General features: G+C 37.3%; 1 protein-coding gene and 1 non-coding gene across 3 annotated transcripts; one reads left to right on the top strand and one right to left on the bottom strand.

The window, feature by feature from the left end:
* Positions 1–23,751: 23,751 nt before the first annotated feature.
* Positions 23,752–64,848, bottom strand: LOC127444181 (E3 ubiquitin-protein ligase DTX4-like). Of its 2 annotated transcripts, XM_051703420.1 has the most exons (10): positions 64,533–64,848; positions 64,164–64,378; positions 48,421–49,483; positions 37,327–37,388; positions 37,063–37,224; positions 36,904–36,962; positions 33,939–34,259; positions 29,866–29,936; positions 28,966–29,055; positions 27,978–28,124 (listed from the first exon to the last, which is right to left on the bottom strand). In XM_051703420.1, coding segments are annotated over exons 1-10 (2,052 nt in total). In that variant the 5' UTR covers positions 64,535–64,848; the 3' UTR covers positions 27,978–28,117. The 2 variants fall into 2 exon arrangements, with proteins under 2 accessions (XP_051559379.1, XP_051559380.1); XM_051703419.1 differs by lacking the exon at positions 29,866–29,936 and having other exon boundaries at positions 23,752–28,124.
* A 4,512-nt stretch (positions 64,849–69,360) lies between these two features.
* Positions 69,361–69,433, top strand: trnak-uuu (transfer RNA lysine (anticodon UUU)). Its single transcript has one exon. It is a non-coding gene; the product is annotated as a tRNA-Lys (tRNA).
* Positions 69,434–72,089: the final 2,656 nt, after the last annotated feature.

Genomic DNA, 72,089 nt, shown 5'->3' with positions numbered 1-72,089 from the left:
TGGTAAAAATGTCACTACAAAAAAATCCTATTGTTATCAAGTGTATTTGTCTTTTTTTCCATTTAAAATTGTCTAAAAATCCTTAAAACAAGATACATTTACTTGAGAAGTAACATATAAGATATTTAGACTTGCTTTAAGAGAATGTATCTTAAATATAAGTGTATTTTGTATATTAGTGTATTTTTTCACTTGGTTATACTTCTGCGAGTGCAGTGAAGACAAAATACACTTATATTCAAGATCTATTCTCTAAAATCAAGTCTAAACATCTTATATGCTGCTTCTCGGGTGAATGCATCTTTTTTTAAAGGATTTTTAGATATTTTAAAATATTTGTATTTTTAATATTATATTCAACATTCTCAGATAAAAAAAACAAAAAAACAATTCTTCTGCAGTATAGCTGCTAAAGTAAATGTACGTTGTTTTAAAGGAGTTTTAGATATTTACATTGGAAAACAAGCCAAAACAAAAACAAATAAAAATATATAAAAGTATAATGGGGCGAAGACTACCCTCTCTCACCTTTTTGTTCACTTCACAAAATAACAAACTCTCTCTCTTATTAATAAAGCTGCGTTTTGCCAATTTTCTTCACGATAAGAAATGTACAGTGACATATATTATGATTCAATAAGTGGCCATTGCGTTATAATCTAGCTGCATTAAGCGCACGCACTCGAGGGATAAGAGTCCCTGCAACAAAGTGTACCTCAGCTGGGTGCAGTTTCAATCTCTCCCCCTTAGATTTGGACACTTCGCGCAACTCATAGAAGAGGCGCTGACCGCACAGAGAAATGCCAGTTTCCTTATTATTTTAACGTTAATAAAGCTATAACGCATTAAATAGAACTGCATTAAAGATGTAACGCTGGGGTGTTTCCTTTAAAGATGCTCAACACGCAAGTTTTGCTTAAGCTGAGCGTCAGCTCCGGCTCTGCTTATTCCATAACAAGAGTGCTTCTGTATTTACTTATTTTGTATTTTTGCATTATAATTCCCTCATAATTTGCGATCTACATCACCTGAAACTGTTTGGAAAATTTAGAATGCGTCTGGACTGTGAGATGTGTTTTCTTCCTCTCCTCAGTCAGGCACGAGCTGCAGTGCTGCTCTTGTGTGCAATCATCAGAGTTTCATATGATCTTAATCTTAATATGATGTTAAGATCAAACGACTATTCGACAAAGAACATTTTTGTCGACAATTTTTTATTGTCGACGTTGTCGATAACGTCGACTAATCATTTCAGCCCTACTCCAGATCCTTCACCTTTTTCTGCTGTAACCACTGGAGGGTCAACTTGGCCTTGTGCTTAGGGTCATTGTCATGCTGGAAAGTCCAAGAGCGTCCCATGCGCAGCTTTCGTGCAGAAGAATGCAAATTGTCTGCCAGTATTTTCTGATAACATGCTGCATTCATCTTGCCATCAATTTTCACAAGATTCCCCGAACCTTTAGAGCTCACACACCCCCAAAACGTCAGTGAGCCACCACCATGCTTCACAGTGGGGCCTTGTTGACCCCTCTCCAAACATAGCGCTTATGGTTGTGACCATAAAGCTCTATTTTGGTCTCCTCACTCCAAATAACAGTGTGCCAGAAGCTTTGAGGCGTGTCAAGGTGTTGTCAGACATACTGCAACTGGGCTTTTTTGTGGCATTGGCAACTCGACCATGCAGCTCATTTTTGTTCAAGTATCGTCGTATTGTGCTCCTTGGAACAACCACACCGTCTTTTTCCAGAGCAGCCTGTATTTCTCTTGAGGTTACCTGTGGGGTTTTCTTTGTATCCCGAACAATTCTTCTGGCAGTTGTGGCTGAAATCTTTCTTGGGCTACCTGACCTTGGCTTGGTATCAAGAGATCCCTGAATTTTCCACTTCTTAATGAGTGATTGAACAGTAATGACTGGTATTTTCAAGGCTTTTGATATCTTTTTATATCCTTTTCCATCTTTATAAAGTTCCATTACCTTGTTACGCAGGTCTTTTGACAGTTCTTTTCTGCTCCCCATGGCTCAGTATCTAGCCTGCTCGGTGCATCCACGTGAGAGCTAACAAACTCTTTGACTATTTATACACAGACACTAATTGCAATTTTAAAAGTCACAGGTGTGGAAATTAACCTTTAATTGCCATTTAAGCCTGTGTGTGTCACCTTGTGTGTCTGTAACAAGGCCAAACATTTAAGGGTATGTAAACTGTTGATCAGGGCCATTTTGGTGATTTCTGTTATCATTATGATTTAAAAAGGAGCCAAACAACTATGTGATGATAAATGGCTTCATATGATCACTACCCTTAAATAAAAGAGAGTTTTTTTGCATGATCAGTCATATTTTCAAAATCAATGCCAAAATTTCACAATTTCTGCCAGGGTATGCAAACTTTTGAGCACAACTGTATATTGCAGCATCTTTGCCTTTGTATCACTTTTTATTTAAACTACTTTACGGATCTTCACCAAATATTAATAATATTAATACTATTGTTGTGGCTTGCAGTGCATTCTGTGTGCCTTAGTAAACCATACACGTGGTGGTTTCTCCACAAATTTAATCATTGCTGTGTTATTATCATTAACAGTTGTTAACAGCTGTACTGTCGTTAACAGTAAATGTCTAATAATGTGCCAGACTAAAATGGGTTTTGTTGGTTGGTATTTGTGTTTTATTGTGTGTATAATATTGACTCTTGGAGTGTTTAGATGCCGTTACGTTTAAAGGCCCAGTCACATTAACCTGACGAAATTCGGCGGGCGAAATACAGTCATCTCAATAGTGAATTTCACACGATGGGCTTCTGGTGGTGAAGAATTTCCCATGGAATCTCGGAAGATCTCGTGGATTTAGCATGGAGTTCAAGTTTAGGGAACACTGACAGGCGAATTTGCTGTGTTAACCAATACGAAGTTGCTTGGTTTGGCAGTGACCTCTGTGTGGGCAGTGCTTCGTACAGAGCTACACTGAATATTTACAGTGGGCAAGGATATAATTTTAGTGGCAAGTTTTTTAACATCACTCTCTCAGAGTATAAAGTGCAGCATTGAAAAGAGGCTGCTTGGCAATTATTTTTTTGATGGTTTCACACGCACTCAACATCCACACCTTCTTCGCCCACAGAATGACTTTGTCTAAATATTGTAAGTCAACTTGTCCAGCAAGTGAACTGCAATAGAGCGCAACAGTCTGGTTCCGGAAGTAAAAATCGCATAAATGTTTTCCATAGACTAATTGATTTTCAACAATAACTTATAAACCTTAAAAGACAGACCTACCATGAACTCAGATGTTGTTTATCAATGGTATATACATTTGTTTAAGCCATCAGTCTGCATCATTTCAACTTCATTGTTTAAAAATCGTGCTTAAATATGGAATTCCTGGTGAACAACTCTACTATCCTTGGTCCAGCAGAAAAAGAACCACCAATCAGAGAAACACATACAAAAAATACTGCCCATGATGCACTGTGAATGACACAATTGAGTCGGTCTCCCTACACCCTCAAAATACATACATAATTGTTTATATCAGAATATTTTGCAGTAAACGTAAAATATATTGTTTCTATACTAATAAACAAAAATCTAAATTAATAGTTTGATATATTTCCGAAGCTTTTTATTTGATTACGTCATATGCAAAGCTTCATGGGATTGTAGTTCGTACCCTCAAAAAAGACAGTAAGAACACAGTCTTTTACCTTTATTCTTTTGTGCCTTTAATCAAAGTTTGTAATGTTATGATTTTGAGCTGGTTAATTTGATTCATGGCTTAGAACTCTTTTATGAAGGATTTAAATTTTGTATGAGAAAATACATCTGAAACGCAGAAAGCTATGTTACCTACCATACCGGAATAAAATTGCTAGTCGATTAGAGACACCTTTTTTAAAGGTGTGAGCGTGCTAACGGCTATCATTCGCCTCGCTTTTAATGTGAAAGGGCCATTCACCTGCAATCCGTTTCGCATTATCACATCGCCTCTGGAGTTCGATAAGGAGCAAGACAGACATGGGAATCTTTAAATGGAACACTAAGTATAACAGCAACAACAATGGTTGTAGTATTAGCTTTAAGCCTAATTATTAACAATATGACTTTGAAAAGTTTGTAAATCATTCTCTGTAACTGTATTTTGGGGGTGGGGGAAGGAAAAAGGGGGAGGGGTGCCCTTTCTTCAGTTTGAGACACTGCCCCTCAAAATGTCGGCCCTATTAACAATAGTTTCCGGCAAAATACTATGGTTACTACAGTTACTGTTACAACAATAAAATTCTGGTATCTCGCTATTAACACACTCTGCATATTACAATATTACAGTTTTACAGTAGGAACAAAAGCTGTAGAACAATTTTCTCATGATTTCATAGCCATAGTTTCTCTGAAATTCAATAAGTATCCTCTGGCACAAAGAAGAGATAGCTCATAACCAGAATGTTTCGTGGTTTTAAGTTGACTCACATTGTGCAATTCAAGGAGGGTACATAATTAATGAGACACGACTTCACCTCTTGACAAGGTACACCCATTGTGGTGTAGCAGGTCTTTATTTAGCTTAGTTGTTCCAGAATTGTCAGTTCCTTTGAATTACAGCACCTTTTGTGGAAGCGAATAATGTAGCAATGGCATCAATGCTTTTCCAAGCCTCACAGACATTACCATTCTTAAGACATTTTTTTTTTTTTAACAAAAGGTTTTGGCTTTTATAAAAGATGGCAGGCTTAAATAATTGTATTGCTATTCAGAAGCAGACTGATACCCTGCATGCCTCTCATATTTTGTGACGAATCAGCATGACTCATTAGACATTATGCCAAGATGGTTGGAAAAAAGATGCAGATGCTTTTAAATAATATGCAAATACTGTAAATAAATAGACAGGCAAATGATTTAGAGGTTTTTGAATTCTTACAGATTAAATAAGTTTTTTATTTAAAAGCAGTAAACTTGAAAATCAGAATAAATTAGATTTTGATTAGATTAAATCTCAAATCATAACAAAAATATCATGTAATAAATTATGCTTATGTAAATTCGTATAGTAGCATTCAGGGATGCTCCGATCAATCGGCCACCGATCGGTATTGGCCGATATTCACGTCTTATGACTCGATCGGTGATCATAATTTGGTCGTTCGCATAAACCCACGGTTTTCAAACTGGGAGGAGAGCCTTTCAGGGGAGACGCAGGGATTGATGATAAATTCAAGTAAAATCAAAAGATACAAAAATACAAGAAAAAACGTATTATCACGATAATTGAAAATTAATAGCTTAATGTACCGTAGTCCAGCTTAACAGACCGTAGCTTTATGGCATTATAATACAATTAAATGTCGTGAACGAATGCATATCATGTGAGAGCGCATACAGATTTCCTTCGTTCTCGCACAAAACTGAAAGAGCGCTCTCAAATTTATGCTAATCTCTTTATGAAATCTACCAGCTCTCGCTCATAAAGTGCGTGTGCATGCTCAAAACATGTCCTGTGCACTCACAAATCTAATATTAAGCCATATAGCTCTGCCTCTGTTCATCCGTCACGACGTGTCCATTGTTACGATTTCAACCTGATATCGAGACGATGTGTCTTTATGTGTGTTGCAGCGAAGGCATGGTCAAGTGTCTGTTCAGAGAGAGAGAAAGCGGTAAGGGCGCTTGCACCTGAGCTAGATTATGTTTAACACCTGTTTCTAATTCCAGTGAGCATGGGGAGAGCGGCATATAAACAGCCACGCCACACGAGCTTTACGAATTATTGTGCATTAAATCAATCCGCACCAGCGTTTACCATCCACAAACAGATGGCCTGGTGGAGCGATTTAATAAAACCCTTAAAAATATGATTCGTAAGTTCGTGCATGAGGATGCTAGAAACTGGGACAAATGGCTCGATCCCGTTATCCGCAGTACGTGAGGTCCTGCTAGCCTCCACTGGGTTTTCCCCATTCGAGCTGCTGTATGGGAGGCGCCCGAGCGGCGTGCTTGATGTTATACGTGAAGCTTGGGAGGAGGGACCTTCAAACAGTAAGAATGTAAGATTATGTTTAACACCTGTTTCTAATTCCAGTGAGCATGGGGAGAGTGGCATATAAGCAGCCATGCCACCAGCAGAAAGAGAGAGAGAGAGAGAGTCTGGCAAAAGGAAGGCCACGGTGCTCCTGAAGACGCTACGTTTAATCTGTTATGTGTGTGAAGCTGATGTGTTTAAGTTACTACGTGCATGTGAAGCTAATGAGTTTAAGTCTACGTGCCTGTGAAGCTGACATGTTTGTGAAGTTGTAAAGCATTGAAGTGGCCAATTAAAAGTCCTACCTGAGCCTGGAAAAACCTGCTTCCCTGTGTTCTCCTTCCCTTCTGTTTGTGAGCTGTGTTGAAAAGGTGATACCTGAAAGGCTGTTTAATTACCTGAGCCAAAATGTAATTTTTATTTCAATAAAGTTTTATTTTTTAAGTGACACTGCTTCATTTTGCCAAAGTCAAGCAGCGGTGAAGGGGGAGAGCACGAATAAAAACACTTTTGGGTCTTTGCTCATTTATTCAGACATTTCAGTTATCTATACACGTCTACTATATTTAGAACATCATCGAGTCGGATACAATTAAACTGGAAATGCACAGAGGATGATGTTATTCATAACACCCAGACTGTATAAAGGTATGTGGCAACTGTAACACGTAATGAATAAAAAAGCATTATAATGTGAATATATAATATATTTTAATGTGTATATACTAATGTTAGTCAATAAACACCACACCATAAGATCATGAAGCACAGATTTTTTCACACCACAATGTAAACATAAACTCTTTTATTTTCAGCAAAAATAATGTGTAAATATTTGTATGAACATAAAAAGATTCAACAACTAAGACATAAACTGAACAAGTTTTTTTAAATGTAAAAATCAAAAGTAACAGTCGGTATCTGGTGTGGCCACCAGCTGCATTAAGTACTGCAGTGCATCTCCTCCTCATGGACTGCACCAGATTTGCCAGTTCTTGCTGTGAGATGTTACCCCACTTTTCCACCAAGGCACTTGCAAGTTCCCAGACATTTCTGGGGGGAATGGCCCTAGCCCTCACCCTCTGATCCAACAGGTCCCAGACATGCTCAATGGGATTGAGATCTGGGCTCTTCACTGGCCATGGCAGAACACTGACATTCCTGTCTTGCAGGAAATCACACACAGAATGAGCAGTATGGCTGGTGGCATTGTCATGCTGGAGGGTCATGTCAGGATAAGCATGCAGGAGGGTACCACATGAGGGAGGATGATGTCTTCCCTGTAACGCACAGCGTTGAGATTGCAGGCAATGACAACAAGCTCAGGCCGATGATGCTGTGACACACCGCCCCAGACCATGACGGACCCTCCACCTCCAAATCGATCCCGCTCCAGAGTACAGGCCTCAGTGTAACACTCATTCCTTCGACGATAAACGTGAGTCTGAACATCACCCCTGGTGAGACAAAACCGCAACTCATCAGTGAAGAGCACTTTTTGCCAGTCCTGTCTGGTCCAGCGAAGGTGGGTTTGTGCCCATAGGCGACGTTGTTGCCGGTGATGTCTGGTAAGGACCTGCCTTACAACAGGCCTACAAGCCCTCAGTCCAGCCTCTCTCAGCCTATTGCGGACAGTCTGAGCACTGATGGAGGGACTGTGTGTTCCTGGTGTAACTCGGGCAGTTGTTGTTGCCATCCTGTACCCGTCCCGCAGGTGTGATATTCGGATGTACTGATCCTGTGCAGGTGTTGTTACATGTGGTCTGCCACTGCGAGGACAAACAGCTGTCCTTCCTGCCTCCCTGTAGCGTTGTCTTAGGCGTCTCACAGTATGGACATCGCAATTTATTGCCCTGGCCACATCTGCATTCCTCATGCCTCCATGCAGCATGCCTAAGGCACGTTCACGTAGATGAGCAGGGACCCTGGGCATCTTTCTTTTGGTGTTTTTCAGAGTCAGTACAAAGGTCTCTTTAAGTTTTTATAACTGTGACCTTAACTGTCAACCATCTGTAAGCTGTTAGTGTCTTAATGACTGTTCCACAGGTGCATGTTCATCAGTTGTTTCTGGTTTATTGAACAAGCATGGAAAACATTGTTTAAACACTTTACAATAAAGATCTGTAAGTTATTTGGATTTTTTCAAAATTATCTTTAAAATACAGTGTCCTGAAAAAGGGACATTTCTTTTTTTGCTGAGTATATTAGTCTTATTCACTAAAATGCCTCAGTTGCTTTCTGTGTATTCTTTGAGTTAAAAGAAGTCCTGACATTCATACAGACGGGATCATCACAGACGTTTTGTAATATTTTGACCAAATTAGTGCAGAAAACCACAAACATGTAACTTCTGAATGAGAAATTTACACAGTGATGTACACGCGCGTGCAGTAAAGGGACATAATACTAAGAGTTTGATAAGGAGCAAGACAGACATGGGAATCTTTAAATGGAACACTAAGTATAACAGCAACAACAATGGTTGTAGTATTAGCTTTAAGCCTAATTATTAACAATATGACTTTAAAAAGTTTGTAAATCATTCTCTGTAACTGTATTTTGGGGGTGGGGGAGGGAAAAGGGGGGAGGGGTGCCCTTTTTTTCAGTTTGAGATACTGCCCCTCAAAATGTCGGCCCTATTAACAATAGTTTCCGGCAAAATACTATGGTTACTACAGTTACTGTTACAACAATAAAATTCTGGTAACTCGTTATTAACACACTCTGCATATTAAAATATTACAGTTTTACAGTAGGAATAAAAGCTTTAGTAACAATTTTCTCATGATTTTATAGCCATGGTTTCTTTGAAATTCAATAAGTATCCTCAGGCACAAAGAGATAGCTCATAACCAGAATGTTTCGTGGTTTTAAGTTGACTCACATTGTGCAATTCAAGGAGGGTACATAATTAATGAGACACGACTTAACCTCTTGACTAGGCACACCCATTGTGGTGTAGCAGGTCCTATTTAGCTTAGTTGTTCCAGAATTGTCAGTTCCTTTGAATTACAGCACCTTTTGTAGAAACTAATAATTTAGCAATGGCATCAATGCTTTGCCAAGCCTCATAGACATTACCATTCTTAAGACATTTTGTGTTTTTTTGTTTTTTTTAACAAAATGTTTTGGCAATATATATATAAAAGATGGCGGGCTTAAATAATTGTATTGATATTCAGAAGCAGACTGATAGCCTGCATGCCTCTCTATTTTGTGACTAATCAACATGACTCATTAGACATTATGCCAAGATGGTTGGAACAAAGATGCAGATGCTTTTAAATAATATGCAAATACTGTATATAAAAAACAAACAAACAAAAACAGGCAAATGATTTAGAGGTTTTTGAATTCTTACAGATTTTTTTATTTAAAAGCACTAAACTTGAAAATGAGAAGAAAGTAGATTTTGATTAGATAAAATCTCAAATCATAACCAAAATATAATGTAATAAATTATGCTCATGTAATTTCATATAGTAGCATTCAGGGATCCTCGATCGATCGGCCACTGATCGGTATCGGACGATATTCACATCTTATGACTTAATCGGTGATTGTAATTTGGCCGATCACATAAACCCCCAGTTTTCAAACAGGGAGGAGAGCCTTTCAGGGGAGGCGCAGGGATTGATGATAAATTTTTGCCAGTCACACATCAGACTCGCTGTCGTATGGAGATGAATCGTGGATAAAATATATTTAAATGTCCACGAAAGGCAAATTTGGCAATATTTGTGCAGACCTCAGACCTGAATACATCTTTCCTGGGACTTGGCATGGATCAAAAGCGTTTTTCTTGATGTTTTTCCATTCACCGCCATTGTTTGGAGGAAATATGGCGGCTGCGGGGTAAAAGTGACATCACTGAAACAGGTCAGTACATTTTATTAGAGGGGGTGCTTACTGTTTAAGACTTTAAAAACCCCTGGCATAAATCAATTGCTCATGTCGCAAAAGACGCGCGGCTCCTTTAAGACTTGAGCAACACTGTCGTGGCATCACGGAGTGTGGGTAATGTTGGCATAGTGTTGTAAGACAACAAACAAACAAACTTGATTTAACAGTTAAGAACAATGCAGTGGGAGAGGTATTGCGAATATGAAAAACCTGTATACTGTACTGTTAATGTGGCGTTTCACACGCGACAAGGCACAGGGAAAACAGCGCGAACTGTTAAACCATCCTTATTATTGGTCATGGTGACAGCTTCTCAGTCTCCGCCAGGCATAGGGATCTCATTAATAACGTGAGTTACAAGATGTGGTGTTATTCAAACATCTTTATTAAACATCTCCCGATTAAACGGCATTAAGAAAAGTAGCACATGTGGAGTGCAGAAACAAACGCTCTTTCTCCGCTTTCCTTTCACCTCTTGCCCTCATAAGAGAGCGCGTGTTCCCCTCATTAAAGTTCTAAACTATTTATACAATCATCCAACTAAATAAAAAGGCAGGGCTGGAATTTATAAATATAATAATTATTTATATCTATAATATTAAGATACCACAACATAATGTTTTAAATATCATGCAAAAATAGAAATAAAATGAGGAATTATAATAATTATATGAAATAATGAGTGAATCAATAAACAAAAATGTCACATTAAGTTTAATTGCACCTATAGGTTATCAGTTTGTCTTCAGTTTGACACTAAGCTTAATTTTAAAAAGGGCTATCTATCTTAATATAGAGAATATTTTATTAGCCTATACTTTTTTAAAGTCTTATTAATCTTTTTTTCTTTTTTTTAATAAGTCTTTTAAACTTTTTTTGTCAGCAAAAACTAGGCAACGTGATATTACTGGGAAGAGGAAACTTAAATTAATAGTGACAGTGTGCAGAAAGCTTACATATAGCCAGTTATGACAGAGATCTTCATAAAAGGTGAAATGATTGGGATCGGTATCAGCCGATCAGGTGACAAGAAGATCGGTGATCGTATCGGCTGTAAAAATCCTGATCGGAGCAACCCTAATAGCAATTATTAATGTCCTGATACTGATATCGGAAACGGGTTCGGTACCGTGCTCATGAACTTGTTCAAGTGCTCGTAAAAATGCTCTGGTACAAAAAAAATGAATACCATCTGACATATAAATGTAATTCCGTAATCATTCAGTGCACAAATTAAAATCACGTTATGTCCTAGTGTGATTTTTAAGCCGCAAAGGCTGCGACTTCATGAGATACATTTTTAGTTTGCATGTTCTGCACACTTCAAAGTGAATGTGTGGAACGGGTGTTAATTAGCAGCCTTTTGCGGTTTAATTATCACATTGGGTCACATAGTGACCTGCTTTTCCAGAGGTAAGAAGCTACAGTCAAAAACACACAGACACGGAAAGGCTTCACTCCAAAATAAACGCTTCCGCCAAAATAAAAGCTCAGCTTAAATGGAAAAAAGTATGACAGAAATAAATCACTGCTGTATAGTTATGTAATATTCACTGTAATTCTACTACTGTGACTAATAATAATATTTAAAAAAATCCATAGTAATTGTTTTATATTTAAGCAATATCACACATCTATGATGCTCTGTTATGCAGCACTTTTTTTTCTTTCTTTTTTTTTTCTTTTTGACAAAAATAACTCCAATGTTGTAATTTGGATTGTGCTGTGAGGTTCTGTATGAAAGCACTTAATTTTATAAAAATAATACAATATTATGTTGAAAATAAATTGCTCTATTTTCATTTGATTAAAGTTTTAATTAATTTATTTATACCAATTTGATGAATAAATATAAATAAACTGTTGACATGGAATTCAGAAAAATAAAAGGTATCATATCGGCGAGTACCGAAAAAGAAGTATTGGTACTCATACTCCTAAAAAAAAAAATGGTATTGGGGCATCCCTATACCAGCTGGCTCTCCATTAACAAACATACTAAATTAAACTATTACCTCTCCCACCCCTGGTTTTATGACCGGCTGCATTTAGTTTAGTTTTGGCCATCTTATCTTGTTGCTTGGCATTTGTTAAAGGTGCTGTAAGTAATTTGTTTTTTGTTTTGTTTTTGTTTTGTTTGGGTTTTTTGGGGGGTGGGGTGGGGGGGGATACCATGCACAGTTGAAATCACTTAGCACAAGCAAAGTTGATATTTGCTATAAACTACATATATTAGATATATAACTGTAGTCTATGAAGTAATCATTGCTTTTTGCTTTTGGATGGACAGAAATTCTGATCACGAAGTCAACACAAATTTCCATTAACTACTTCAGTGTTTCTATACAACTGTTGCGGAGACTGCTATGCAGTGTTCGAATTGAGCCGGAGCTCTTGGGGGGTCCCCTTACAGCCCCGCTTCAGAAATATTATGCTATGCCATATTTTGTGCTGGTCTGTCATTATGGTATCATATTTCAGATTTACCCACCCCCTTTGTCTTGCCAGTATGGCTACTTTTGAATAGCTGTTAATAGCGAAACATGCTTTTGCCTGCATTCTGTAGCATATAAGGACTGGTTTGAGCAGCCCAACTGAGCCAGCCATAATAACATTGGCTAAACCAATGGCATGAGTTTGGGGTAGGACTACTAGTTTATCTGAATGGAAGATGTTGGCACATTTTCCAAATGCAAATCCTAATAAATCTGATATAAATACAGTGTATAGTTAAAGACATTATGTACTTGCATAGTTTGACCATCTGTTGATGTATTAAGCATGAGCATTCTAGTTGTAAAAAATAAAGTCAGATCATTTCAACACTATCCAACTATATAATTGGCTCAAAATTAGAGCAATTTACAATACTTGAATGCAACTCAGTAACTTGATCAAGCAGCTCGGCCTGCATGACGTGCTGTTCTGCTCCTAATAACCTCGTTTGCTTTGCTAATGCATGATTCATCTTAATTAGACATTTTTTCACCATGATGAACACACTATTGTCATTATGGTACATGTTCATGGAGTAACTGTGTCAATACTAGTGTTTCATAAGAGCGCACATGAAAAGTTTTTAGGGCAACTATAAGGCCAGTGACCAAGCTGAACAAATAATAAAAAAAAAAAGGTCACCAAAGGAAAAACCTGGGCTGTCAAACAGAGCACTATCCTAACTAGTTCCCTATTATGTGAATCAGTATATTGTGACCATAGAATTTAAGTGCTAGCAAGGGCATTGATCCACTATATATTGGGACAATGATGACTCAGTTACCTGTGAAACGATTATGAGTTCCTGCATTAAATACTAGCTGGTATTTATCAACATCATCACTGTATAACACTCTGTCATGCAACTGTGTTAAAGCAGTTAGAAAGGAGAGTGCTATTATGAAAGAGAACACATATAAATGAACAAATAAATTAAAACATCAACGTTACTATACATACTTGCTCTCATATTCACAAAATTGCTGTTATGCTCACTGAAATGCCCACACAAAGACTGCTCTGTAAAACAGTCAGAACAAGAGAGGAAAAGTTCAAGTTCAACATTCTCTATTGGGCTTCCTTTTTTATATTTCCGTTGCATTTATTTTCAGGGGGTGTGGGATGGGAGGGAGGGTGCCACCTCCATTCTATAGATGGACTCAGTGTTGTAGGTGATGAGGCTGATTACGGTTATTTTTCATGTTATTCTGGTTATTTATTTATTTATTTATTTATTTATTTATTTATAATGCTCTTATTTATTTATCTGCCAACAAGGGAGGAAAATTCACTGACAAGCAAGAATCACAGCATAATTAAACTCATTGTGAAAATATTTCCTAAAGGTCAAATTTGACAGCAGTTCTAAAAACAAAATCCAAATTGCTTTTGAGCGTTTAAAAATGTATCATCTGTCACATGAGCAGCTGTTTAGGTATTTTGGGTGTTGCTCACCAAAAGTCCAATTTAATATTGCAACAATGGATCATTTGTGGCGGAAGTCAATACATAAATCGCTACCAAAGCTATTAGTCATCAGATTGTTTTCTTTTATTGTAATGAAGATTTGATCAGATGTTTCAGAAATGAATGTACAGAAATGCATTTACAAAACTAACAAGGAAAGATTCTCCGTTGAACTATACCATTGAATACATTTCATCACTAACATAATTGTTTATAAACAAATTTGATTAGAACACAAAACATCATTTTAATGTTTTTTTAGAACAGTAATAAATGTGCAGTTAAATATATAAACTTATAGAACCTAAAAACATATGAACTTTGGATTATGACATTTCTGATCCCTCAGGCATACAATAGTACTAATGTACCTACAGCATACACAAATCCATGTATACATATACACACAGATATTACTTTTTTCATAAGTTGATTTCCAGGTACTGTGGCCATATTTCAGAAACATCCTAACTCTAGAATCCCATCTTATCTGTTTAGTAACCATGGCAATTTCAGAATCCTAATTTGAACTTGTCAGATCTTAACTTAAAGACAAGGATGTATTACAGAAAGATGGGATTCTAAAGTCAGGATCTTATCTGCTTGGTAACCGTGGCCATTTCAGGTAGGATGCCACTTAGGACTAAATCTATTACAGAATAACATTTCCTAAATGGATTGTCTTATCTTAACTACAGATAGGAAAATAGTATTACAGAAGCATCCTAATTTGCCAAAAATCTTAAAGAAGTGTCCTAACTTTAGGAAAACCCCATTGGCATCCTAACTTGAAACTGGTGCTTTTAAGCACCTACATTCGGTTTCCAAGGGGAGAAGAGTTTTCATCATTCATGTATCTTATGTTTACTTCACAACAGCTGTTTGTGTGTCATTGTTTGCTTGGTAAAAGACATGAGAGATGATTATCGAACTAGAAGGAGCGGTTTAGGATTTCATAACTAGAGATAAAAAAGGATTTTGTAAAATAATATAAGAATCCTAAATCAAGTTTAGGATTTGCTTCTCTAATATGAATTTATGAAAAATCCTAATTTAACTGATTAGATCTTAACTTAAGACTTAAGATAGTAAGTTTCTGGACTTTCAAGTGCCTACTGGCTCCCAATGGCTGCAAAAACCAGGGAAACACAATGTAGGATGTGACCTACATCACAGCTATTTTGGCCGTTGCTGACCTACAGATCATCGTGTGCATTGCACCAACTGATACATCAGCTGCGCCGAAATTACTAGCCAAGTAAATATTCATTCATACATAAAGACGTACATGTATGCATTATGTACTACATTAGATGCCAGCACTTAACCTTCACTTCTCACTAATGGCTTCCAAACTAAAGAGAATATTTACATTAAAATTGTATAGAACTGAACATGCTTATTAAATAAAGGTTTATTTCAAAGAGGTCCTCTGCTTATTAATGAAGAGACTCCATTCTAGAGAAAAACACAAAGCAAGTACCCCACAAAACATAGGCTACTTCTAATCACTCATCTGATCTATTCAGTCAAAAGAAGATATTTACAGATTATCTCATGATCCCAAAACAATTAAAAAAGAAAAAGAAAAAAGTCAGAAGTAAACCACTGAATTTAAAAATAAGGTTTATACTCTGACTCTCAGTCACCACAGGTTCACAACTGTGTCAACAGCTCCTACTGGTGGAAAAAAAGAGACAAAACATGACAACTGACATGAGTGCCTTAACTTATTATTCATGTTGTGCTTTGCCTTTATTCCCAATTAAAATGTCTCTCACTTCACATAATAGTGACATTACATTTAATATTAAAGGATTCTGAGAGTGACCAGTCACAAAGTTAGGAACATAGTTAAGAAATGTAACTTGGAACAGCGAACGCGCCATTGTGCACACACATCCTCACGGACCTCAATTGTATCAAAGTTAGCAGAGAGGGACCAATGGTATTAATGAATGGGAGAAATTGGAACAGCCAACGGATGTAACAAAGGAAGTTCTTCCTTAGGTTAAAGAGCCCATGGCCCTGTCCCAAATGGCACCCTAAGCCTTTGCGGTCCTTCTCTGATTGTAGACTTAAGCAAGACGTAAGCAAGTGCAGACCGATGGGGCGCTTGCAAAGTCTTTTTAGCAAGTCAGTCCACTTGGTGGCCATCTTTGGAACACTACCGGGCAGGCTGGGCAGCTATTTTCTATGTAAACACACTGACCTTCAGCCTCAGAAGGACTGGTCTAGGAGGGACATAGCCAAACCAGGCAGCAGCCTTCCGATTGAGAAGCACCCACAATGCATCATGGGGGTAGTCAGTCACTCCGAGGCATGCTTCACGGGCTTTGCTGGCCGCGGTTCTCTGATTGGTGAAGTTTTCTCTGCTGGACCATGGGTAATGTAGTTGTTTACCAAGAATTCCACTATCAAATAAGATTTTTATACAATGATGTTGAAATAATGCTGACTTATGGCTTCAACAGAAGCATATACCATTGATGAACAAACTCGGAGCTCAAGGTAGGTCTGTCTTTAAAGGTTTATGAGTTACTGTTAAAAAATCAATTCATCTATGGAAAATATTAATGGGATTTTTACCTCCGGAACCAGACTGTTGTGCTCTATTGGAATGCTTTTGTCTCTGATGTTGACTGGAGGAAGGTTTGGTTGCTTCCAAATACATATTTGCTTCACAAGATTAAAGAAGTATCTTTTTGTATAATCCATTGAGTTTACCCTATTTATGACTGTTTAAATACATTTAGAAGAGATATTGTCATAGAATGCTCTTTCTGTAAACAGCACCCAGACACTATTGTACATTTGTTTTGGCATTGCCAATAGGCCTACACCAAGTTATTGTGGAAAGGCCTTTTCCAGTTCATAAAGGAGAACATTGTAAGGGATTTTTGTTCATTCATTTTGTGTTTTGCTTGCTGAACTACAATTGTAGCCTACCTCAAAACTATTTATAAATCGCAGAATAAGAAGGCTGTAAAAACCATTAATATTTGTTTAAATAGACTGTTTGTATTATAATTGTTCCTCACGAATGTATGCTCATCTCAAGTTGTTTGTAAGTACCAATTTATATTATACATCCTCGGGTTAATGGCTGCTTTTATTTTTAATAACCACTAGATGGCACGGTTTTCGAGACTCTCGTGGCTTTGAAGCTTTCCCCTAATAGCTTCACGAGGCGATCATTCCCATACATATCATATGTCTGTCACCCCAATTCATTTAATTTCTTGGTGGTTATCAAACCATCTGAGTAAGTAACAGTCGTTCTTACCTCTGGTTTACAATCCAACTGTCAAACCTGCACAGTACAATTCAAAGAGTTTAAACCCCGGTTCATCCATTCGCGCCATTAGGGCGGCGCGTACATCTTGATGTGACGTCACAGGGGTTTCTTGTCTGTGTTTTTGTGTGAATGTGATTTTTTTTTTTTTAAGTTTATGTATTGAAATGGTTCATGTTAAAATGTTTGTCAAAATAATTAAGCATGTGTGATGGATATTTTTTTTCCTTCATATATTAAAATATTTATTTCTCTATGTTACCATTTTAATAATGGTATGTTCTGGAACGGGAGAGCCACGGCTCTTTTTTGTGTTGACTGGTTCTTCTACATCACTCTGGATCTTATTTACCTCCATCTGCCGGTGCATCCGAGCAGAACTTCCATTAAAGTTGCACTCAGTAATTTTTTCCTCATTAAAAAGGTGTAACTCCTAAAGACATGAATTGTAATTTTGCTATATATGTAGGAAATCATGACCACTCACGTTAAAATGAAGTATATTCATCATATCAGTCATCAGTCATCAGTCATATCAGTTATGTTATAAAAGCTGTTTTATTCTACATGGAGAGGGTCCACACATGGGAGCTGCCATTTTAGAGCCACATGACCAGCTGAATACTACTCTCTTAACTTCAGTAACCATCCTGTTATTTGACACTTTCACTCATTAAAGTAATCATGGATGACTGAATACTAAATCTCTACAATGGCATCTGAAACTGAAAACTGTTGATTTTAAATGATGCTGCATCCAAGCCACTAGGTCTGTGTAAGTCTAAGATGACACAAAGACAAAAGTTACTGAGTGCAACTTTAAAGTTCATTTTAAAGAAAACCAAAAAATAAATTCTCTTATCTAATGAATGGATGGACTTCACTGTTACAGCACAAACGCCAAACAACTTTTTTACCCCCCACATTTTATACAGAAAAATGTAAAGCATGGAGCCATGATGTAACAATTTATTCCACTCATCAATTTCATCACATGCTGATTTTTTCACATAGTGACCTGCTTTTCCAGAGGTAAGAAGCTACAGTCAAAAACACACAGACACGGAAAGGCTTCACTCCAAAATAAACGCTTCCGCCAAAATAAAAGCTCAGCTTAAATGGAAAAAAGTATGACAGAAATAAATCACTGCTGTATAGTTATGTAATATTCACTGTAATTCTACTACTGCGACTAATAATAATATTTAAAAAAATCCATAGTATTTGTTTTATATTTAAGCAATATCACACATCTGTGATGCTCTGTTATGCAGCACTTTTTTTTCTTTCTTTCTTTTTTTCTTTTTGACAAAAATAACTCCAATGTTGTAATTTGGATTGTGCTGTGAGGTTCTGTATGAAAGCACTTAATTTTATAAAAATAATACAATATTATGTTGAAAATAAATTGCTCTATTTTCATTTGATTAAAGTTTTAATTAATTTATTTATACCAATTTGATGAATAAATATAAATAAACTGTTGACATGGAATTCAGAAAAATAAAAGGTATCATATCGGCGAGTACCGAAAAAGAAGTATTGGTACTCATACTCCTAAAAAAAAAATGGTATTGGGGCATCCCTATACCAGCTGGCTCTCCATTAACAAACATACTAAATTAAACTATTACCTCTCCCACCCCTGGTTTTATGACCGGCTGCATTTAGTTTAGTTTTGGCCATCTTATCTTGTTGCTTGGCATTTGTTAAAGGTGCTGTAAGTAATTTGTTTTTTGTTTTGTTTTTGTTTTGTTTGGGTTTTTTGGGGGGTGGGGTGGGGATACCATGCACAGTTGAAATCACTTAGCACAAGCAAAGTTGATATTTGCTATAAACTACATATATTAGATATATAACTGTAGTCTATGAAGTAATCATTGCTTTTTGCTTTTGGATGGACAGAAATTCTGATCACGAAGTCAACACAAATTTCCATTAACTACTTCAGTGTTTTCTATACAACTGTTGCGGAGACTGCTATGCAGTGTTCGAATTGAGCCGGAGCTCTTGGGGGGTCCCCTTACAGCCCCGCTTCAGAAATATTATGCTATGCCATATTTTGTGCTGGTCTGTCATTATGGTATCATATTTCAGATTTACCCACCCCCTTTGTCTTGCCAGTATGGCTACTTTTGAATAGCTGTTAATAGCGAAACATGCTTTTGCCTGCATTCTGTAGCATATAAGGACTGGTTTGAGCAGCCCAACTGAGCCAGCCATAATAACATTGGCTAAACCAATGGCATGAGTTTGGGGTAGGACTACTAGTTTATCTGAATGGAAGATGTTGGCACATTTTCCAAATGCAAATCCTAATAAATCTGATATAAATACAGTGTATAGTTAAAGACATTATGTACTTGCATAGTTTGACCATCTGTTGATGTATTAAGCATGAGCATTCTAGTTGTAAAAAATAAAGTCAGATCATTTCAACACTATCCAGCTATATAATTGGCTCAAAATTAGAGCAATTTACAATACTTGAATGCAACTCAATAACTTGATCAAGCAGCTCGGCCTGCATGACGTGCTGTTCTGCTCCTAATAACCTCGTTTGCTTTGCTAATGCATGATTCATCTTAATTAGACATTTTTTCACCATGATGAACACACTACTGTCATTATGGTACATGTTCATGGAGTAACTGTGTCAATACTAGTGTTTCATAAGAGCGCACATGAAAAGTTTTTAGGGCAACTATAAGGCCAGTGACCAAGCTGAACAAATAATAAAAAAAAAAAGGTCACCAAAAGAAAAACCTGGGCTGTCAAACAGAGCACTATCCTAACTAGTTCCCTATTATGTGAATCAGTATATTGTGACCATAGAATTTAAGTGCTAGCAAGGGCATTGATCCACTATATATTGGGACAATGATGACTCAGTTACCTGTGAAACGATTATGAGTTCCTGCATTAAATACTAGCTGGTATTTATCAACATCATCACTGTATAACACTCTGTCATGCAACTGTGTTAAAGCAGTTAGAAAGGAGAGTGCTATTATGAAAGAGAACACATATAAATGAACAAATAAATTAAAACATCAAACGTTTTTTTTTTTTTTTGTAGTCTTCTAACAAGTTTAATATTTAAGTGTAATTGATTGCTGCACTTTCATGCACATAAAGGGATGAAAGATAGGCCTATTACACGTGTGCTCGTCTTATAATGACTTGATAGACTTCAGAAAAAATTAAAACATTTCTGGTAAAGGAACATAGGAAAAAGCAATGCTAACTGGTTTTTACAGTCAGAAAAACAAGGTCAGTAGAAGAAGTTCATTGCTTTCGTGGTGTCCAGATTCAACATTTTCAGATGAGACTCACTCATTATTATGACTCAGTTAGGATTATACATGTATCATTGCTCTATACTATACATACTTGCTCTCATATTCACAAAATTGCTGTTATGCTCACTGAAATGCCCACACAAAGACTGCTCTGTAAAACGGTCAGAACAAGAGAGGAAAAGTTCAAGTTCAACATTCTCTATTGGGCTTCCTTTTTTATATTTCCATTGCATTTATTTTCAGGGGGTGTGGGATGGGAGGGAGGGTGCCACCTCCATTCTATAGATGGACTCAGTGTTGTAGGTGATGAGGCTGATTACGGTTATTTTTCATGTTATTCTGGTTATTTATTTATTTATTTATTTATTTATAATGCTCTTATTTATTTATCTGCCAACAAGGGAGGAAAATTCACTGACAAGCAAGAATCACAGCATAATTAAACTCATTGTGAAAATATTTCCTAAAGGTCAAATTTGACAGCAGTTCTAAAAACAAAATCCAAATTGCTTTTGAGCGTTTAAAAATGTATCATCTGTCACATGAGCAGCTGTTTAGATATTTTGGGTGTTGCTCACCAAAAGTCCAATTTAATATTGCAACAATGGATCATTTGTGGCGGAAGTCAATACATAAATCGCTACCAAAGCTATTAGTCATCAGATTGTTTTCTTTTATTGTAATGAAGATTTGATCAGATGTTTCAGAAATGAATGTACAGAAATGCATTTACAAAACTAACAAGGAAAGATTCTCCGTTGAACTATACCATTGAATACATTTCATCACTAACATAATTGTTTATAAACAAATTTGATTAGAACACAAAACATCATTTTAATGTTTTTTTAGAACAGTAATAAATGTGCAGTTAAATATATAAACTTATAGAACCTAAAAACATATGAACTTTGGATTATGACATTTCTGATCCCTCAGGCATACAATAGTACTAATGTACCTACAGCATACACAAATCCATGTATACATATACACACAGATATTACTTTTTTCATAAGTTGATTTCCAGGTACTGTGGCCATATTTCAGAAACATCCTAACTCTAGAATCCCATCTTGTCTGTTTAGTAACCATGGCGATTTCAGAATCCTAATTTGAACTTGTCAGATCTTAACTTAAAGACAAGGATGTATTACAGAAAGATCCTGACTTTAGAATCCCATCTTATCTGCTTGGTAACGTGGCCATTTCAGGTAGGATGCCACTTAGGACTAAATCTATTACAGAATAACATTTCCTAAATGGATTGTCTTATCTTAACTTTAGTTAGGAACATAGTTAAGAAATGTCACTTGGAACAGCGAACGCGCCATTGTGCACACACATGCTCACGGACCTCAACAGTATCAAAGTTAGCAGAGATGGACCACTGGTATTAATGAATGGGAGAAATTGGAACGGCCAACGGATGTAACAAAGGAAGTTCTTCCTTAGGTTAAAAAGCCCATGGCCCTGTCCCAAATGGCACCCTAAGCCTTTGCGGTCCTTCTCTGATTGTAGACTTAAGCAAGATGTAAGCAAGTGCAGACCGATGGGGCGCTTGCAAAGTCTTTTTAGCAAGTCAGTCCACTTGGCGGCCATCTTTGGAACACTACCGGGCAGGCTGGGCAGCTATTTTCTATGTAAACACACTGACCTTCAGCCTCAGAAGGACTGGTCTAGGAGGGACATAGCCAAACCAGGCAGCAGCCTTCCGATTGAGAAGCACCCACAGTGCATCATGGGGGTAGTCAGTCACTCCGAGGCATGCTTCACGGGCTTTGTTGGCCGCGGTTCTCTGATTGGTGAAGTTTTCTCTGCTGGACCATGGGTAATGTAGTTGTTTACCAAGAATTCCACTATCAAATAAGATTTTTATACAATGATGTTGAAATAATGCTGACTTATGGCTTCAACAGAAGCATATACCATTGATGAACAATCTCGGAGCTCAAGGTAGGTCTATCTTTAAAGGTTTATGAGTTACTGTTAAAAAATCAATTCATCTATGGAAAATATTAATGGGATTTTTACCTCCGGAACCAGACTGTTGTGCTCTATTGGAATGCTTTTGTCTCTGATGTTTACTGGAGGAAGGTTTGGTTGCTTCCAAATACATATTTACTTCACAAGATTGAAGAAGTATCTTTTTGTATAATCCATTGAGTTTACCCTATTTATGACTGTTTAAATACATTTAGAAGAGATATTGTCATAGAATGCTCTTTCTGTAAACAGCACCCAGACACTACTGTACATTTGTTTTGGCATTGCCAATAGGCCTACACCAAGTTATTGTGGAAAGGCCTTTTCCAGTTCATAAAGGAGAACATTGTAAGGGATTTTTGTTTATTCATTTTGTGTTTTGCTTGCTGAACTACAATTGTAGCCTACCTCAAAACTATTTATAAATCGCAGAATAAGAAGGCTGTAAAAACCATTAATATTTGTTTAAATAGACTGTTTGTATTATAATTGTTCCTCACGAATGTATGCTCATCTCAAGTTGTTTGTAAGTACCAATTTATATTATACATCCTCGGGTTAATGGCTGCTTTTATTTTTAATAACCACTAGATGGCACGGTTTTCGAGACTCTCGTGGCTTTGAAGCTTTCCCCTAATAGCTTCACGAGGCGATCATTCCCATACATATCAAATGTCTGTCACCCCAATTCATTTAATTTCTTGGTGGTTATCAAACCATCTGAGTAAGTAACAGTCGTTCTTACCTCTGGTTTACAATCCAACTGTCAAACCTGCACAGTACAATTCAAAGAGTTTAAACCCCGGTTCATCCATTCGCGCCATTAGGGCGGCGCGTACATCTTTGTGTGACGTCACAGGGGTTTCTTGTCTGTGTTTTTGTGTGAATGTGATTTTTTTTAAATGTTTATGTATTGAAATGGTTCATGTTAAAATGTTTGTCAAAATAATTAAGTATGTGTGATGGATATTTTTTTTCCTTCACATATTAAAATATTGATTTCTCTATGTTACCATTTTAATAATGGTATGTTCTGGAACGGGAGAGCCACGGCTCTTTTTTGTGTTGACTGGTTCTTCTACATCACTCTGGATCTTATTTACCTCCATCTGCCGGTGCATCCGAGCAGAACTTCCATTAAAGTTGCACTCAGTAATTTTTTCCTCATTAAAAAGGTGTAACTCCTAAAGACATGAATTGTAATTTTGCTATATATGTAGGAAATCATGACCACTCACGTTAAAATGAAGACTCCAGTCATATCAGTTATGTTATAAAAGCTGTTTTATTCTACATGTAGATGGTCCACACATGGGAGCTGCCATTTTAGAGCCACATGACCAGCTGAATACTACTCTCTTAACTTCAGTAACCATCCTGTTATTTGACACTTTCACTCATTAAAGTAATCATGGATGACTGAATACTAAATCTCTACAATGGCATCTGAAACTGAAAACTGTTGATTTTAAATGATGCTGCATCCAAGCCACTAGGTCTGTGTAAGTCTAAGATGACACAAAGACAAAAGTTACTGAGTGCAACTTTAAAGTTCATTTTAAAGAAAACCAAAAAATAAATTCTCTTATCTAATGAATGGATGGACTTCACTGTTACAGCACAAACGCCAAACAACTTTTTCACCCCCCACATTTTATACAGAAAAATGTATAGCATGGAGCCATGATGTAACAATTTATTCCACTCATCAATTTCATCACATGCTGATTTTTGTTTTCAATCATTCTTTTGACAAAAAATGTTGCTGAATCAAGCAGAAATTATTCTCAAAAGTTTGTGCACACTCCGTACTGCTGTTTGTATGTAACAACTAATATAATTCAAATAATAATATAAATCTAGGTTATACTGTATCGTCATTGATTGCTACTGATAATGCTGTGATTGGTATATTGCCTGGCAACCTCTGGCATAGCATTTACCGGTAACATTTAAATTAATTCATGACCATTGAACCGAAGACGGGATGATAGTAGAGCAGTGATTCATCAGATCTGGTCGTTCTATTCCATTCAGCAGTGAGCAGATTAACATAAACATAAAAGTGCAAAATGTTCACAAAGGTTGAGGACATTTCCATCTTTGGATGTGTGTATAGATGGGGGTTGATCATTTATAGTGAGAATAAGATAAAGAATAAAAAAAAAAAAACAAGATAAATCCCTGCAAAAAACATTAATTTTGGGGCCCATTGTTGTTTTCACGGTGTCACTTGAGTCATCAACCATTAGGTCTTAGTGGTTGATAATGAAGGGCAATGAAGCATTTGACTCTCTTTTACATTTCTCCATTTCACCAAAAAAACAAAACAAAAAAAATAAATAAATACTACTACTACTACTAATAATAATTCTCCACTAAAATTATTCACTTGCAGCTGCATAAGATCAGGCCATCTTCTTATCTTAAACAATGGAAGAAAAATTGGCTGGGTCTCAACAGATTATAGGACACTTTTTATGCAGTTTGAGAGGTCACATTTTTTCACAGATCTGTACAATTCATAAGAGCAAAAATGGCATTTGTCGTGTAGGCGCACAAAAAGAAACTAAAAACAGTTGAGACTCACATTCACGTATAAAAATTCAGAATATGAAACATTCTAAAATATACTAAACTAGGAAAATAGGAGAAAACATCAATACAAAAAAATATAAACAAATGTATGAAGAAAGTTAGGCAGATCAGTAACAAACTGTACCTCACCACTGGCTGGTGGATGCATAGCATACTCTCTTATTTTTAATCAAGCAAAAATGCATGCATACACATGATGCATGGGCTCATTCACACAAGTATCAACCTGTACAAAAACACACACATATGCCAAACAATGGCATGTTCTTTAAGTCACTAGAAGTGGATCACTGTAAAACAGGTCACTTATTGACCTACCATGGAGACTGGCCAAAAAACAAGGTTTTAAAAAGGTCAGTAAAGAGCTAATTTGAATTGTATGCAAAATCCTTTGAAAGTCCCAGTCCAAAAGAACAGGCAGGCAATTCATTTTGGTCAACTATTACTAAATTGTCCCTTGGGGATCATTGAACTATCCAAGTGCTTTCTCTGCCTCTTGCCAATTCCCTATATCCAGCTCAACCTTAATTACTTTCTCTTGTATCAAAACTGAGCTTATTCACTGGTGCTGTGAGCTATTCAGCCATTTTGCTAACTTCAACCACATGATCTATCTCCAAAAACATGCCAGCAAAAGATAAAGTTTTTGCCATTTACAGAGCCCAAGGCTGTCACAGAGAGAGAGGTGTGATTTCTCAAGACACCTATTTCAGTAATATCTCTCATGTAGTAGGGAAATTTGTGTGGTATTTAAAAAAGAAAAAACATTTGCTTATAGCAAATTTAATTCATCCTGTTTATAAACGCAATTAAAGTGTACCATCACTTCTTTGTTTGAAGTACCTTTTTTGTACCATGAGAAATTGTACCATTAAAGAAATAGTTTACCCAAAAATGAAAATTCTCTTGTTTATTCACCCTCATGCCGTCTCAAACTAGTATGGCTTTTTTTCTTCTGCAGAATACAAACGAAGATATTTTGAAGAATGTGTGATGTGAGGACATAAAAGATACATAAACGTAATCCATACGACTCGAGTGGTTCAATCCATGTCTTCTGAAGCGATACAATCATTTTGGGTGAAGAAAATTGGTGAGTAAATGATGAGAATGATCCTTTTTGGGGTGAACTATTCCTTTAATAATGATCACTAAAAGAAGAGCACTCAGACCGAAGGAAGAACAGTTAGTTGGGGTTCTCATGCGGATCTCACAGACAAAATGCATTGCTTTCTTTAAACTGCTTTTCAATTTTAACAAGATAATCTAGGACTGATGCTCTATTTTGATTAATCTGAATATTATCCACACAATATCATCCATACAAAAGTAGTATATGATCTAATACATGGAATGATATCATGACATTACCAATCATAAACACGCAATAATTATGCAAACTATACCTCTCAGTTCGACGTAAACGGCTTTGGAATGCTTTGGAGCATGGAATCTAATTGGAGGTAAAAAGAGTTCACATGCATACACCCACACTTGCAATTGTTTCACACAACTTAGACAAACTCGCACTACAACATTGCTGAAGCAAATAAAACATGTCTTCATCTTCTTCTTCTTTACCTAGTCTTTCTATTTTCCTTTTTCTCTACCTCATGAGCCCCCTCCACCTCCCATTCTTGCTTTTTACACCTGTCCCTTTCTTTTCCCTCATTCTTTCAATCTTTCAACTTTAACCACACATTTCTTTAACCAAATATAATTTGTATATTAGTTGTGTTGCTACATACCCAAGAACCTTATTGAGGTTAAGAACGCATGCATGCCAAAAGATAGGGGTGGGTAAAAATATTGATTTTCCGATACATTGTTTTAACAATTTCGATATCGATTCTTAAATCCCAATATCGATCTTTCACTCTATGCACGAACCGCTATAATGCGAGTAAATCACTCATATATGGGACCAAATCTCCTGCTATGCGACTAAAATGTCTATTATTAGCCACTGGCTGGTAAATGTTCAGATTTCACTCACCAGTGATAGAGTAGTATTGTGGAGAAGAGATTATTAGCAGTGAGATACTTTCACTGCGTGTTGGGAGTAAAAGTTTGGTTTAACTGTGTGTCCAAAGATGAGATCCATATGTAATTGAATAATGTATCTTTTAATACTCTTTCTGTTCTTTACAGTCAGTTGTTGATTAAAAACAGCAAAACAAACATTTAATTCTAATCACACATGGATGTGCTAAAGAAATCATTCACGTCCTCTGTTATTATATGCACTTGTCTTAAAGAGACAGTACCAATTTAGCACCTGTTCCACATATCAATGTAAATACTTGTAAATAATAAAAATTATGAAAGTAAACAATAAACAAGTAACAAAAATATCTATACAACATATGCAATTTCAAGACATTAATTGATGGAATAGACTGAATTTAAACATTATTTAAAAGCTTAAAGACCAATTTGATGAAAAACTAATAAAATATTATTTGTAAAATTAATATTTTCAAATTATACCTAGAAGGTTCCTTTAAAATTAAGAGCATCTGCAGAGAGAAATTCTTTCATATGTAAGCAAAATGGACATTATAACCAAAAAGTACCCATATGAATCGATAGCTTGTGAATCAAATTGAATCGGGAAATTTGTATCAATACCCATCCCTACCAAAAGATGACTCGTACCGCTGTGCTCATTAACATATTGAACTGTACCATCTGATGACCAATCAAGTTCTCTTTTCTTATATATCTTCACTTATACTCCTGTGATTCAGAAATTACCCCTATTTCAACAGCACAAAACATCTAGTACTCTCATGTCTCCCAAATGCCAATGTTTTTTCTTTTGTTTCCATCCTCACTCAAGTTGTCCCTTCTCTTCAGTGATGCCCTGTGCTTTAAGCTCTTCCAGTACATTGTCAAGATAGCCAGGGTCTGGATAGCCATGTCCAGTAAGATTGGAGCCAAATTCTGTCTTGTGGTGGACCTCATTCCAGATGACAGTGTCTGATTCTCCTGTGGTGCTTGAGGTGCCCACTGAGAAGATCAAACGTCGGTCCCATGCCACCAACAACAACCTTAACACCTGAAAACAGCAGAAACATGATTTTGTTAGACCTTAATTTCAAATTACATCATAAACAAAAAGCGTTCAATACTTGTGTTGCCATATAATTTAACAGCAATTATATACTGCTGCTTTTTATTTTTCTGTGGAATATAGTCTTACCCACGGATTTCTCAATCTAGCTCTTATCTGACTGGCTGGTTTGATGCAACTTCCAATGGTAAAAGAACACAGGATTGATACAACAATCACTTCTGAGGATAAAATAATCACTGGATTTGCCACCCTTGAAAGATATTTAGCGTTTTAACCGAGACAGTAGCAAGTAAACTGAATATCCATGAGCAAAACTGTATATTCTGCTTAGTTTTCTTAATTATGTCAGTGTAATAGTCTGCACTTATTATCTGTGCTGTACTTTGAGTCTTTACAATTTTTCCTCTATTTTCTGTGCTATTGCTTTTAAAGATTGACAGTCTTTTACTGTAGTGTAATGCACCTCAGATAACCCCACCCCAAAATGGTATGTAGGACCAATGCAAAAGTATAGGTCCCTGTGGAACAATAATGGGCATTTCCAAACCAGGATGGTCATTTCTCAACTATCTAATGAAATTAGGGAATCTCAGTGTAGTAGGAAAATTGTGTAAATCGGTTGAAAAACACCCATCCCGATTTGAAATCCCCCACTGATTGGGAAACGGCCATTACCGTTCTGCAGAGACACAAGTCTCAAAATGCAAACTGTGATTGCTTGCTTTAAAAGGCAGTCAGACAAATCTTCCTGCAATATGGTCAAGACCTTTTGCCATTTAGTCAAAGGTCTGGCAAGGCGAGACAAGATGAAATATAAACTTACCTTGCGCCCCTTTTCACTGTCTGAGAGATAGCAATGACGGGGAAATCCTCTTGCAGTGAAAGGCTTCCCTGGGTTTGGATGCTCAGGTCCCTTGAGAGATGGAGAGGAGATATGCTATTAAATATAGTAATGATGGTGTGAAAGTCAAGAAGATGCACTGGAGATGGACTGCAATCTGACTGCTTGAACCACATCAAGCCTGGTTTATACATGACGCAGTTGCTTGTTCGTGAGGCTGCGCATGACAAAAATGATGTTGCGGTGTTGGCAGAAATGCGTGTTGACAAGCCCTCATTTCGTGCAGTCATGCACAATCAAATTTTTGTGACTCGGGCGAACAGTGTGCGTGGCGCCGCATTCAAAGTAAACTACTTTAAGGCAACATTGGCTGAACAGATATGTACAGGCAAATTTATGATCCGTCCATGAGGATAAAATAAAAGTATTATATAATACAAGTAACATAATAATACTAATAAAATAAATAAAAAGAGGGTTTTCAAAAGACAAGATCATTAATCCGTTAAGTTAGATAAATCAAATATTTTAACAAATCTTTTAGCTTTATTATTTTTTTTACATAGCTTTACCATTGTGACAAGGAGGGCGTGGCCAGGCCGTAAGGATGGATGCCTGGCGCTAAATTACCCCAATCAGCCGAGAAAGGGATAAAGAGGAGCCGGAGATGCCAGTGAGAGAGAGAGAGAGAGAGAGAGAGAGAGAGAGAGATATGCATGCAGCCGACGAACGTGTACATTGCATTCTGCGTTGTGCTGGGAAGGCCAATAGTGTGAGCGACACACGGAGCTGCGTGTGTGCCGGCGAGTGTGTGCTAAAAAGCAGTTTTATGTTGTGTCCAAGTGAACTGTATCTAATTAAAGTCTTCTGTGAACTGTTTACCCGGCTCCCGCTTCCTCCTTCATAGGGAAGGCAGAGATCTGCCACAACCATCTTATGGTAACATTGCAGTTCTATCAGAAATACATTAAAATTATGAATATTTTCCAACCATTTCATCTTATGGATAAAGAATCTTGCATAAATAGAAATGGAAGTTAAGAAAAAACATTAAGGGCACAAAAAACTAACAAAGGTTAATGAAAATAAGTAAATTTGCCTTATTCAGAAAACAAGAGCAGAACAAATTTGAATTATTGTGGAAATTGTCCCATTCATTTCAATGGGACAATTTACAAGCATGTATTTACACACACATTTGTTTTGCTCATGTTTCATGAATAAGGCTCAATGAGTTTGCTCAGTCACTACACTGGATGCTACAATTTCTATAAGAGTTTATATGAATGTAGCATTTCAATGTAAATTTTATAAGCATAAAATATAGGAACGGTGCCTTCAATGCTTGAAGTTTGACACAAAAAACTAACCAACATGGTCAATGAAAATGTAGTCAACACTTTTGAGTGTAAATCGTTAGTAAAACCATTTAGTTCAATAGGAAAATTTACATAAGAATGCATTTATACACATTTTTTATACTCATATTTCATGAATAAGGCTCAATGAGTTGTCTCAGTTACTACACTGGATGTTTCTGTTTGCATATCCCGAAGAGTATATATGGGTGCAAGCATTTCAATGCATATTTTATAAGCATAAGATATGGTAGCAGTGCCTTCAACACCTTGAATGTCGCAGAGACTGTTGCGCTTCAGATTTAAATTTTGTATAGTTTGTGTGAAAAATGTTTAATACTGTAGCATATCTATATGCTTGTATAAATGTATAGGAGTATAGGTCAATAAATCTACTATTCCCTAATGGAAAATCCAGCTTAAGCTAGTAGCTTTGGAACATGGTAGCTGGTTTCTAGCTGGTCATTAGCTGGTCCAAGGTGGTCTTTAGCTGGTCATTAGCTGGTCCAAGCTGGGAGACCAGCTTAGATCAGCTACCAGCTTGTCATACCAGCTTGGACTAGCTCATGCCCAACTTGGAGCAGTTCATGACCAGCTTGGACCATCTTAGGACCAGCTTGGACCAGCTACCATGTTCCAAAACACAGCTTAAGCTGGATTTTCCAACAGGGTTAGCATTTTAAGGCATGATACAAGTATTTGTCCAGTGCCTTAATATTGAAAAAAACAAAACCAGACTAAAGTTTGATGCTTTTATTACAAAGATTCTTGTGAATGTTTTTAAGTCATTATGATCTGACGTTGTTCTGGCAAACAAGTTCTCACTAGTGATGTCCGATTCTTGAACAAATCGTTCTTTTGAGCCGATTCTCAGCAAGTAACCAGTCGAGCCAGTTCACAACATCGAACTGAAACGAACTTTAGTTCTGGGTTGATGACGCAAGATGCACAGCTGAAGTAAATGTACTGGCTATACAGCACGTCGAACTGTGTAACTCAAAAAGAACCGAATGAGCCGGTCCCACTGACTGTCGAAGTCTCCAGAGGATTACAGAGGACTTACTATGTGTTGAGATGGTAATGGCAGTAGCCAAATAAAACATTTAGAAAACTACAAATGTTTCTGTTAATTTTTAAATTAATTACAAATATTTGCAAATGAAGGTCTTGATGTTACTAATACAGGCTGGTGGCTCTTACGAGTTACTAGACCAGTTATTGAACCAAAGAAACCATTCGAAATGAAGGAATCAAACCTACAGGCAGAATTTAAAGTCAGCTCTTCGGTCGTGTCTGACTCAAAAAGAACAGAATGAACCAGTCCACGAACTGTCGAAGTTTGCAGAGGATTACCGAGGACTTGCAATGCGTTGAGATGTTACTAGTATACAAATAAAACATTTATAAAACAAACATATGTTTCTTTCTGTGTTAGTTTTGAATCATTTAAAAAATATTTCGCATTTTTACTAGATTATGTTACTAATACAAATTATTAAAAACATATTTGTTTTACATTTACATTTATGCATTTGGCTGACGCTTTTATCCAAAGCGACTTACAGTGCCCTGATTACAGGGACAATCCCCCTGGAGCAACCTGGAGTTAAGTGCCTTGCTCAAGGACACAATGGTGGTGTCTGTGGGGATTGAACCAACAACCTTCCGCTTACCAGTTCAGTGCTTTAGTCCACTACACCACCACTACCACTTTTCTAGAGACAGACATTTTCAAGAAACTGAATTTAATTTACAAAATGCAGATGAATAGTAGCCTGAGAACGAGTTGGACTCATACAGGCAGGCAGCTCTTACGAGTTACTAGACCGTTTATCAAACCAAAGAACCCGTTCGAAATGAAGGAATCAAACCTTCAGGCAGAATCTAAAGTCAGCTCTTCGGTCGAGACCGACTCAAGAAGAACTGGTCCACGAACTGTCGAAGTTTGCCGAGGAGTCTGATGAGTGAGCTGCTGATACGAAAGTACCAAGGACATGAACGAGCCAGAGGCGTACTGTAAGTTTCTTTAATGACCACCAAAACGTACTAGAAATATGCTTATGGCTAGATTTACTGAATAAAATTTAAGACACGTAGAACATATCCGTGTTTGTGCACAGTGTCTGTATTGGGTGCTTTAGGTGCAAAACTTTAATGTAGGAAACGTATCCAAGATGTAATCAATATCTGTCGTATTCGAAATGCAGGATCGCAGAATGAAATACTGGGGACAATAAACGCCATTATTATTATTATAACTTAATTGAATAAGAAGGTAATAATCAGCTATGTGAGTTCACATATGGCTTTATTTAAATGTTTGAGCATAAAATCATGCTCCGGGATGTTAGAATTATGTGCTAGAGACGTCATTACATGATGAAGTAAAAGAACAGCTGAATCGTTTTTGAACCGGTTCATGGAAACGAACAGTCCAAAAGAACCAGAAATGAATCGAACTTCCCATCACTACTTCTCACTACTACTTTCTGCTGATTTGGATGATATTTTCTCTGGGCTGCCCCCGGTTGTTTCACAGAATATTACAACAGCAGGCGTGTCAAGTATAAACGCCTCTACAGCACATTGCGGTTACAGGCGGAAGTATAAACAAGGCTTCAGTCTGTACTGGGTCATTATATGCCTTACTATCCACTGGGATCTTCCTGACCAACCACTGTGCAGAGCCATAATAATTCTGATTACCGCTGGACTTTTCTGGTTCAAGTCTCCATAAGAATCACTGTTAAAACTACTGAAATGAGTAGTCCAGACAGAAAACCACCACCATTGTAAGTGTTAGTTGGAGTAAAAATTAGTTCAAGCTCAACTTGTGCAGTTGTTCGCTTTCATAACAACTCGAAGTAGTTAATGCTATCAACATAACTGACCATGGGCCTTTGCGTCATGGTATCTACCCACTTGGATCATGACTGTAAAGTATCAGCGCTATGAAGCCACATGTTTTTTATTTGGCCAAATCTACAAATTGAATATGCTAAACATCACATTATTCACTTAAAAATAGGCGCCGAGTGAAAATACATACATTCTAACATCTAAATTAAGTGGACATTCCAAGAAATATTCCAGGAATAATTTGTTTCCTTTCTCTAATCAAAATATTTTGAACAAAAATATGTTTTCTTGGGAATATCGTTTTAATTAGTAATCATTTTAAAAGTTTTTCCAACAGTATGTCCTCAATTTTACTTTCAATCCCGTTAGTTTTTATAATATCCCTTTAACTAATAAACTCAGTTTCTTATGGACATCATCCTCCTGGAGGAGACATTAACTTAAAGTTTACAACCTCATGTAAGCTAATTCAATCTCTCTCCGAGCAATGGCTAACTTTAGGTCTTTATTTCTATCCTGTTGATTTACTTGCCATTGTGCTCTGCTCATAGCAGAGCATATTTCTGAAAGCCTGGTGTACCTTTTCACAGAAATACAGGTATACTGTTTTTTTTTGTTTGTTTTTTTTTTTACGTGTTACAGCTTTAAAGGTACAGCAGATCAGAAAAGACCCTACTTTTACTTAAGAATGTTCAATAGAAAGAGTATAACTTCTTATAGTATGTAGATTAGTCATACCTGTATGCCTGGCAGTATGTTGTAGATGATGTGAATGGTTTTGCAGTCTGGGTGTCCTGGCAGAGAGTACGGGATGACATGGTACTCCATCTTACCGGGTGGCTGGTTGCCCGTCTTTACTCCATATATTGTCTTGCATGTGGGACATTGCAGGCTGCCATCTTTGTTTCCATTGTTGTACATGGCCACTAAACACTGCAGATGATACAGATGTCCACATTGTGCCAGTCTTCCTACTGACTCTGCACGGGAAACACTCACCACACCTGAACCCTTATAACCTGAAGGCCTTCCCAGAGCTTCCATACAGATAGTGCAATCCTGAATATAGCATACAGAATGCTGATATCAAACAAACAACAGCCTTCATGTAGATGTAAAGAATTAAGAAACTGACTTCATTGGTTTTTATAAAACAGACACCCCCACTGTAATTCACATTATAAAAAAAAAAATAAATAAATAAAAAAAAAACAAAGTGTACACACAGTGCTTTGCTACACCACCACTTTAGTAGGACCTGTGAATAGCACAGGAGACTGTGGCTTCCTCTCCAAGTGCAGCTCAGAAATAAATTGATGTGTGCTTGGGAAAGTTGCTCCCCTAAGCAGTCCCTGCAGACCAATTCTCATACTATCCACCCTAAATAGTTGTGCAAGATTAAAACAGAGTGCAACCATTTAAGCCCACTTTCTTTAGCCATCTTGTTTCATTAAGTATTTTTCCCATTAATTTCCTCTATAGCGATTTCATAAAATCCTTCATAAAAGAGTTCCATGAACCAAACCAACCAGCTCCGAGATTAATCACACCATTACAAACTCTGATTTGAAGCAAAAAGGCATTAAAAAAAAAAAAAAAAAAAAAAGATAAAAAGGTACAAGACTTTGTGCTTAACATCTTTTAAGCGAGCATGTACTACAATCCTATGAAGCATTGCAAATGACAATCAAATTAAAAAATGACACAAAAATAAAGAACTATTTAAAGTTGTTGATTAAGTATAGAAATAATATATTTTAATTTTTTTGCAAAATATTCAGACATATACAAGTAGTTTGAGAGTGAAGGGAGACCGCCTCGATTTAGTCATTCGCGGCTCGTCATGGGAGTGGGCGGTTGCTGTCATATTTGTTGGCAGGCTCATTTGGCAGGCTTTGTTGGCAGCAATTCTCTAATAAGTGGATATTTCTCTGCTGGATTATGGAATTCCGCTATCAAACATAAGGACTGATGGCTTCAACAGAGGAGTATACCGGGGGGCCTAGGTAGCTCAGTGGTAAAAGACGCTGGCTACCACCCCTGGAATTCATTAGTTCGAATCCCAGGGTGTGCTGAGTGACTCCAGCCAGGTCTCCTAAGCAACCAAATTGGCCCGGTTGCTAGGGAGGGTCACATGGGGTAACCTCCTCGTGGTCGCTATAATGTGGTTCCTTCTCGGTGGGGCGCGTGGTGAGCTGAGCGTGGATGCTGCGGTGGATGGTGTGAAGCCATGCACTATGTCTCCGTGGCAACGCGCTCAACAAGCCACGTGATAAGATGCGCGGGTTGGCGGTCTCGGACACGGAGGCAGCTGGGATTCGTCCTCCGCCACCCAGATTGAGGCGAATCACTACGCGACCACGAGGACTTAAAAGCGCATTGGGAATTGGGCATTCCAAATTGGGTGAAAAAAAAAACAAACAAAAAAAAACAGAGGCGTATACCATTGATTAACAACCTTGGAGCACATGGAAGGTCTGACTTTAAAGGTTTACAAGTTATCGTTAAAAAAATCAATTCACATATGGGAGAAAATGAATGGATTTTTACTACTGTAACCCGACTGTTGTGCTCTATGGAAGAGTCTTTGAAAGTTTGCTTCAGAATGACAAACATGGCAGCACTGTTTCATCAGTTTTTAAAGGAGCAATATGTAATATATTTACTGTACTAAAGCATAAAATTATCATATTATGTTATCAGAGATTTAGGAAACGAAGAGCTAGTATTTCAACGCAAAATTGAAATACTAGCTTCTCCGAAAAAAATGCTACAGCCAGTATATTCTAATTTGAAATGTCCGTTCCGGGCTGGAGTTTCTGTTTGTGTTTTGGCCTGTGTGATCCCACCTAATGCCCATTTCCCAATAGTATTTCGACACCCCAGGTTGCCAGATTTGAAACAAGTTAGTGGGCAAACACAGCCATGGAAGCCAGCATCTAGCTAACACTGACAGATTATAAAAAATCCACATGAGCTGGTTTATAATTTGCAAAAAATAAAACATTGCAAACATATACATTAGCTGATCAACTTACAGTGTAAGGCTCATTGCTTGCCATTGTCAGTTTGCTCATCCCTGTTGCGTGTCCTCAACCTGGCAACCCGCGTGAGCTTAGAGTCTGGGGAGGAGGTGGCGGGTGAGACAATTCTCTCCAATATTTTGAATTTGGACTGCAGTACCCATTTTAAACGCTTGATGTCAATGTTACATATAGCTCCTTTAAATTGTATAAATGAAAACATCACATACAATAAGTGTAATGATTGTGAAGGCAAATTGTTCAGGTTAAACTTAGCTTTAACATTCATGTTCAAAGCACGTGGTTCCATTATTTGGATGAAAATATAAGATTGGAAAATGAAGTCCACAACAATCATATCATTATAGAAATATACATAATTAAATTATGATTGATGTCTATGTTATTTCTTTTTGTTGATTGTCTATCTGTATAAGTTTACTTTGCACGACAAAAGTAACAAAAGAAAAGATTGCTAAATAGAAGCGCACTCTGAAAAAGTTTCATTTTGTCTGTCACTTCGTGTTTTTCACAGTAACAGTATAACCACAGTCCCACAGTGCTATTTGGCCTGTATATCCTTTGCTACAAGTTTAGATCTCATTTGTCTGAAGCCAGTAACAGGGTCACATAAAAGGTTTTAGATCATGTAGGGAAATAAATTAATGAGAATGTCTCACTTCTTCAGGTGGTTTCCTGACCTTCTGAAAGTACCTCTTTACCACCTCGGGTGTCTTACCTGGAAATTGATAAATGACAAGCATATGTAGTAGAATGATAAAATGAACTGAATGTGCACCTGTGAATATGTCTAAGTGTATGCATCAAAGGATTCTCACCTTTGCAGGCTTGTTTTTTGGTGGTCTTGCGGCAACAGTGTCCAACACCAGGAATTGGTTTGATGTCACTCTTGCTGACAAGTGGGGGATGCAGAACCAGTTTAGGAGGACGAGTCAAACATACAGGTAGTCCTGCTGCACTCATCAGAATACCAGTAATACCTGTAACATCATAATTTCACATGTATTAAAGAAGTAGAACTCATGAATAAGGTATTTTCAGTCACTGATGGCATATTAAGAACACCACTTTTATGTTCCTACCAGCTAAAGCAGGCTGAACAGGGCTGGAGCCATCAAGGTTCTTCACTGGTACTGTCGGTACCCTAGAGGGGAAAAAAAAGCTATATAAGCCAATGGACACAATGACTGTCTTGCAGAATGTCTTTCTATACCTTTAAAATATACACTACTTTGATAGTTCACACATGACATGGCTGAAACCAATCAAGGGTTAGCTCTGGCAAACATGTTCAGTTATTTTATATTACTAAAGAGTCAAACCAACAGATCACATTTAATTATTTAACTGTCATTTTACTGAATTGGATCACTAATTATTAAAATGTGAAATAAAATAAAAAATGAGGATGGTCCCTGAGGAGGGAGAGATCCTTAGAAACATTACAGACATGCATTTTTTGGTAGTCATTTACACTTAGCTTGCTTCATTGAAACAATTCACCTTTTCACTATACATTACGTTGGACATTCTGAGCATATATTACAGACCATAAGGAATTTTAAAGAAATTTTAGTTCCTTAAAGGTATAAGTTCACCCAAAAATTGAAAATTCCCTTATCATTTACTCATCCTCATGCCATCCCAGATGTGTATGACTTTCTTTCTTCTGCTGAACACAAGTACAAATTTCAAGAATATCCTTAACCCCGCATCGTAGGTCCACACAATGCAAGTGAATGGTGGCCAGAACTTTGAAGGTCCAAAAGGACATAAAAACAGCATAAAAGTAATCCATGACTCCAGTGATTAAATTAATATCTTCAGAAGTGATATAATTAGTGTGGGTGAGAAACTGATTAATATATATATATTTTTTTTACTATACATTTTCACTGGCGATTTGCATTTGCCACCTACTGGGTAGGGAGCAGAATTTATAGTAAAAAAGGACTTAAATATTGATTTGTTTCTGACCCAGACTTTTCATATCGCCTATGAAGATATAGATTTAACCACTGGAGTCTTAATGCTGCCTTTATGCATTTTGAGCTTCAAAATTTTGGTACTCATTCACTTGCATTTTGAGGACCTACAGTGCTGAAATATTCTTCTAAAAATCTTTGTTTGTGTTCAGCAGAAGAAAGAAAAAGAAATACACATCTGGGATAGCATGAGGGTGAGTAAATGATGAGAGAATTTTCTTTTTTGGATGAGCTATTCCTTTAATTATTCCATTAAAATGTATTTTAATACTTGAAGAATAATTGGTACTTACTATACATTCGTAGTTTAACTAATCCTAGATATACAAATAAACTAGACAAAAACAATACTACTTTGTGGTAACCTAATATAATGATTTTGTTATTAAAGAACCATTTACTTTTGGGTACATAAGTTATTCTGACAGTGACACAACTGTAATAATTTTAGCTCTGTACACCACCACAATGGATTTGAAATGAAGCAATCAAGATGTGACTGAAGTGCAGACTTTTAGCTTTAATTCAAGGGTTTTAACAAAAAATATTGCATAAGCCGTTTAAGAATTACACATATGTTTATAGATATGTTTTGGGTTATTGTCCACCTGTACTGTGAAGCATCATCCCATCAGCACTGCAGCATTTGGCTGAATCTGGGCAGATTGAATAATCTAAACACTTCAGAATTAATCCTGCTTCTTCTATCAGCAGTCATCAATAAACACTATAGTGACCTAGCTCCACTGGCAGCCATACATGTCCATGCCATTACACTGTCCTCACCATGTTTAACAGATGATGTGGTATGCTTTGGGTCATGAGCCGATCCTTCTCTTCTCCATACTTTTACCTTTCCATCATTCTAGTACAGGTTGATCTTAGGTTCATCTGTGCAAAGAATATTGTTCTAAACCTGTGCAGGCTTTTTTATATGCTTTCTGGCAAAGTCTACTCTGGTCTTCCTATTCTTTAGGCTTACCAGCGGTTTACACCTTGTGGTAAACACTCTATATTTACTTTCATGAAGTCTCTCTTGATTGTAAACTTTGACAATGATATGACTACCTCCTGGATTCTTTCCTTCACCAAGGAAAGAATTCTATTATCATCCACCACAGTCGTCTAGTTTTGTCCAGGCTTATTGGTGTTGCTAAGCTCAACAGTGTGTTCCATTTTTTATGAATGTACCAAATTGTTGATTTGGTACATTCATCGTTGACAGGCTATTGAGATGGGTGGTCAGATTGTTGAGAAATCTTGTGAACAGTTAAAATGTGTTTTGCATTGGAACTGACCGGTCCGTGCATGTGTTGTGTGGTCCAAAAAATGTTTTGTTTTTATGCACTGAAATGTTATGTTCTTGTACTCAATATTATTATTGATAATACTGTTTGAATTTCGGTGATAAGATCCCCATTTTAAAGCTAGAGTATGTTTATAATATAATTTCTGTGACACTAGCGCCACCAAATGGAATTGCAAAAATAAACAATGTTTTCAAAACAGCTTTCCGAATACACTCTTCATCAGCCATTGATCACACAAAGAGATAGTCCCACCCTCAGCTCAAACCATTGGTTGAGTAATGTTGATGGGGCGGGTCTAAGCAGGATGCTCTAAACAAACAATTTAATGCGCCACAGAGACACAGTGTTTAGAGTTTTAGAAAAAAATGTACCTACAAATGTATTATAGTTGTCTCTGTATGTTAAGGAATATGAGAATATATTTTAACACAGAAAAAGTTACATACGTCTGCTTTAACTTTAAATGCTTTTTTTTAAAAAGCACCAAAATCCTTTCTGAGGTGGGTTTGAAAATAGGATCCTTGTTGGAAATGTATAGACAATACAAATGAGACATTTAATTTTCAAATACATTGTAATAGTCATGCAAAGATTACCCACAATAATTAGAAAATTGAGTTTGGACAATGTGAGTGCAGATTTTTAACCGGGCCCTTTGGTAGAAAGGTGAAAAAATGTTGGCCATCACCACCATCAAATTTGCCCATCCCTAACATAAGCCAATGTTCTTCTTCCAAACATTTATATGATACTTAGGTTTCAAATAACTACTACTTTATGATAAACAAATTCCTGAAACCTGTTTCCCCTCTCTCAGCTCACAGCAAAGTTTGCTTGCAAGAATGACTGAAAACAACAGAAAATATAAAGCCGTTTTACTTCCCTGTAGCTAGACAAATGCTGCTAGCCTTTTTTCTTGAAACAGTTGTATCTGTATTTAATGCGCATGAACATAGTAAAATCTGTCTGTATGTGTGCACTGATCCTTTTCCCTAATTAGACAAGTTAAAAACCCTTTTGTTTTCATATGGGGATAAATAAAATGTTTTAATCAATACTACAACCGTGGGTGAGCATTGAGCAACAGGTTATCTTTTTATACTAAGCAGGTCAAGGAACTGGATTTCACCTTACTTCCCAATGAACAATCATCCATTTAAGATCAAACCTCAAATTGTGTTTTATGTTATTGATGTGGTCGCCATATTTGATTCGGATGCTGTGTATATATATATATATTATACACACACACACACACACACACACACACACACACACACACTTGTGCTCAAAAGTTTGCATACCCTGGCAGAAATTGACATTTTGGCATTGATTTTGAAAATATGTCAGATCATGCAAAATTTAAGGGTAGTGATCATATGAAGCCATTTATTAATCACATAGTTGTTTGGCTCCTTTTTAAATATATGATATTTAAATGATAACAGAATATGATAACAGAAATCACCCAAATGGCCCTGATCAAAAGTTTACATACCCTTGAATGTTTGGCCTTGTTACAGACACACAAGGTGACACACACAAGTTTAAATGGCAATTAAAGGTTAATTTCCCACACCTGTGGCTTTTTAAATTGCAATTAGTGTCTGTGTATAAATAGTCAATGAGTTTATTAGCTCTCATGTGGATGCACTGAGCAGGCTAGATACTGAGCCATGGGGAGCAGGAAAGTCAAAAGACCTGCATAACAAGGTAAATGGAACTTTATAAAGATGGAAAAGGATATAAAAAGCTATCCAAGCCTTGAAAATGCCAGTCAGTACTGTTCAATCACTTATCAAGAAGTGGAAAATTCAGGGATCTCTTGATACCAAGCCAAGGTCAGGTAGACCAAGACAGATTTCAGCCACAACTGCCAGAAGAATTGTTCGGGATATAAAGAAACACCCACAGGTAACCTCAAGAGAAATACAGGCTGCTCTGGAAAAAGACGGTGTGGTTGTTTCAAGGAGCACAATACAACGATACTTGAACAAAAATGAGCTGCATGGTCAAGTTGCTAGAAAGAAGCCTTTACTGCGCCAATGCCACAAAAAAAGCCCAGTTACAATATGCCCGACAACACCTTGACACGCCTCACAGCTTCTGGCACACTGTAATTTGGAGTGACTAGACCAAAATAGAGCTTTATGGTCACAGCCATAACTGCTATGTTTGGAGAGGGGTCAACAAGGCCTATAGTGAAAAGAATACCAACCCTACTGTGAAGCATGGTGGTGGCTCACTTATGTTTTGGGGGGGTGTGAGCTCTAAAGGCATGGGGAATCTTGTGAAAATTGATGGCAAGATGAATGCAGAATGTTATCAGAAAATACTGGCAGACAATTTGCATTCTTCTGCATGAAAGCTGCGAATGGGACGATCTTGAACTTTCCAGCACGACAATGACCCTAAGGCCAAGTTGACTTTCCAATGGTTATAGCAGAAAAAGGTGAAGGTTCTGGAGTGGCCATCACAGTCTTCTGACCTTAATATCATCAAGCCACTCTGGGGAGATCTCAAACATGCGGTTCATGCAAGACGACCAAAGACTTTGCATGACCTGGAGGCATTTTGCCAAGATGAATGGGCAGCTATACCACCTGCAAGAATTTGGGGCCTCATAGACAACTATTACAAAAGACTGCATGCTGTCATTGATGCTAAAGGGGGCAATACACAGTATTAAGAACTAAGGGTATGCAGACTTTTGAACAGGGGTCATTTCATTTTTTTCTTTGTTGCCATGTTTTGTTTTATGATTGTGCCATTCTGTTATAACTTACAGTTGAATATGAATCCCATAAGAAATAAAAGAAATGTGTTTTGCCTGCTCACTCATGTTTTCTTTAAAAATGGTACATATATTACCAATTCTCCAAGGACATATATATATATATATATATATATTTTTTTTTTCCCTTTTCTTTCTTTTGAAGTGACAAGGTTGCGTAAGTAATGACAGAATTTTAATTATTGGGTTAACTACTCCTATAAGACGCAATTGTCATCGCTCTTGAACAATAAGAGACCATTTCAGAGCATTCAATGGTTTTTGATGCATTATCCAGTAGAGAAGTCAACAATAAAACATTTTCTTAATCTGCTACACATTTTTTATGTACCGTCATTTTTTTCTATTTTATAATGAAATATGTAGTTATAGAAAAAGTGGATTTGCTGCATACCTAACAGGGTTTGAAATTAACTTTTTGGCTCACCAGCCATTGTGGCTAGTAGTTTCCAAGGCCACTAGCCACTCAACATTTTCACTAGCCAAAATCCTCTGCCTTGCAAAACGGGATAAAATGTATCTGGAGACTGTAACTGCATGCATTTGTTTGGACATTATTTGAACAAGAATGACATTAGTTTAGCAGGACACAAGCCTAATGATTTAAGCCACCTTTAGAACAGTAAACTATAGTATCTGTTTTTAAAAAAAAAAAAAATACAATTTTTTTTTTTTTTTTAAAAACAGTAATAGCCTAAACACATTTAGAAACTACAACTTTTACAGTTCCAATAAAAATACAGTTTTATATAGTCACTCTAATAGATTAAATATTAATCAATACAAGTTAACTGTTAGTGCAGGAAACATTTGTTTTTAGTTAAACATTACCAAATACCAAAACATTTCATTTTAGTAAGGATGATGTGTATTTTAAAAACTGATCATGTGTATGCTTCCTTTTTACCTCGTCAGTGCTGTTTATAATGATATAAACATGTCTCGCATGAAAGCACGCTTTATTCGCCCCTCACAGATGCGCATGTGAGTTATGAGGGGCATGAATACCATTAAATTTGCTTCGCCAGCAAGTCACCTGATGCTCATAGAATTTTCAATGCAGGAAAAACCCTGAAAAGGTCACCCGCCAAAGTGGCCGGTAAGAGTTACCTGCCACTGCCGATATTTACCTGCATATGGTGGGTGTTAATTTCAAACCCTGATCCCTAAAAATAACATTTAGAATTTAATTATTCCAAACAAAATCTAATTTTAAATAATAATTTTCGGTTTCGGCCCATTGAGACCAGAATTTTTGGATATCGGCCAAGAATTTCCATTTCAGTGCATCATATGAAACAACTGACATTCAAAAGACATAACTATAGAGCCTATTACATTTCTTCAAAGGATTTTCATGGTAATATTAATATTGATAACAATTACTATATTAATACACTTTATATTTGACATTTTTGTTACTTTTGCATGAAAAACAATTTTGGTTCTGTGGTAAGTCGCCACTTGATGTTCAATGTAATATCTTAATCTGAAAGTAAAGCCAGTCATGAATCACTTATGTATTGCCACGTTTGTTTCTTTTGAAGTGTTCTATAAAAAGCCATGCTTCAACACATGATGTTTTTCACACGAAAGTAAAAAACTGAACAAATTAAGCTGAAGTGGTTTAAGTGGTACAAGAACAACATTTTGAGTGCTTGTTTAAAATGATGACATGACAGTTTACTAATGCATTTTGGCCAACCATTTTTGGTTTTGTTTTCCTGATTGAAACGTCAATGGGAAAGTGGAGGGTAGGGTAGAGCCAACGAGGAAGCTTTTAACCTTCAACGACCCTTGATCTTGCCACTATAACAGACTTGTCTTTTTCTTTTCTCTCATGCACATGCTCAACAACTGCTGCTCTCTGGCTCCAGATGGCTTTAAGTCTAAGACAGAATGTCCTGTTAGAAAGACCTCCAGTCTTGACTCCCACAATTTAACACACACTCGTGCATTTGAAAGCACACATGCGTGACAACACCTTGCTTTATGCTACAGCTGCTTTAGTATTAGAACTGCTTCAGAACCTACATTAGTTAACATTTTTGTACCTACAAACAAAATATTAACAATAAGTTAACAATTGTCATCATTAAAAAAAATTGGAAATTGCAAAATTGCGAGCATCAGTAAGAATGGGATAAAAATTATAAACCACATTAATCAGTAATGTTTTACAATATGCCATAATTTTCCTGTAAAAGTACATTTACACATTTATATCTGTCATGGAGTTAAATTAGTTTTATAATTTCCAATTTGCAAAAAAAAATTAATACAAAGAAAACTTGAAACATTTAATGAAAAAATGATGGCACATGTAAAAATTTGAGCTGTCAGGGTTAACGCGTTAACGTATGCAACTAATTAAAAAAGTTTAACACGTTAATTTTTCTTAATCGTGATCAACGCATTAATCTTTAATACAACATAAACCAGCATAAACACTTGTTGGAAGGGCAGTCATTACACTGACCCACACTTCACAACACACACACACACACACAAGAGCCCTTCTATCAAGGGGAGCCAACAAGCTTAGCATAAATTATCATAACACGGCAGTCCCATAAACATTCTACGGCCAGTACTGTCGTAACACGCTTACATTTTGTTTCGTTTTCTTTCCTAAGATGGAAATAAATGCAATATATATAAGTATATATAGTATCAAATTTCAGCACTTTCAAAATCTGCGATTAATAGCGATTAACTACATAAAATTATACGATTAATCGCAATTAAAATTTAAATCGACTGACAGCACTAGTAAAAATATTGCTAAAAAATAGGGATGTGCCACATTGTTAGAATGACGCACTTCTATGTAACCAGAGTGCTTCAGGACGATCCTCGCTGCATATTCAAAAGTGCAGAACTGCAAGAATTTGCAAGTACATATATAGTTCAAGACATCAAGCATTTCACAACATTTACTGCAATGTTTTATTTAAGCAGTGTCAGACAGAATCAGCAAAAGACAGTCTCTCCACAGCACCACACAAATATGGAAATATTACTTACGGCAAATGGTTTCATGTCTGACAGTGATCATCTTGAAATGGCACATCCCTACTAAAAATAAAATACAGAATTTTTTTGTGGTGGAGCCAGTAAAAATGTTGGCAGGGCCAGTAAAAATCTGAACAACTGGCCCAACAATTCCACCAGAAAAAAAATCTTTACAGTTGAGCCCCTTGTAATCCATTTTGACAGCTCTGTGTATGCTGTATCTGGATAGTTTATTTGCTTCTCAAAGGGGTCTGAATCTGACCAGCACCCCTTTTTAAAATATGTATAGGCCTATAAGTGTTCCTCCTTCAGTATGTCAATTTCTGCAACTGCTATTATCAAACTTATGACCTTGCAGCCACTTAATTATCCACCATGTCTCTATCATTTCATTGTCCTTTTTCCCCCTCTCATTCAGTAGTCTGTTCACAAGCGTCACCCCCTTTCCCTGTATATAACTACCACAAATGCACATCCCCCAAATCCCCCTCTCCAAAAATACTCGTCAAACGCTTGAGGACTGACTGGGAAAAAATCATTACAACAGTGACTGTCGAAACCTTTTGTTGGTTACCCCAGCTTCTACTTAACGCAGACATACACACAAAAACTCACACACTCTCTCTTCAGTGAGGCAGCATTGTGTTGCTAATGCAGACCAGCCCTTGTCATGTCTACAAAGGATGTTGCAGAAACCCAGTGTGACAAAATCACTACTGAGCTCTGAGGGAAAACTGCTCTAGACATAAAAGGGGTGGAGGGGCAGGGGAGGACAGAGGTAGGGAGGGAGAGAATAAGACCATTCTGTCCCAAGATGGTCATCAAACGGAGCAGACATGGATGATTTAGCAGTGTGAGAAACGTGAGAAACACTCCCACATGGGACAAAATAATATGAATACAAATATGAGTGAGCTTGTAGACATTCTCACATTTACAGTGGGGTGTAATTTCAAAATCTGAGATTAAACTTGGAAATAAACAATGTTAAAATTTAGAAAAATGCAAATCAAAGAAAAGCCATGATGTAAAATGAAGAAATATTTCAGATTCTAAGTCAGATTTCTAGGTCACTAATCAAAAGTAACCAAATTTAAGACATTGACCATGTTAACTCGTTTGTACAAAAGGTAAGATTTCTCTGCTTCCACTGAACCACAAGATAGTCTTTGGAACATTCTCATATTATGCTGGGATAACACGCTTCATGAGATTTGCACAATCTTGTGAAGTTTATCAGCTTGTGTGGATAGATGCTGAAACTTAAAATGTGAGTGTATTGACAGCATCTAAAGCTGTAAAAGTATTTACAGTTTAGAAAGTAGAAAATATTAATCCATAATAGGGCTGTCATGATACTGAAATTTGGCAGACTATTGTCAAATAAATACTTGCTATTATGACGATGAATTGTCTGTTTTAGACCTATGACGATTAATTGTCATATAAATTATCATATTTCTTAAAGGGCATGTGTGCTTCATATATCTTAAGCAGTCATTTTTACCATGCTCCAGCACTACCTGCGACCCTGCATAGGATAAGCGGTTATTGAGAATATTTATGTTCTAATTTCCTTTCACACATTATTTTAATGCTCTTTGATTAAACCCAGGAGCCCTTATTTCTCATGAAACAAAACCTTTTAGATTTAGTTTCATAATTTTAGCACTCCACAGAAATAGAGTAAGCGTACGTCTCCTCCTCTGTGTCACTGCGTGTCATTAACACTGTGTGTATGAACCCACTATGACGAGGAACATTTGCCATTACACGATTGTTTAAAGTGAAGCCTGAGCGCTTAGCTTTCACTATCAAAGTTTATATTTGTATGATGATTTGTATGTATGCATCAGAGCACCCGAGAAGCGCTTCACACACTCAGTGATGCTCAGTGTTTAACTGAATGACACACAAAAGCCCTGTTGATGGCATTTATATAGTCACTTAAAATTACCTTCTTTGGGCATTGAAATTTGATTGGAATTTGAAGTGCACAATAATCGCGGTGATCAAATAACCAGATCAGATGATTATTTAATAATCGCGACAGGCCTAATTCTTTATATTATAAAATTATATGTATAGTTACATTTTTACTATTTTATAGACATTTTAGATCTCCAAATGCTATCCCTAAACATAAACGACAACAAAAATCACAAAACAAAACATTACAACGTCAAATTAGTTAAATGTGTCAACTGCGTTAAATAAATGTGATAGCACTGAATGTTTAATCTCATTAATTCTATCCATCCATTCTCAATAACCGCTTATCCTATGCAGGTTCGCGGGTAGTGCTGGAGCCTATCCCAGGACATGTGGTCAGTCCATCACATGTGGTCAGTTCATCACATGTGGTCAGTTCATCACAAGGCTAACACACACAGACAAACACATTCACATGCTCACTCATACCAACAGGCAATTTAGAGTCTCCAATTCACTTGACTTGCATGTTTTTAGACTGTGGAGGAAACCGGAGCACCCGGAGGAAACCCACGCAAGCACAGGGGGAACATGCAAACACCACACAGAAAGGCCCAGGTACAGCTGGGACGAACTGGTGACCTTCTTGCTGTGAGGTGACATTGTTACCCACTGAGCCACCGTGTTGCCCTCATTAATTCCAAATACAATAATAAAAAAATAAATACAAATTCAATACTCATGGATACAATTAGGATTCATAAACGTTTGTACATAAACTTTAAAGTTGCTCATATATAAAATTATTTATTTTTAAATGCTGTCAATACATTAATGTTGTACATTTCAATGTCTATGCAAATGTAAGCCAAATGTTTGTGTGCTAGAACCACACTTTAAGTAAGAATAAATATGAAAATTCATGAGATCACATTGGATGATAATATCTAAATTAGAAAAGAACACTTAATAGAAGCATTTTTACTATTGGTCTCAGACTTTTGGTCCCCACTGTGTATATGAGCTCTTGACAACCTAATGTGCACACAATATTTAAAAACCCATAATGATACTAACTAAAATCTTACAAAAGTGGGCAGAAGGTAAAATACTGAGAGAAAAAGGTAAAACTCTTCTCACCCAGAGGCAACAAGTGCCCGTGACTGTGCCATGGCAATTCTCTGCAAAGCAGGCCGACTAAGTCCTGCCAGACTGGCACGAGATGGTAGAGGGGCAGCGCAGGCAGTAGAGCATTGAGAAGGCACCGTTGTTGAAGATGTCAGAACTGTGGATGATGTGGTACCTGAAGTGTCAATGAGCATGGCAGTTGGCACCAATGTTGCTGAAGACGATGAGCTAGGGGTGGAAGGAGGCTGTTGATAGGGTGATGGCAGAGTTGGAGTCGGGGGAACAGGTGGTGGCGGCGAGCGGCTTGAGGAGACTGAGAGCGTGGCAATGTCCGAAGTAAGAAGTGACAATGAATGAGCAAAGGCAGCCGAATTTTTGTCCTCTTCTGAGGGTGAGCATCTTAAAGACACACCATGTGGTAGTGTATGAGAATATGAGTTTAAAACAGACAAAGATGTAGATGAGGTTGAAAGCGTCCTAAAGCTGGATTTAGGACGGTTTGGCTTCATTGTGTGAAATTTGCGTCCTAGGGTCTGTGATGTTGTGGCATTTGCTTTTACACTCAACACCAGCATGCATTGCTGGCAGGCACATGGCTGTCCAACAGCAGCAAGAGATGACACTGAAAGTGTCCCACTTGGGTAAACCATACTTCCTTTTCTACTCAGTGTGGAGCCAGAAACGCCTACCCCAAGAAGTGCCCCAGTCGAGCCCCCACCTGATGTAACTTTAGACATTCCTCCAGCCCCCGAGCCATTACCCCAAGCCTGTGAGGTTTTTGGCAGTGGCCCAGAGACCAGTGGATAAACCATGACTGAGCGTCTCTGGATCCGCCGCTGTCGCTGTGTTTGCATGTTAATCTGTGTCATGGTCTGGAAGTCCACAAGGTAGCAAAAGCCCAAGGGTGTCAGGTCCAACCAGGGTTGCTGTCTGTCTCGTGCAGCTTGCAAGGCGATGCTCACCTCTGTGTCATAGGCTGTCCAGGAACCTGCATCATTTTCCCACTCCCATATCCAACCCTGACCTGGTGCAGATCTGAGGTCATAGAAACTCCTTCGCACTGGTCTTAATGTACCTGAGGAGGTAAACACAAGGGTTATTATACTGTAGAAGGGAAACACAGTAAGATAATTTCAACCAAGGGTATAAGGCCTAAAACAGCTCCAACGGAGCACTAATAGTCCAAACAACAGTTGCTTTCCTGGTGCAAACCCTTAAAATTGGCTGAACAAAGTGTTGCAGTGTCATCACTAACAAATTCTTAAAAAAGCATCCAGTCTACACGTTATGCACTGTAGTGTCAATTTGATTGTTACTAGATACTTTCTCTCACAGAACACACTGGATTACTCGGGTCAAACTTTCATTTGACCAACAGCAGCCTTGATTCCACTTTCCACTTTCATAATGCAAGTATCAGCACAACACTACATTAAATAAATTGGTATTATAGGGGAGAACAGCAAGATTAATAATTACATAATCCCAAGCATTCAATATTCTTACATATACATATTCTTCTTCAAGTCTTCAAACACTCCAAAACTCAAATACAAGATTTTAAATCTAATAAATGTTACGCATAGTCCTGACTCTAAATGCCTTTTTGGATGAGCCAAAAACCAAAACCATTGTAAATAGCTGATGAACTGAAATACCTCTCGTGGCTTATTGCTGTTACATGCTGTTCATAAAATTCAAACTTTTCAGACATATTTTGAAACTTAATATGTGAAAGTATAAAGGGTGTTCCAAAAATGACGTGGAGTAAGGCAGGACCTCTGTGTGCTTTGATCACCCTTCATTGTGTCTGAACTCACTTTACCAGCTCCATGCCTTAATCACAATAATCTCCTCCTAGCACTATTGTCCCTAAATGAAATGATGCCAGGTCCAACCAGGCCTGTTTTCTGAGTAACAGATGAATAGATGGCTATCCTCCATGATTTTTTCCCCTTTTTCTTTTCTTACATTCCATGAGTCATGAGTCTCAGCCACTGCGGAGAATAAAGGATGGAAGGGTTATTGAATGATAGATAGTTGATGAGTTAAGGCTCTGATATTCACATTGAAGTACGTCTTTCTTCGCTCAGAGCTAGAAAAAAGGTTGAAACAGTTGAGCAACAGTTTACTGTTTGTGAACATTAAGACACCACCCGTGTTATTTCAATCTAATTGATCTTGTTTTAAGGATTTTTAGATATTTTTACAGGAAAACAATACAAAAATGATCATCAAGAGTACGATTTTGCCCTAATATCAAAGGTCTTACTAGAAAAAAGAAATTATTATCCAACGTGAATTTTCTTGATAAAAAAAGTATGATCATGCCTGGTAACGTGCATGTAAAATGGCTAGAAATAGCATTGCAGCTTAGTGTAAAGCCGACAATTTACACAAGGTTTATTTCTATTTCTTGTGCTCCAAACTTACTTCAAAAGTACTTCTCTGTCTGCTCGTATGAATGTAACACATCATAAGAAGGTGTTTCACCGCTGTTCAAATGCACTTTGGATTGCATCATTTATATGTATAAATGTTTTCTATCTGAAAGGACTAAATATTAAGTGAAACAAATGACAATAAAATGCAAAGTAATCTCTTCAGTAATCAAAATACATTTAGAATGTAACTGTATTCTAATTACCAATGATTTAAATTGTAACTGTAGAGGAATACAGTTACTTATATTTTGTATTTTAAATACGTATTCCTGTTACATGTATTCCGTTACTCCCCGACACTGCTGGTTGGGTGAGTTTTTGGGTGGGTAGGTACACTATATTGCCAAATGTATTCGCTCACCCATCCAAATAATTGAATTCAGGTGTTTCAATCACTTCCATGGCCACAGGTGTATAAAATGAAGCACCTAGGCATGCAGACTGCTTCTACAAACATTTGTGAAAGAATGGGCCGCTCTCAGGAGCTCAGTGAATTCCTGATACTGGTACTGTGTTAGGATGCCACCTGTGCAACAAGTCCAGTTGTGAAATTTCCTCGCTACTAAATATTCCACAGTCAACTGTCAGTGGTATTATAACAAAGTGGAAGCGATTGGGAATGACAGCAACTCAGCCACGAAGTGGTAGGCCACGTAAAATGACAGAGCGGGGTCAGCGGATGCTGAGGCGCATAGTGCGCAGAGGTCGCCAACTTTCTGCAGAGTCAAATGCTACAGACCTCCAAAGTTCATGTGGCCTTCAGATTAGCTCAAGAACAGTGCGTAGAGAGCTTCATGGAATGCGTTTCCATGGCCGAGCAGCTGCATCCAAGCCATACATCACCAAGTGCAATGCAAAGCGTCGGATGCAGTGGTGTAAAGCACGCCGCCACTGGACTCTAGAGCAGTGGAGACGCGTTCTCTGGAGTGACAAATCACGCTTCTCCATCTGGCAATCTGATGGACGAGTCTGGGTTTGGCGGTTGCCAGGAGAACGGTACTTGTCTGACTGCATTGTGCCAACAGTGAAGTTTGGAGGAGGGGGGATTATGGTGTGGGGTTGTTTTTCAGGAGCTGGGCTTGTCCCCTTAGTTCCAGTGAAAGGAACTCTGAATGCTTCAGCATACCAAGAGATTTTGGACAATTCCATGCTCCCAACTTTGTGGGAACAGTTTGGGGATGGCCCCTTCCTGTTCCAAAATGACTGCGCACCAGTGCACAAAGCAAGGTCCATAAAGACATGGATGAGCGAGTTTGGTGTGGAAGAACTTGACTGGCCTGCACAGAGTCCTCACCTCAACCCAATAGAGCACCTTTGGGATGAATTAGAGCGAAGACTGCGAGCCAGGCCTTCTCGTCCAACATCAGTGTCTGACCTCACAAATGCGCTTCTGGAAGAATGGTCAAAACTTCCCATAAACACACTCCTAAACCTTGTGGAAAGCCTTCCCAGAAGAGTTGAAGCTGTTATGGCTGTAAAGGGTGGGCTGACGTCATATTAAACCCTATGGATTAAGAATGGGATGTCACTTAAGTTCATATGCGTCTAAAGGCAGATGAGCGAATACTTTTGGCAATATAGTGTAGGTAGGTAGGTCAGTAGGCAGGCAGGTATTTTTTTTTTCAGTTGACGAACATTTCTTCATCCTATGTTGAATGAAATTAAATGTGTGCATCCCGTCAACAGCATCAAAAAACCGGTAGCCCCGTGATTGCCGTGATTCCCCGTGAATGCCCCCTTTTTTCCCTGCAGCGAGCGGGCATCCACAGGAAAAGATATGCTGAATTGTCAGACGATGTGTGGTCTGGAGAGGGCATATACAGTTTAAAAGGCTAGATTATTCTGCTGATGAATGACAGAAATTCCCAATTCATTCGCGCTACACAGTTTCACTTTGATATGGCCAGTTGTCAAAAACTTTATCTCTTGTGTAATTGAGTTGTTTCAGTTTGTGGGAGAGGTACCTGCATCTCTAACTATGTTTACAATAATGAAAACACCCTCGCGATTCAGGCGATACCTTTTTTAAAGTCAACATAAAGTCAATGTCAACATTATAATATTATATTATTAAAATACATAGACTCAGTTGTGATTCAGGCGATACCTTTTTGAACGGTCAATGTCAAAATAATATTCTAATATATTGTTTTTAATGTGGATTGATGACAGCAACCATGCCTCAGATCATTTTTGAGTCACTCTTAAGGAGTTAGAAGTTCTCAGGTGAAGGAGCTACTTTTAGCGTTAAAATGCTTCATGAATTACTCTTAGATGAACATTTTATGAGTCCTAAAATTAGGAGTGACACACCCCTAATTTTTACGAGTTGCTCCTAAATGTCTGCTATAGGAGCTACTTTTAGCCTTAAGATTTTTTTTGTGAATACGGGCCCAGGTTATCAGCTGTTAAAGTTTTTAGTCTTTTGTTGACTCAATAAAAATACATCACCACATGTCTTGGAAATATTTTCTGATCTTGACTGAGTGAAGAAACAAAGCAGAAAAAGTTTTTTGGTGTGAACCCACCGATAACCTGGACCAATGTGTTTAATAGCCAGTACACAACTTTCGCAATGACAAGCTGTTTTGAACAGATGCCACAAACTCAAAAACACTATTCTCCGATTTTGCTAGAAGTAAATATTTAGGTAGATCTTAAATAGCAGGTAGTTAAGAGGATAAACCAGTTTTGTTTAAATCTGTTTAGAGATGCAATACTCAGATTTTGTCTTATTTGTAAGTAATAATACCATTCAATTATATAGTAAATGGCTACATTTACATGTACACCAATACTCTGATTATTTGCTGAGAAATGTGATGCTTTAATGCTTTTTTATAAATTAATATTTATTACAAAAAACAACTTGTTGCAAATATGTCTCTTTAAATACAGCTTGGCATAAGGAAAATTAGTCAGTCAGTTTGTGAGTCTTTTTGAATGATTTATTAAAAGAACCACTTCATAAGTGTCATTTTTCACTACACTGGTTGAGCTGTCCATTTTGATTCACTAAAAAGAATCGGTTCATAAGAGTCATTTGTGTGTGAATCAGAATACACGCGATGGATGTTGTTGTGTTTAACCCGCGAGCACAAACTAATTTCAAAGACTTGTTTCCTTCTTGTTATTTTGCAGCATATGGTGTTTTTATCTCTCCAACATTCAATTCAGACTACAAACGGACATTCACAATTCTGGAAAATATGTTTTCTTTTTCCGTGGGGCTGTAGATGTGGGAGCACCAGTGCGGGAAAATGGTGCATGGAACTGCCGTTTTACATGAAGACAAAAAGTGCAGCAGCTTCTTTTTCGTGATGTTTTTGAACCTGTGCTTGAGTGGAACATGATCCGTCTGCAGCACTGGCGCAGGTGCACTTTGATCAGACTGGAAGATATGCAATTAAAGCGTTTACATTAGTGCATGACCGATATATTGGTCGGCCGATATTAGCCTTTCACCAATATATCAGTATCGGCGTATAGTTTACCGATATGCGCCAATATGAAAACTTTTTTTCAGAACATATAATGCAGAAAACAATGCTTTACAATTGGTGTCATAGTGTAGTTTGTCCAGCAGAGCGCGCATCTGACTCCATTGTTTACAGAGCTGACTCTGAGCTGCCGGTGGTTCTGCAGACAGGGCGGAGTTAATCAGTGTGGATTTGAGCGATCTCTTCTCCTTAAATTGCTAACTAGTTTGTGAAATACATACTGGAAAGTTAATAAAAAATTACCCCATCATTTTATATAACATTAACCCTGTCCCTGACAACCATGTCACTCATGTTTATCACATCTGTTTGCTGTTAGCCAGCAATAGTTTGTCAGTGCAGTCAGTAATGTAGCAGATTGAAAGGTAAACATCAGAACATCTTTTTGCAGCTCAGCAGACAACGGTGCGGTGCTGGATTGTGTCTGATGAGTGTTGATTTCACACTTCGCTGTTGCCTAGTTGGTGAGACACAATGCTGGAAAGTAAATAAAGTCCATCTTTTACTCTCCATGATGACAGGCTTATAGCTAACTAGCTAATCACGTAGCTACTTTCATTGTTGTCAGCTGAGTGGAAACTAATGTGTAAACATGTATCCACCAAATTGTTTTGTTCAGGATTCACAGTTTGCTACCCACTTCAACCGAACAATTCCAGTTGTAGCATTTATAAAATGTAATATTTAAAAGTCTGGTTTTCCAGACATTAAAATAGGATACGTAATAAAAGTAGATTTAATAAATAGTATATTTGTCCTGTGTAAATAATAATATATCAGAACTGTATCTAAAATAAATGAGGGGTGATAAATAAATACTAATACAACAGGCTGGAAAAACAGACATTTATTCATTTTAATATCCTTTATATATATATTTTGAATGTGTTGAAACTTGACACCGGGCGACGCACCCTAAAAAAGGCACCGTTAGATCGGTTTCATGCTGAAGAGCCACTTAAAAGTACGTTTTTTTCTCTCTCTCGTAAATGTAAATGAGTGTAAATGCCAACATCATATATGTCGAAAGAACTGAAGCCTGGTCAACCAAAACATGAGCTCATTGATGTCATAAAATATCAGTCTGCTTTTTTATTCCATCCGTCACTCCTGGTCGGAGGCTTCCGTAAATATTTAGTTTATACGTAGGGTTACGTCCTACATAAATTTAATGGTGCAACGCTCAAATATTTAGTAGAGTGTAAATTGTGACTTTTACGCCACAACTAGGCTAAGTTGTAACATACGTACAGCTGGTGCAACTGGTCCCTGATGTTTATTTAGCTATTTATTTTTATTTATTCTTTATTTTAATGGTCAGCATTTGACTGATAATACACATACAGTATTGATTTTTATTTCGCTATTTATTGTATTTTTATTTATTCTTTATTTAAATGGTCAGCAACTGACTGATACAAAACAAAAAAATCAGTACTGTATGTTTAGTATCAGTCAACTGCTGACCATTTAAATAAAGAATAAATAAAAATACAATAAATAGCTAAATAAATATCAGTACTGTATTTTATTTATTCTTTATTTAAATGGTCAGAAATTGACATACTAACAGTACTGATGTTTATTAAGCTATATATTGTATCTTTATTTTCTCAGTGTTCATTTCTAGAATTTGTTGACAATGTATAATAATGTCAAATATTCTTTGATAAAACTATTTAAGAAAGCAGCCTTCTGAGTACCTTTGCATAGTCATATCAGTGCAAAATAGGTGAAAAATCCACATAGAAGATAGCTATATCGGTAATCGGTGAATTTTCCCTCTCTAAAATCAGTATCGGTCGGGCTCTAGTTTACATGCCAGTATAAAGTGATTAAAATAGGAGTACTCCACATATCTTACTGCGATTATCATTACTCTGATTATTAGCATAATCGCAATATCATAATCACAATATTCTGTTGAGCTACAGTTTAAATCGCAGTATTGCCTTAATCGCATTATGAGGGTGCATGTAAATGTAACCAATGAAATTAAAGCTGAAGTACGTCATTTCTGTGACACTAGTGCCACCGATGTAATTGCAAATATAAGCAATGTTTTCAAAACAGTTTTCTGAATACACCCCTCGTCTGCAGTTGTTCAGTCGTTCAGATAGTCACGCCTCCAACTCACATCATTGGTTGAGTAATGTTGTTGAGGCAGGTCTAAGAAGGTCGCTCAAACACAAGAATTTTTATAGCGCCACAGAGATGCAGTGTTCAAAGTTAGGGCTATCATGATTATGAAATTTGCCTGACGATTAATTGTCAAACAAATAATTGCGATTTTGACGATTAATTGTCTGTTTTAGGGCTATGATGATTAATTGTCTTTTTTAGGGCTTTCATGATTAATTGTCATATTTATTAAGGTGTATTTGTGTTTCATACACCTTAAGTATTTTTTACATATTTAAAAGGAATATTCCAGATTCAATACAAGTTAAGCTCAAATCGACAGCATTTGTGGCATAATGCAGACAACCACAAAATTTATTTGAGCTGTTGTGTAAATTGTCATTTTTACAGTCGTTTAAGGGTTTGTTGACATTACATCGGCATGGCAATGAAGTTGTAAAATTGGCTTTAACTTTACACAGAAAGGGTAGTAAGTGATTTTATCACACTAAACTCATGTTTACACGCATATCGTTTGTCTTGTGGCTATATTTTTTCAGAAGTATTTTAACGTTAAAAAAATTGGCCCCCATTCACTTCCATTGTAAGTGCCTCACTGTAATCTCGATTTTTGCTTTTTTTAAAGAATAGGAAGGACGAGACAAAATAGGACAAATTCTGTCCTAATTTCATCACTTTCACATGTTATTGTAATGCTCTTTGATTAAACCCAGGAGCCCTTATTTATCATAAAGCAAAACCTTTGAGATTTAATTTCATTTTATCATTCCACAGAAACAGAGTAAGCATGCGTCTCCTCCTCTGTGTCACAGCGTGTCACTAACACTACGTGTATGAAGCCGCAATGACCAGGAACATTTTCCATCACACGATTGTGAAATTAAAGTGAAACCGGAGCACTTTGCGTTTGCTATCAAAGTTCATATTTGTTAGTATATTTTCGCAGGTGTTTAGCGCAAGCCTCTGCATACGGCACTATTCACTGACTCTGTACTTGTATACTGCATAATAAAAATCAAGTTGAATCTAATCTAATTTTGTTTAAAAATGTGCAGTAACTAACAACCACAGCTATGCCTTAGACCAGCAAGATATTTTATAACAGAAATAAAAGCAGGGACATTAAAAAAAAAAAAAAAAAAAAAAAAAAGGCTGATGTTAGGTAAATAATACAAACAGTCTTGATGTGCCTCTAGTTCACAATAGCTTTGGCAAGTAAATAATTCCATAAGAATCTGTCAGTATTGATTGTAATCTAAGAATTGAAATGGTGTTTTCTGCTTCTTACAATTTCAAGTTTATCTAGATACATTGTAGCCGCAGCAACAGATGGCCATGGCCATTTTCACATGCCAATCACACTGCCTGCATTTAAGTTTGCAAGCTTGTGCTAGAATGTACTGTATGGGGGGGGGGGGGGGGGTAAAAGGCTGTGCCTCATTAGATCATAAACTGTGACATTGGGTTAAGGATCCCAGGACCTTTTCAGCAATAAAAAGCCCTAAAGCAGGTGTACAGGCGCTGTCCATCTGTTCCATTGTTGCTGCCACTTTGCCTCCATTGAGGGCCCCCCATTTTTATTTTCTTCCCATCTTTCAATCTAACACCATTTTCACTGTCTTTTTCCTCACTCTGTCATATCTTTAAATAATACAGTAAAATTAAAGTCATGATTGCAAAATATTGCATTAAGATATTGCTGGTATTATATTAAACAACCATTCAAAAGTTTGAAATCACTAAAACATTTTTGTTCTTGAAATAAATTGATGCTTCGGTTCACCAAGGATGCATTAAACTGAACTACCAAAAACATAAGCAATGTTGAAAATTATTACTACTGTTTGAAATAGCAGTTTTATATTTTTATTTACTTTAAAATATAATTTTTTTTGCCTATGATGACAAAGCCCCGTTTAAACAGTCATTACTCCAGTCTATGACACTTGAACATCACAATATAGTGTCTTTTTTTCAGTTGCTGAAGTATTGAGTACACTTGCATTTCCAACAAGTCACTGTGCACTTCCAAGCCTAATTTTGGTTTGAAAATGTCTGAAAAGGAACAAATTTCTCTAAAAGTTATCAGTCTATTGTGCTTTTAACTTTTAACAGTCTAACTGGCTCTGACCAGGACAGCAAGAGAGGTGGACAGCCCAGATGCACAACAAGAAGACAAGTACATCAGTCTCTATTTTGAGTAACAGACAACTCAAAAGGTCCTAAACTGGCAGCTTCAGTGACCAGTACATGCCAAACACTAGTTTCATCTGCAACAGTGAAGAGACGACTCTAGGATGCTGATCTTTTAGACAAAGTTTCAAAGAAAAAGCCACATCTGACACTAGCAAATAAGCAGAAAAGGACAGAATGGGGAAAAGAACAAATGACTGGATGGTCAATGATTACAAATGAGTATAATAGATAGGTTTGTTTGAGGTGTTGAGCTGTTGTTAGAAAAGCTTGGTTGGAAAATCCATGCAAAGTGCTCTACAAGCTAACTACATCTTTGGGAATTGCTACAGAATGGATGGAATTAAACTTTTTAACAGACTGCTAGCATGCCTAAGGTATCATTGCTACAAGTAAAGGATTCATGGATGAACAAAGTTTGAAGAACACAGCATTTATTTAAATAGAAATAGTAATTTGTAACATCATAAATGTCTATAATTGTTTATCAATTTAAAGCATCCTTGGTGAAAAAATTATATATTTTTTTTCTCTCAAAAACATGAAAATATCATGGTGATTCCAATCTTTTGAACAGTACTCTATTATGCTACATGTAGCATAAAATGACTTCTTTGAAGGCTTGTCATAATTATTCAATGCCATTACAGTTACTTCATCACTAAATATTATGGCTACGCCCTCAGCAAAAGAGCACACAAGGCCCACAAAGAGAAGATTATTTATTAATTGACAACAAAGTAGGAAGGTATTTTGTCCATTAAACACTACAAACAACTCTAAAGTGGACTATAAACTTGAAAATAGGAATGAAGAAGACTAAGAATAAATAGATTTAAGTAAAAAAAGCAGAAAAGCATGTGCATTTATGTGAGGGATCAATACTAGCAGTAACAATTCATAAAATGGTCAGCCTAAAAGCAGTTAAACACATCTTAACATTGCCTAACTATGAGAGAGTCACTGGATGAGGAGAAACACAATCCAGCCCTGTATGTGTATGTTATACTAATCTCCAGCCTCACTGGAAAACTGACTGCACCCCAGGGGCCAAGAGTTGACGAAACTACACAAAACCTGTTGCACAATCACAACCACACCCCTGTTCTTTCCTCCTATCAATCGTTATAGTTTCGTTCTTTCACTTGGAAATGTGTCTGTTTCCCTGGGTAATGCTTGGGTAATGGAACATCACTAAGCGTGTGTCAAAGTAACTTTGCAGGTTCTTAGGGCAAGTCTTGACAAAGCAATTAGGGTGGCTAGTTCCTGAGAAAAGTTGGCATTACTTTAATCACATAGGCAATTTGCCCTCAATCAGCCTGTTTGCATGAACAGCAATACGCTGGTAACTCCCAAAAATCAGCATTTTAAAAAAACCAACAAAGCAAGAAAACCGAGTTTACATAAGATTTTAAATAACAAGTAATTCTCTGCTTTTGACATCTAACAGTGAAGAGGCATGCTCACAACACTTGCGCACATTGGATAAGCCAGAGAACTGTGGTAAAGGTGTTTACGTGCAGCGCAAAAACAGAGCAATGGACAAAAATGCAGGTTTTTTTTTTTTTTTTTCTCCCAATTTGGAATGGCCAATTCCCAATGTGCTTTTTAAGTCTTCGTGGTCACGTAGTGATTCGCCTCAGTCCAGGTGGCAGAGGACGAATACCAGTTGCCTCTGCGTCTGAGATCGTCATCCCATGCATCTTATCACGTGGCTTGTTGAGCGCGTTGCCATAGAAACATAGCGCGTGTGGAGGCTTCACACCATCCACAATGGCATCCACGCTCAACTCACCACGCACCCCACCGAGAACGAACCACATTATAGCGATCACGAGGAGGTTACCCCATGTGACTCTACCCTCCCTAGCAACCAGGCCAATTTGGCTGCTTAGGAGACCTGGCTGGAGTCACTCAGCACGCCCTGGGATTCGAACTAGCAAACTCCAGGGGTGGTAGCCAGCGTCTTTACCACTGAGCTGCACCACTTACCACATGACCACAAGTTGTCGGCTTATTAAGCATAATCGGTGTAAGAATGTGCATGTAATTGTGCTCACTGTTATGAATTTATTCAATCTCCTCAAACATAATGGACTCCATATTCTTTACTTTAAGGCCACGTCCACACTAATACGTTTTTGTTTGAAAACTATTAATTTTGGCCTTCCATCCACACTGAGACATTGAGCCTGCTTACATGCACATAAAATGCTGATTACTCTCTAAAATCAGCTTATTTAAACAATCTGACAAGGCAAGAAATCCGCGTTTACATGACATTTGAAATAAACGTGTTATTATCTACTTTTGACGTCAAACCGTGAAGAGGCATACACTCAACACGTGCACACACTGGATGAGCCGGTAAGAACGTTTTCATTTTCGTTATTTTCCCCAAAGTATTTTATAGATTCAGTTTATTTAGTTTTAGTATTTTTTATGGTTGCCAAAGCTGAGCTTTTACTGGTGTGATTTCAAAAGTCTAACATCATTACATTTCTCATGGCATTCTTGTGTTACCTCTATCTAGTGGTATTTTCATGTTTAATGTAGATTGTAAATGTTGCAGATTTTATAAAATAGGTTGAATATGGTTGACAAAGGACATTTAAGCTTGATCCCCATTGTATCCATATGTATTTCCTTAAATGATCAACAAATTTTGGGGAGTAAATGATTAAAGGGATAGTTCACCCAATAATGAAAATTCTCTCATCATTTATTCACCCTCATGCCATCCCAGATGTGTATGACTTTCTTTCTTCTGCCTAACACAAATGAAAATTTGTAGAAGTATATTTCAGCTCTGTAGATCCATATAATGCAAGTCAACAGGGGCCAAAACTTTGAAGCTCCAAAAGTAATCCATACGACTCCAGTGGTTTAATCCATGTCTTTAGAAGCGATATGACAGGTGTGGGTGAAAAACAGATCAATATTTAAGTCCTTTTATGCTACACATCTTGACATCATCAGTCTCCTTGGCAATCATGATTTCAAGATCAATTATATTTCCCAGCACCATGTAGCGATCTGCGAACTCTACTAGTAAGTGTAGACTGCAATTGCATTGTGGACAGTGAAAAATGTGTTACATTTTTGTCTGTTCTCACCCAAAACAGATTAGATCACTTCCACTTCATGGATTAAACCACTTATGGATTACTTCTATGCTGCCTTTGTGTTTTTTTGGATCGTCAAAGTTTGGACCCTGTTGACTTGCATTGTATGGGCCTACAGGGCTGAAATATTGTAAAATGATAAAATGGTACAGAAAATGACAGATCTGTGGAGTGGTTAAAAAATTAGTTTTAATGACTTCAACCTAAGTGTACAATTGAAGTCAGAAGTTTACATACACATAGGTAGAAGTCATTAAAACAATTTTTTTTTAACCACTGCACAGATTTCATATTAGCAAACTTTAGTTTTGGAAAGACGTTTAGGACATCTACTTTGTGCATGACACAACAATTGTTTCCAACAATTATTTACAGACAGACTGTTTCACTTTTAATTGACTATCACAATTCCAGTGGGTCAGAAGTTTACATTAGGTTAACTGTGCCTTTTTCCAAGCTGCTTAATTCCAGAAAATGTCAAGCCTTTAGACAATTAGCCAATTAGCTTCAGATTGGAGGTGTACCTGTGGATGTATTTCAAGGCCTACTTTCAAACTCAGTGCCTCTTTGCTTGACATCATGGGAAAATCAAAATAAATCAACCAAGACCTCAGAAAAATATTGTGGACCTCCACAAGTCTGGTTCATCCTTGGGAGCAATTTCCAAATGCCTGAAGGTACCACATTCATCTGTACAAACAATAATATGCAAGTACAGCCACCATGGGACCACGCAGCCATCATACCGCTCAGGAAGGAGACGCATTCTGTCTCCTAGAGATGAACATAGTGTTTGGTGCGAAAAGTGTGAATCAATCCCAGAACAACAGCAAAGGACCTTGTGAAGATACTGGAGGAAACAGGTATACGAGTATCTATATCCACAGTAAAACGAGTCCTATATCGAGATAACCTGAAAGGCTGCTCCGCAAGGAAGAAGCCAATGCTCCAAAACCACCATAAAAAAGCCAGACTACAGTTTGCAAGTGCACATGGGGACAAAGATCTTACTTTTTGGATAAATTTCCTGTGGTCTGATGAAACAAAAATGGAACTTTTTGGCCATAATGACCATTGTTATGTTTGGAAGAAAAAGGGTGAGGCTTGCAAGCCAAAGAATACCATCCCAACTGTGAAGCATGGGGGTGGCAGCATCATGTTGTGGGGGTGCTTTGCTGCAGGAGGGACTGGTGCACTTCACAAAATAGATGGCATCATGAGGAAGGAAAATTATGTGGATACATTGAAGCAACATCTCAAGACATCAGTCAGGAAGTTAAAGCTCGGTCGCAAATGGGTCTTCCTAATTGACAATGACCCCAAGCATACCTCCAAAGTTGTGGCAAAATGGCTTAAGGACAACCAAGTCAAGGTATTGGAGTGGCCATCATAAAGCCCTGACCTCTGTCTGATAGAAAATTTCTGAGCAGAACTGAAAAAGCATGTGTGAGCAAGGAGGCCTACAAACTTGACACAGTTACACCAGTTCTGTCTGGAGGAATGGACCAAAATTCCTGCAACTTATTGTGAGAAGCTTGTGGATTTCCAGTGGGTCAGAAGATTACATACACGTCGTTAGTATGTGTTAGCATTGCCTTTAAATTGCTCAATTTGGGTCAAGCGTTTTGGGTAGCCTTCCACAAGCTTCTCACAATAAGTTGCTGGTATTTTGGCCCATTCCTCCAGACAGAACTGGTGTAACTAAGTCAGGTTTGGAGGCCTCCTTGCACACACTTTTTCAGTTCTGCCCACAAATTTTCTATCGGATTGAGGTCAGGGCTTTGTGATGGCCACTCCAGTACCTCGACTTTGTTGTCGTTAAGCCATTTTGCCACAACTTTGGAGATATTCTTGGGGTCATTGTCCATTTGGAGGACCCAGTTGCGGCCGAGCTTTAACTTCCTGGCTGATGTCTTGAGATATTGCTTCAATATATCCACATAATTTTCATTCCTCATGATGCCATCTATTTTGTGAAGTGCACCAGTCCCTCCTGTAGCAAAGCACCCCCACAACATGATGCTGCCATCCCCATGCTTCATGGTTGGGATGGTGTTCTTCGGCTTGCAAACCTCACCCTTTTTCCTCCAAACAGTTCAATTTTTGATTCATCAGACCAAAGAACATTTCTCCAAAAGTAAGATCTTTATCCCCAAGTGCACTTGCAAATTGTAGTTAGGCTTTTTTTTTTTTTTTTTTTTTTTTTTTAATGGCAGTTTTGGAGCATTTGAACATTAACATAAATGTGAACCTCGTGTGCTTAAATATGCCATATTTGTCACCTAAGTGCTCTGCAATACTGTGCAAGACGCAATCCCTCATGCTGCACTGAAAATACACCAATATCTTACCCGTATCTTGTCTGAACTGATGCATGGTGTGTAGATCGATGATGTAGGGGGACAGGCGGCTGTCGGTTTGGCCTAAAACGACGCTGCCGCCCCGGGGATCGCTGCGTATCACCTCCTCGATGTGGTGAGACACGGCCGGGCTGTAAGGCCGCCAGCGCCCGTGCTCGTTGAGCCATTCCCAAACGACCACAGCAGAGGCCAGTAACGTCGTATCCCTACGAGTAAAAATGTAAAAAGTAATTAGCAACGCATGAAGGACAGATTTGCAAAACATAGGTAGACAAACAAAGATGTGCTCTTGAGTGTACAACACTTTTACATACTTATTCCCCAGCACATTTAAGTATTAAATCTTAGTTGTGTACTCACATTTATTTAGGGGAATCTAACGCGAGAGATCGCGGCATCAGGGAAGAAATCTCCGTATCGTTTCCATGGCTGGGCGCAAGACTACAAAAATAGTCAACGGACGAATATCAGCATATAATGCTTTGTTATCCACATCGGCGTTCACGTTGAGTCGGTTTGTAATTCATCTCCTTCTGTTAAATAATTTGTTGCGACATAAGGTCTGATCTATCGAAAATCATGTAGGCTCCAAGAAGTAAATGTTCAGAGTTCTGATGCTCGTAGTTTAGTGTGAGGCGCTTTGAGCTGAACAAAAAAAGTGGCACACAACACCACCCGTGCGTAGCGCATCACAGAGACAAAAACCTGTTTGGTTGGTCATGCTTTTCATGTAGTTTGGAGGCGAGCAACCAATACAAAGGCGGTGTGTTGCACTGGGTTGGCAAACAATAAATACAAGTTATCCAAAAACTACATAAAGTAGCAACTGACCTTATTGTAATCACCATTTGCCTAAATTGGCAAATATGTTATATACTGACGGTACTGAAACCTCTATTTATACTGATAAATAGGTTTTGAAAGGTATGAACAAAAATAAATAAATAAAAGCATTATTAACCCTGTCTCTGAATCTATAAAACGAGCAGGTTTAAAGGGATAGGTCACCCAAAAATGAAAATTCTCTCATCATTTACTCCCCCTCATGCCATCCCAGATGTGAATGACTTTCTTTCTTATGCAGAACACAAGCTAAACATTTTTAGAAGAATATTTCAGCTCTGTAGGTCCATACAATGCAAGTGAATGGTGACCAGACATTTCAAGCTCCAAAAATCACACAAAGGCAGCATAAAAGTAATCCACACGACTCCAGTGGTTTAATCCATGTCTTCAGAAGCGATATGATAGGTGTGGGTGAGAAACAGATCAATATTTAAGTCCCTTTTTACTATAAATCTCCACTTTCACATTCTGAAAGTAAAGGTGAAAGTGGGAGATTTTAACTGAATAAAAATTTAAATATTGAACTATTTCTCACCCAAAGTGATTGCATCGCTTCAGAAGACATATTTTAAACCACTGGAATCACATGGATTGCTTCTATGCTGCCTTAATGTGATTTTTGGAGCTTGAAAGGTTTGGTCTCCATTCACTTGCATTGTATGGACCTACAGAGCTGAAATATTCTTCTAAAAAAAGCTTAGCTTGTGTTCCGCAGAAAAAAGAAAGTCAAACACATTTGGGATGGCATGAGGGGGAGTAAATGATGAGAGAATTGTTTTAATTTTGGGGTGAAATCATTGCATTCTAACAGAGCAGATTTACATACATTCTAAAAAGACATCTGCTGAATGTCTATACATCAGACAGGAAACATCTTTGGACATATTGCAGATGAGCAAACAATCTAAAAAAAAAATACATCTTGTGATGTATGTATGCTATCATGTTTGTGTGAAAAACATAGTAACGGGGGATTGTAGTGATATGGGCAATAGTTACTGGGCAAAACTTATGCAAATACTTTTGAGACAGCAATGCTTTTTTGAGTAAAAAATAAAATAAAGACAATGATTATTCAAAATAACCCCTTCATAAAAGGGTTAATCATTTCCTGCTAATTTCAATCACATTTGGTATTTCATAACATCTCAAGTATTCTTTATACAAATGCATTTTCATTGTGATTGGATCAGTCAATGTGAGCCCACTTTGAACATTCTTCAAAAAAAATCTGTTCCCCCCACTTAAGAAAAACATCATTGTATGTGTCTTTTTAGCCCCTGCAACAAGTAGGCTTTTTACCCGAAATGTCCCTATCCTTTTACTAACTGGATAGTTATTGCAAAACCTTTTTAACTCCTTGAACAAACCTGAAAATGACAAGTATTTTTTCTCTGAAAAAAATGTGATCATTTCAGATCAAATTACTCCAAAACAACCTTGAGATATTGCATGCGATGACATCATGATTAAGGAAAATTTTGCCATGCAAAGTGACAAATTGGTGTTTGGGAAAGTGCTGTGTTAGATTTTTTTGCTATTTAGTGTTTTGGGAGAAAATAACATCAAAAGTGCCTTTAAGCCCCGTTGTACCCCAACTACGAGAGGTTAAGTAACATTTGCTTTTAGGAGTAAAATACTAAAGTGGAATAAAGGCAGGTAGCCTATATGATTGATAACATCAGTTTACCATCCTAGGTCCACATGGACATGGATGGTCACTTGAATATCGTGGTCATCATTGCAATTCCAGCTTAACCCAACCCAACACCTGCAATTCTTTGGAAATCCATTCACCAACCATGTGTGATGTAAAAGTAATTGCTGAAGTACTGAAATTACTAGGCTGTATTTAAATTATGACGCGTTAATTGTTGAATTACTAAAGCTACCCTATTTGAGGTGTGTATCTTAGAATATTAGTTTGTCAGTTTTATTCAACCTGCTATTTATTCATGTTGGGTAAATAGCATGTGTAACAAAAGTTCATTATAGTTATATATTTGTACAGATGCATTAGAGGGGGAAATTACTCATTCAAGTAAACTGCAAAAATATGAAGTAGTTTCCAATAGCATATGTAGTTGAAAGTACGGTCTGTGCTGTAATCTTGCGATTATTTTTGTAACATTTTAGATCAATACTTTAAAGGTAGCCAACTGCATAGTTAATTTAGCCTAATAGTAATATTGTTATTTATTCTTTTAGCCTTATCATTTTTGTTTGTTTGTTTTATAATTAATACCATAGAATCTCCATTTAATGCCTGGCTAAATCCCAAGAATAAATCCAACACACAGATTTATAGACAACTGAAAATTGTGCCATGAAAAATTAGACAAGTATCTTTAGTGCGAAGGTCACATTTTCAGCCAAAAGGAGAAAACTTCGACATTTTAAATTAAACACTGTGCTTCTTGAAAACTGTTGTAAGGAGATGCAAAAAAATATTATATAAAGATATTAAAATGCATAGCCCCAAAGTTGACACTGGTCTTTTTAAGTTCAAGACCGAAAGTGTGTCCTACATCAACTTTTAAATTCCTCTTGCGCCATCTATTGCCCTAAACAAATGCCATATTATAACTGTTAAAAATTATCCTTTGATATGGTAAATGTAACTATGGAAATGGCAATGACAGTGTCAGGTGCAACAGCAAAAAAAAAAATAAATAAATAAAAAAAAAACTTGGAAACACGCAGAAATTGCTAGTAAATTTAACAGACCATATTTTCAAGCAAAGGCTACACAGTTCTTGGTGGCTTGAATTAGAAATTCTTGAGTAAAGATGCTTTGCAATACTCTGTTTCAAGTAAATTTTACTCACTCTTTGTTTGTACATTGTACATAAGCAATGTAGCACTGAATTAAGCCATGCTTTTAAAAGCGTTCTAACATTTCAGAGCATTTTCAATGGACTTGAAATGTGCATGGAAAGCCTTCCACAGGAAAGCTTAATGCATGCCACGTAGATTATTAGACAACATCACCTTGCTTTAATGGCAATAGAAACAAGATTTAGAGCTAAGCACCCAGACCTAAACACTTGGTGCACAAAACACCATGACGGAAACTATTTATGTACGGTTAAATTTGAGTTGAAAACTTCAGACTGCACGAAACAAGAAGTTACCAAACTTAACAACAATATCAACAATAAAAACAGTGTAAATCAACTTGCAAAAAGAGAAACCAGCTTTGATTAAAATGTACTTATTTTATTTATCAGTGAAAAGTTTTCTACTTAGGATTGGTACATGATGATGATGATAAAGATAACAAACAGTCATAAACTTATAAGCTGGAGCATTTAATTTTGCATGTTTGAATTGAGTAAAAATATATAATTTACTTAATGTTTTGATGTTCACGCTTTAACTTATTCAATGAAGAAAATGTACTTAATCATTCTGCTATAATTACTTCTCCACAAAATTATTTTTTCAGCGTAGAAGCCAAACTATAAACAATAAATAGGTGCAAAAAAGAGATGACAGAGTTAATGAAGTGATAGGCAGAGGGTTCATTAGATGTGGCACATAAACACAACAGTGATTTGATGTACAGAAGTTGTCTCAAATAAAGACCAAGATTTGGGAAGCATTGCGTTTGCCATTAAAACCAATAATAATGGCTATCTGTGAAACAGATTAAACAGGCCATTCTTGTTAGACTGTTAATTAGAAGATAAATAGAATATGGAAGAAAATACATGTTAATAGATATCCTATTTAAAACTCTGTGTTTTGATGTGTTATTTATTGTCTTATTAAAACTATTATGTGTGCAGTATACCGTGGCATTGTTTTTTAATCAGAAGTGATGCGTTTAAATTAAGTCTGATTAACATGGATATAGTATTTTATTCTTTCAACAGTTTTATTCGGAACTGCTCAGTCGATATTGTTGTATACTTATTTCTAATACAATTTCAGAGTGGGAACGCCCATCTCAAAATGCAACGTAGCCCCAGCGGGATTTTAACTCGCGACCCCTGGTTTACAAGACCAGTGCTTTAACCCCTACAACCTGCTAAAATGTTAAAAAAAAAAAAAAAAAAAAAAAAAAAGAGAAAAAGAAAAAGGAACGGCGATAAAATGTATCCTTTAAAAAATATTTTTCAGTCGTTAGGACACATTTGTCTTCTGTTTTGTATTCGCCGATGTTAAAGCTCCTTTGTAGCCACGTATCAATAATTATTTCATACGAAAGAAATGTACCTAACATTTATAAGAGCTGGTAATCAAAATTATTTTGTTAAGCTTTACATAAAACTAAAAATAAAGCATTACAGACACTAGTATACCTATATAATAACCATATTAACAAAACATTTCCGAAGCCCGGATAGCTCAGTCGGTAGAGCATCAGACTTTTAATCTGAGGGTCCAGGGTTCAAGTCCCTGTTCGGGCGGCTGTAGTTTTCGATTTTTCGTGTTCGATATTAAGCGAATGAAGCAATCAACTGCGAGACAGGGTCGCACAGATCTCTGTACAGTTAGACCAGCACCTTGTACATTTTGTTTTACATTACGATGTAATTGCTAAATTTGTTCGTTATAAGAGATTTGGCAACATTGTATTCCTCTAGAGGGTAAGATGTCGAGCGCTCACTGTCGGCCATTTAGCATTTTGTTATGTGTCAGGCAATATGCGACGCCTGAAGGGATAGTTCACTCCAAAATGAAAATGCTCTCATCATTTACTCACTTTCATGCCATCCCAGATGTTTGACTTTCTTTTTTCTGCTGAACACAAACAGAGATTTTTCTAAGAATATATCAGCTCTGTAGGTCCATACAATGCAAGTGAATGGTGGTCAGAACTTTGAAGCTCTAAAAAGCAAATAAAGGCAGCATAAAAGCAATCCACACAACTCCAGTGGTTTAATCCATGTCTTATGAAGACATCCAGTTGGTTTTGGGTAAGAACAACCCTAAATGTAACTCTTTTTCGCTTTACAGCTTGTCATTGCAGTCTCTAGGCAAGATCATGATTCCTGATTAGATGATTCTGCTTGACGTATGCGCAAAGTGCTAGATGGTGCTATAGGAAGTGTAATCGAGCTTGAAATCATGAAAAAGAATTATTGAAGAGAAAAATGGCTTAAACATTACTGTGCAATGTAAACTCTGCCTTCCAAAACGTAAAGATGCTGTAAGCGAGTTTAGCTGCTCTGGAACTTTCTTGAAACTGAGCCATTGAATTGGGCAGAAATTGGCGGCAGTATATGGCAGAAATAGCTGTTTGCGGAAATAGTAGTAGGAGTAGTATACTATTCTGAACTTGGCCATAACCCTTCAACATAGGTGAGACTACAAGCTTAGCCTAAAATAGCACAACGACATTCTATAGACCTTGTTCACGGTTGCGTCATCTTTGATTTTTAATGGGAATGACAACGAGGCTGTGAGGGATAGACTTACCATCTCTTCAATGGCACAGACAGTATAAAGCTGTAAAAAGCTCCTAGGCCACATTTGATTTTCCACAACTCATGTTGTCTGGAGTTTTTTGTCTACTGAATGTTCTTGGAAAGATGTTTTTCCAATGTTTTGTCTAAGGAACGATCCAAAAAGTGCATCTATTCCTCACAGCCTCGTTGTTATTCCCGTCCAAATCAAAGATGGGGCTGCCGTGAATAAGGTCTGGGCGGTACACTGGCGAGGAGACAAGAGGCGATTTTTTTTTTTTTTTATGGATTTCAATGGAGGAGATGCTTCATTGCACTGAATAAACTGCTTTTGTGAGGAAACAGCTCATCTTTTAATTAATTTTCCGCCTGTCCACTAATCTTCAACATGTTTTACACTGAACAATCCTTCTGCAATGAACTATGTGTGGAGTTTGCTACGATAAAATTGAGGTTATATTAGAGAAGACAAGGACAATTTTGCCGCTGGTAGGTGTCAGTTTACGACTCTCCGTGTTCGTTTGTATGGTATCCGCAAGCGGTGACTTACTGTCGTAATACTCTAGTTGACCGTTACGCTCTCTACAATGTTAAAAACGCGGAGGTTGTTATCTCACGCTGCCTTCACATGCTATCGGAATTATCGTAATAAGAGTTTAACACTCGGAAGTTGCACATGAACGACCCCTCAAGTCATAATTACGACTGGGAAACTCAGAGATAATTTTGATACCAGAGTTTCTGAGATAGGAGGAGCTGTAAACTTTCAACATAGCGGAGGAGAGTACGGTTTCTGTAGTGAATCACAAGTCTTGTTAATTTTTAAATAATCGAGTTGGATACAATTAAACTGGAAATTCACAGAGGATAATGCTATTCATAACACTCAGACTGTATAAAAGGCACGTCATAATTGTAACACATTGAAATAAACCCAAAAAACACTATAATGTGAATGTATAGTACATATTTATACAACTCACACTACCAGCCATATCATGCTGCAGCTCTTGCCTGGTTGCCCACTGTAGATAAGCAGGGTTGATCCTGGCCAGTACGTGGATGGGAGACCTGTTGGGGAAAACTAAAGTTGCAGCTTGATGACATATTAGGGAGGCCAGCAGGGGGTGCTCACCCTATGGTCTGTGTAGGTCCTAATGTCCCAGTATAGTGATGGAAACGTTATACTGTAAAAAAGGCACCGTCTTTTGGATGAGATGTTAAACCAAGGTCCTGACTCTCTGTGGTCATTAATAATCCCAGGACACTTCTTGTAAAGAGTTCTAGCCAAATTCCTGCCATTGGGCCTCCTAATAATCCCCATCCATTAATTGGCTGTATCACTCTACTCTCTCCTTTCCACCAAAAGCTGGTGAGTGTTCTGGTGCACTATGGCTGCCGTCGCATCATCCAGGTGGATGCTGCACACTGGTGCTGGTTGAGGAGAGTCCCCCTATACTATGTAAAGCACTTTGAGTGCCTAGAAAAGTGCTATATAAATGTAAGGAATTATTATTTGTCATTTTCACTAATATGCCTTGGTTGCTTTCTGTGTGTTCGATCATGAGTTAAAAGCAGCTCTTACATTAATACAGACGAGATCATCACAGACGTTTTGTAATATTTTGACCAAATCAGTGCAGAAAACAACACAATT

Source organism: Myxocyprinus asiaticus, chromosome 7 (genome assembly GCF_019703515.2).
Source record: "Myxocyprinus asiaticus isolate MX2 ecotype Aquarium Trade chromosome 7, UBuf_Myxa_2, whole genome shotgun sequence".
Lineage (NCBI taxonomy): Eukaryota > Metazoa > Chordata > Actinopteri > Cypriniformes > Catostomidae > Myxocyprinus > Myxocyprinus asiaticus.
Note: the sequence above shows the minus strand (reverse complement) of the source record. Positions and strands in the feature narration are given on the sequence as shown.

Bases quoted from the DNA above. Each gene is read 5' to 3' on its own strand.
- LOC127444181 (XM_051703419.1), bottom strand. The intron at 49,484-64,163 runs GTAAGATATTGG...TTACCTCCTCAG, and splicing joins TCAGTTCAGACAAGATACGG to GTACATTAAGACCAGTGCGA. The intron at 37,389-48,420 runs GTGAGAAGAGTT...TTTCCCCTCTAG, and splicing joins CGGGCACTTGTTGCCTCTGG to GGTACCGACAGTACCAGTGA.